This window comes from Nannobrachium achirus, assembly GCF_963921795.1.
Source record: "Nannobrachium achirus genome assembly, chromosome: 24".
NCBI lineage: Eukaryota > Metazoa > Chordata > Actinopteri > Myctophiformes > Myctophidae > Nannobrachium > Nannobrachium achirus.
Genome location: NC_137831.1, coordinates 16,781,936 through 16,854,024, shown reverse-complemented (window position 1 = coordinate 16,854,024; position 72,089 = coordinate 16,781,936). Strand labels below are relative to the sequence as shown.

Here is a 72,089-nt window from a genome sequence, read left to right as displayed (position 1 = left end):
TACGATTTGTGAAAGTGACAAACGGGCTTCACAGTTATGTCAGGTGTGTTCATATGCTAATGGTGATGCGATTTCAGATCAATTGCTCCAGCCACTGAGGAGAAACGCTGTTTCAGACAGACAGACAGACAGACACTCAGACATTCGCAAAATTATAGTATAGATGGTTGTGTTAACCCTTAAGTTCTGTTCGGGTCATTTTGACCCGTTTTACATTTTCATTTGAAAAAAAAAGTTAGAAGTTTACATTTTTTCCACCTGAAACTCACTGGCCTTAAAGATTCTTCTGAGATGAACGTGTAAAAAAAACATTTTTGCACTGCACCCATGCTACACCCCCCTCATATTTTTTGAACCTTAAGTGCTGTTCGGGTCATTTTGACCCGGAAGCACATAATTATGCACAGAAATACACAGTATTGTGCCAAAACACAGACACACAGCCCCCCCCCCTTCTAACACCCCCTTCCGAAGCCCCCCTGTCTGATTTTCATTTTTTCCTATAAGCATGAGCAATATTGCCCAGTATTAAATAAAGTAGTTTTTTACATGAATTCCAGCTAAATCAGTAAAAACGCCTAGCTCGTTCAGTGTTTAATGTGATATAGCAAAGCAGAAATGCAAACATTTACCACATATATCATATGAATTGTTTGGTATTGAGTCAAAGTCAATGTATCATGATGACTTGTTAAGTTAAAATTTATATTAGTGTTGTTTTTTTTAAAACCAAATATCCCCCGGGTCAAAATGACCCGAACAGAACGAAGGTGTAGTGAATCTGAACAGAACTTAAGGGTTAAGCAGTGGTGCTGTGGTGGACAGTACTCAAGTAGGCTACTGTTTGTTTTTAACAGATCTTCTCTTCTGGGGGTCCACAACACATTTTCCGGTGGGGGTCCACGGCCAAATCCCACTGTGAGTTACGAACGCTTTCTCTCTCACATGTCTCTCTGTCTACTGTTAGTTGCATGAGAAGCTTTATGCAGCTGATACGGAGTGAACAGATCAGCTTATGAAATAAACACTATACCATTGACTGTCACTAAATGTTCTATGTTCCCCACCCACCCTATACCCAACATACATGTTCTATGTTCCCCAACCACCCTATACCCAACATAAATGTTATATGTTCCTCAACCACCCTACCCCACCCCAACATAAGCAAAATAGAAATCATGCATGAGGAGTGAACAGGCCGCTTCTTTTCACCTGACAGGGGGAGGTTCCCCGGTTGGACGTAACGCGTGGAAGGAACATGTTATTCCAACCAGTTCAGGCGCCCTGGGTGGCCAGGAGGAGGCATTATAGAGACTAAGATTACTGCATGTGTTTTTGGGGTATCTAACCTAGGAGACAAGGGGAGAACATGCGCTGATGACAAGGAGGAGAGAAACCCCCCCCCCCCCTCCCCCCCCCAGCGCCCACAGCTGCCCCCGGCGACCAACTGCCCCACCGTGCCCCCTAGATGCCCAGTCATAACAAAAATATGGTGCCCAGATGTCCCTAGTGCCTAGTATCTTCCGTTCTGTGTGTTTAGAGTTGTTATTAATAATTAGAAATGAATGTTTCCTGAATTTCTGGATGAGCGGGGGACATAGAACCATTTTTAAGTTGAGCAGGGAACATAGAACTTTTATTTATTTTCGTTGAGCGGGGAACACAGAACCTGGGGAACATACTGGAGGTACCGTCCTGAAAACACCATAACCTTAAGTGACCTTATAGTCAGCTAGATTATCTCTGCTGCTGACCAGACACAGTCACTGTGCCTCTCCAACCAACCACACTCTCTCACTTCCTGTTAGCGTCCAAACTGCACTTCTCACTTCCTCTTCTCACACACTAAGAGGAAGCAGCTTAGCTCTTCTGCTCTTGACCACATCACCCACTACCCCGCTTTCTACATGACTGACTGAAGCCTGTAGAGTCATGTGTGCATGGTTGCACAACATTTTTTTTTTCATCCCACCATTTTATTTTCAGGCCCCTCTAATTTCCCCCTCGCCACGAAGGAGAGGACATCATGGTGCTGTGGTAAACATGCTTTTTTCACAAACATATGTTGTGCAACCATGCAAACACTCACATTAGTAGCTTAATGACTTAGCAATAGTCTTTTTTTATATCCAATGTATTTGTATTTAATCTCATAAAGTTAACATAAGAACATATAAATCCATTTGACTTTACTGTTCATGGTTCCATTTAAAAAAAAATGCTAAAAATAATTCCAGATCCCAATTGAAAAATAGCAAAAATAGCAGATCTACAAGCTCAAAACTGCGACACATTTTGAGCTTGTAGATCGTCTATTTTTTGACTGTATATGCATTGTGGCCCTCTGGAGTTAATGTAAAAGTATAGTGGCCCTCTCGTCATTAAAGTTGCCTTGCACCCCTGCCATACAGTGATCAGTATGCTCTGGCTGTACCAGAGTAGAATGACTTCATACTGTGATCAGCATACGGTAGCAGAATAGAATGACTTCATAATGTGATCAGCATACGGTAGCAGAGTAGAATGACTTCATAATGTGATCAGCATACGGTAGCAGAGTAGAATGACTTCATAATGTGTTCAGCATACGGTAGCAGAGTAGAATGACTTCATACTGTGATCAGCATACGGTAGCAGAGTAGAATGACTTCATAATGTGTTCAGCATACGGTAGCAGAGTAGAATGACTTCATAATGTGATCAGCATACGGTAGCAGAGTAGAATGACTTCATACTGTGATCAGCATACGGTAGCAGAGTAGAATGACTTCATAATGTGATCAGCATACGGTAGCAGAGTAGAATGACTTCATACTGTGATCATGCTCTGGCTGTACGGTATCAGAGTAGAATGACTTCAGGGTTCTCTGTGACACCCTGAATGTTTCAGGTCAGACTACGGTGGTACAGGCCGGCGCTGCCTGGCCTTCCTGCTTGCCCCAGACTCTCACTAGGTCAGAACCTCTGTCCACACCCAAAGGTACTTGACACTGGTTCCCCGTCGATGTGGGACCTCTGCCGTTTATTGCGTGAGTTCATGGGCTGTACTTTGATTGTCTTAAGTACCAGTTCTTATGCCCTAACTTAAAGGCCTGTCCATACTGTCTCCGACCACCAAACCTTTCGTCGGAGAGTTCCGACTTTCTAACATGCAGCTTTCCGAACTCTAAATCGGGGTAATGCCTTTCAGAAGATGGGAGTGACGTCATTTTGTAGTTGAACCGGACCTTTCCGGCGAAAAGTTCGGTCGTCGGAGACAGTATGGACAGGCCTTTAAGTTAAGGCATAAGAGCTCGTACTTAAGACAATCAAAATAGAGCCCCATGTTGTTAAACATTTGTTTTTGAATGTATGGAACTTCTTAGATTTGCTGTATTCATTTATGCAATTATTTAGAAATAAATACAATTTTGTTGTTTATTATTATCTATTTTGGGGGATTTTTGTAAAAATATTTTTAAATAATTGAGAAAAAAATGTAATAAAGAAAATATATAAAGGGGATATTTGCTTGCGAGTCGCGACCCATACAAATAGGTCCGTGACCCACATATGGGTCCCGACCCACTGTTTGGGAACCACTATCTCTCAAGACAGATTCTCTGAAACGGAGCAAAAGATAGAGGGCGCTGTTTTTCATTTGACGATGGGTTCCCAGATTGCTCTAGATTAGAATATTGTCTGCTCTACAAAACCAACATGTTCTACTAATACTTCACATGACTTGTGTCTTTTATTAGTACAGGATGATGTGATTGTAGTGGCTGATGGAGAGACAGACACCGTTATCATGATACCAACATGTCTTTGTTTTCATTTGAGGTGTGTGAATGTGCCTGTCAATCGTTCAGTGCAGTCTGGTGAAGCTGTGACTGTTCCTTATAATATAGAACAATATCGCTTTGTTTCTGCAAACAGTAGCATTTTAAGTTATGGATTTGATGATCTGTATGTTTACTACCTTTGATGAGTAGGTACGTGTAAGTCATTGATAGTACAAATAATAATTACCTGTATAGGGAGTAGGGACTATATTGTACGTTTTGACTATCGGGCAGAAACCCTGTAACTCCAAGTTTCAAATTTGTCTGTTTTTTCGTAAAGTAAAGCCTTGCTTCATAATACAAGACTGTCGCACAAAACTAAAGAAAATAGCAGATCTACAAGCACACAACACCTTTTGATGTGAGGCGTTGTGTGTAGTGTATTTTCACTATTTTAAATTGTTTTTAAAATAATAAACAAGGTAATGGACAAGGTTTCCACCCGACAATAACGATATTACATTCAATGCATTGTAGAACAGTCGTGTATGAACTTATATTCCGGGCCGGGCCTCCCCAGAGTTGGTATCGAAGAGTCCTTGAGCAAGACTCTGAACCCCTAGTTGCTCCCGGTGAGCAGGTTGGTGCCTTGCATGGTTTCATCCACCATCGGTGTATGCATGCGAGTGTGGATGAGTGAATGTAATGCACAATTTCTGTAAAGGGCCTTGGATAAAGTTGCTATATAAATGCACCATTTACCATTTATTTTCTTTGTTTTCAGTGATGGCCAGATAAAACAACAGGTAACAACAGATTGTTACTAAACCACCTTGGTGAGTGATGAACATTTCCTTCATTATTACGTGAACAAATCACCATCACCTCCTCCCCAGTAAACACAGTCCCCTATATCTATATCTTCCCCTAACCCTGCAAGGCCCACTGTCACTTTTTGGACACATTTATATTTGATCAAAAAAGGACTTTCGGGAGTTGTCCCGCTTTTCCCAATGGCCAGCACGTCCCTGTGGGGGTCCCATACAACGCGCCCTGGAAAAGTGTCCTCCTTTCTGAGGTCCTGCTGGTGGCCACCCTAGTGTGTGTGCGTGAGTGTGCACACGCCGAAAGTCCCCACAAGTACTAGTATAGCACATTAGAGGAATGTAAAAGGTTGTTTTAAGCAGTGGTGCTGTGGTGGACAGTACTCAAGTAAATTTACTTGAGTAGGCTATTGTTTGTTTTTAACAGATCTTCTCTTCTGGGGGTCTCCCTGGCACAACACATTTTCCGGCAGGGGTCCACGGCCAAATACCACTATGAGTTACCAACACTTTCTCTCTCACATGTCTCTCTGTCTACTCACTGTTAGTTGCATGAGAAGCTACAGTATATGCAGCTGATACGGAGTGAACCGATCAGCTGACAGTGGCCACATCATGTGCATGGTTTATTCACACTTATGGAATAAACACTATACCATTGACTGTCACTAAATGTTCTATGTTCCCCAACCACCCTATACCCAACATAAATGTTCTATGTTCCCCACCCACCCTATACCCAACATAATGTTCTATGTTCCCCACCCACCCTACCCCAACATAAGCAGAATAGAAATCATGCTTCCTTCAGTGCATGAGGAGTGAGCAGGCCGCTTCTTTTCACCTGACAGGGGGAGGTTCCCCCGGTTGGACGTAGCGCGTAGAAGGAACACGTTATTCCAACCAGTTCCTTTCCCCTCCATCAGGCGCCCTGGCTGGCCATGGGGAGGCATTATAGAGACTAGGATTACTGCATGTGTTTTTGAGGGTATCTACCCTAGGAGACAAGGGGAGAACATGCGCTGATGACAAGGAGGAGAGAACAGGCCCACAGCGTCCCCCGGCGGGAATCGAACCCAGTACCTTCTAGCTGTGAGGCGACCAACTGCCCCACCGTGCCCCCTAGATGCCCAGTCATAACAAAAATGGTGCCCAGATGTCCCTAGTGCCTAGTATCTTCCGTTCTGTGTGTTTAGAGTTGTTATTAATAATTAGAAATGAATGTTTCCTGAATTTCTGGATGAGCGGGGGACATAGAACCATTTTTGAGTTGAGCGGGGAAGATAGAACTTTTTCTTTCGTTGAGCGGGGAACACAGAACCTGGGGAACATACTGCAGGTACCGTCCTGAAAACACCATAACCTTAAGTGACCTTATAGTCAGCTAGATTATCTCTGCTGCTGACCAGACACAGTCACTGTGCCTCTCCAACCAACCACACTCTCTCACTTCCTGTTAGCGTCCAAACTGCACTTCTCACTTCCTCTTCTCACACACTAAGAGGAAGCAGCTTAGCTCTTCTGCACTTGACCACTTAACCCACTACCCTGCTTTCTACATGACTGAAACCTGTAGAGTCATGTGTGCATGGTTGCACAACATATTATTTTTCATCCAACCATTATATTTTCAGGCCCCTCCAATGTCCCCCTCGCCACGAGGGAGAGGACCTCATGGTGCTGTGGTAAACATGCTTTTTTTCACAAGAATATGTTGTGCAACCATGCAAACACTCACATTAGTAGCTTAATGACTTAGCAGCAATAGTCTTTTTTTATATCCAATGTATTTGTATTTAATCTCATAAAGTTAACATAAGAACATATAAATCCATTTGACTTTACTGTTCATGGTTCCATTTAAAAAAATGCTAAAAAAATTATTCCAGATCCCAATTGAAAAATAGCAAAAATAGCAGATCTACAAGCTCAAAACGTGACGCACTGCGACACGTTTTGAGCTTGTAGATCGTCTATTTTTTTTACGGTATATGCATTGTGGCCCTCTGGAGTTAATGTAAAAGTATAGTGGCCCTCTCATCATTAAAGTTGCCATGCACCCCTGCCATACAGTGATCAGCATGCTCTGGCTGTACGGTAGCAGAGTAGAATGACTTCATACTGTGTTCAGCATACGGTAGCAGAGTAGAATGACTTCATACTGTGATCAGCATACGGTAGCAGAGTAGAATGACTTCATACTGTGATCATGCTCTGGCTGTACGGTAGCAGAGTAGAATGACTTCATACTGTGATCATGCTCTGGCTGTACGGTAGCAGAGTAGAATGACTTCATACTGTGATCAGCATACGGTAGCAGAGTAGAATGACTTCATACTGTGATCAGCATACGGTTGCAGAGTAGAATGACTTCATAATGTGATCAGCATACGGTAGCAGAGTAGAATGACTTCATAATGTGATCAGCATACGGTAGCAGAGTAGAATGACTTCATAATGTGATCAGCATACGGTAGCAGAGTAGAATGACTTCATAATGTGATCAGCATACGGTAGCAGAGTAGAATGACTTCATACTGTGATCAGCATACGGTAGCAGAGTAGAATGACTTCATAATGTGATCAGCATACGGTAGCAGAGTAGAATGACTTCATAATGTGTTCAGCATACGGTAGCAGAGTAGAATGACTTCATACTGTGATCATGCTCTGGCTGTACGGTAGCAGAGAAGAATGACTTCATAATGTGATCAGCATACGGTAGCAGAGTAGAATGACTTCATAATGTGATCAGCATACGGTAGCAGAGTAGAATGACTTCATACTGTGATCAGCATACGGTTGCAGAGTAGAATGACTTCATAATGTGATCAGCATACGGTAGCAGAGTAGAATGACTTCATAATGTGATCAGCATACGGTAGCAGAGTAGAATGACTTCATACTGTGATCAGCATACGGTAGCAGAGTAGAATGACTTCATACTGTGATCAGCATACGGTAGCAGAGTAGAATGACTTCATAATGTGATCAGCATACGGTAGCAGAGTAGAATGACTTCATAATGTGATCAGCATACGGTAGCAGAGTAGAATGACTTCATACTGTGATCAGCATACGGTAGCAGAGTAGAATGACTTCATAATGTGATCAGCATACGGTAGCAGAGAAGAATGACTTCATACTGTGATCAGCATACGGTAGCAGAGTAGAATGACTTCATACTGTGATCAGCATACGGTAGCAGAGTAGAATGACTTCATAATGTGATCAGCATACGGTAGCAGAGTAGAATGACTTCATAATGTGATCAGCATACGGTAGCAGAGTAGAATGACTTCATACTGTGATCAGCATACGGTAGCAGAGTAGAATGACTTCATAATGTGATCAGCATACGGTAGCAGAGTAGAATGACTTCATAATGTGATCAGCATACGGTAGCAGAGTAGAATGACTTCATACTGTGATCAGCATACGGTAGCAGAGTAGAATGACTTCATAATGTGATCAGCATACGGTAGCAGAGTAGAATGACTTCATAATGTGTTCAGCATACGGTAGCAGAGTAGAATGACTTCATAATGTGATCAGCATACGGTAGCAGAGTAGAATGACTTCATAATGTGATCAGCATACGGTAGCAGAGTAGAATGACTTCATAATGTGATCAGCATACGGTAGCAGAGTAGAATGACTTCATAATGTGTTCAGCATACGGTAGCAGAGTAGAATGACTTCATAATGTGATCAGCATACGGTAGCAGAGAAGAATGACTTCATAATGTGATCAGCATACGGTAGCAGAGTAGAATGACTTCATACTGTGATCAGCATACGGTAGCAGAGTAGAATGACTTCATACTGTGATCAGCATACGGTAGCAGAGTAGAATGACTTCATAATGTGTTCAGCATACGGTAGCAGAGTAGAATGACTTCATAATGTGATCAGCATACGGTAGCAGAGTAGAATGACTTCATACTGTGATCAGCATACGGTAGCAGAGTAGAATGACTTCATAATGTGATCAGCATACGGTAGCAGAGTAGAATGACTTCATAATGTGATCAGCATACGGTAGCAGAGTAGAATGACTTCATAATGTGTTCAGCATACGGTAGCAGAGAAGAATGACTTCATAATGTGATCAGCATACGGTAGCAGAGTAGAATGACTTCATAATGTGATCAGCATACGGTAGCAGAGAAGAATGACTTCATAATGTGATCAGCATACGGTAGCAGAGTAGAATGACTTCATAATGTGATCAGCATACGGTAGCAGAGAAGAATGACTTCATAATGTGATCAGCATACGGTAGCAGAGTAGAATGACTTCATAATGTGATCAGCATACGGTAGCAGAGAAGAATGACTTCATAATGTGATCAGCATACGGTAGCAGAGTAGAATGACTTCATACTGTGATCAGCATACGGTAGCAGAGTAGAATGACTTCATAATGTGATCAGCATACGGTAGCAGAGTAGAATGACTTCATAATGTGATCAGCATACGGTAGCAGAGTAGAATGACTTCATACTGTGATCAGCATACGGTAGCAGAGTAGAATGACTTCATACTGTGATCATGCTCTGGCTGTACGGTATCAGAGTAGAATGACTTCAGGGTTCTCTGTGACACCCTGAATGTTTCAGGTCAGACTACGGTGGTACAGGCCGGCGCTGCCTGGCCTTCCTGCTTGCCCCAGACTCTCACTAGGTCAGAACCTCTGTCCACACCCAAAGGTACTTGACACTGGTTCCCCGTCGATGTGGGACCTCTGCCGTTTATTGCGTGAGTTCATGGGCTGTACTTTGATTGTCTTAAGTACCAGTTCTTATGCCCTAACTTAAAGGCCTGTCCATACTGTCTCCGACCACCAAACCTTTCGTCGGAGAGTTCCGACTTTCTAACATGCAGCTTTCCGAACTCTAAATCGGGGTAATGCCTTTCAGAAGATGGGAGTGACGTCATTTTGTAGTTGAACCGGACCTTTCCGGCGAAAAGTTCGGTCCTCGGAGACAGTATGGACAGGCCTTTAAGTTAAGGCATAAGAGCTCGTACTTAAGACAATCAAAATAGAGTCCCATGTTGTTAAACATTTGTTTTTGAATGTATGGAACTTCTTAGATTTGCTGTATTTATTTATGCAATTATTTAGAAATAAATACAATTTTGTTGTTTATTATTATCTATTTTGGGGGATTTTTGTAAAAATATTTTTAAATAATTGAGAAAAAAATGTAATAAAGAAAATATATAAAGGGGATATTTGCTTGCGAGTCGCGACCCATACAAATAGGTCCGTGACCCACATATGGGTCCCGACCCACTGTTTGGGAACCACTATCTCTCAAGACAGATTCTCTGAAACGGAGCAAAAGATAGAGGGCGCTGTTTTTCATTTGACGATGGGTTCCCAGATTGCTCTAGATTAGAATATTGTCTGCTCTACAAAACCAACATGTTCTACTAATACTTCACATGACTTGTGTCTTTTATTAGTACAGGATGATGTGATTGTAGTGGCTGATGGAGAGACAGACACCGTTATCATGATACCAACATGTCTTTCTTTTCATTTGAGGTGTGTGAATGTGCCTGTCAATCGTTCAGTGCAGTCTGGTGAAGCTGTGACTGTCAATATAGAACAATATCGCTTTGTTTCTGCAAACAGTAGCATTTTAAGTTATGGATTTGATGATCTGTATGTTTACTACCTTTGATGAGTAGGTACGTGTAAGTCATTGATAGTACAAATAATAATTACCTGTATAGGGAGTAGGGACTATATTGTACGTTTTGACTATCGGGCAGAAACCCTGTAACTCCAAGTTTCAAATTTGTCTGTTTTTTCGTAAAGTAAAGCCTTGCTTCATAATACAAGACTGTCGCACAAAACTAAAGAAAATAGCAGATCTACAAGCACACAACACCTTTTGATGTGAGGCGTTGTGTGTAGTGTATTTTCACTATTTTAAATTGTTTTTAAAATAATAAACAAGGTAATGGACAAGGTTTCCACCCGACAATAACGATATTACATTCAATGCATTGTAGAACAGTCGTGTATGAACTTATATTCCGGGCCGGGCCTCCCCAGAGTTGGTATCGAAGAGTCCTTGAGCAAGACTCTGAACCCCTAGTTGCTCCCGGTGAGCAGGTTGGTGCCTTGCATGGTCCACCATCGGTGTATGCATGTGAGTGTGGATGAGTGAATGTAATGCACAATTTCTGTAAAGGGCCTTGGATAAAGTTGCTATATAAATGCACCATTTACCATGTATTTTCTTTGTTTTCAGTGATGGCCAGATAAAACAACAGGTAACAACAGATTGTTACTAAACCACCTTGGTGAGTGATGAACATTTCCTTCATTATTACGTGAACAAATCACCATCACCTCCTCCCCAGTAAACACAGTCCCCTATATCTATATCTTCCCCTAACCCTGCAAGGCCCACTGTCACTTTTTGGACACATTTATATTTGATCAAAAAAGGACTTATTTTGTTTTCCTGTTCTTTTTTCATCTAAACATCACCATTGGATCCTATTGTTTAGTATTACAATGCCATTGGCCATGATATTTGCATATAAATAACCCCCACAGAGGCTGACATTCACACAACTTCAAGATCTCTGGAGTCCAGAGTCTGGATGAACAACATCTCACGTTTTCACTGAAGCTATTCCTCACAAAAACACAAGTGAAATGCATACAATAACAAATGTCTAGAACATGTACATATGTTATTATTGTGAAAAATATCCCCAAATGTAAATTGGAGCATGATTTATGATTTATGAACACTATTTGAAATTTGTTTTATTTATTTTTTGCAATTAGAAATTAATTCAGGCCTTAGATGCTTTGTTGTTTGATGTGGTTAGTGTGTGCCATAGAAGGATAACACAAAACACCTCCCGCGGGACCACTTATTGTTTTTATAACACTGAACTGATTACTGTGGATGAACGATAGGATATTTAGCAAAAATAAAGTGTGTTCGGGTCTCTCTCTCAAAAGAGCTGTTTTGGTGTTTTGCTGCTCATGGAACCAAATGGACCCTCTTGGAGTTTATGGTGCCAACCCCGAGTTTCCCGAGTTTGTATTGGTACTAGTGCTGTGCCAACCCCGAGTTTCCCGAGTTTGAGCCGTTTTTGAAAAAAAAAAAAAAAAAAAAATCAATTTTTTTTTTTCAAATTTTTTTTTTGGACCTCCAGAAATGTATTAGGCATGATCGCGATCGCGAAATTGCATGTTTAACCCCCATACCAACCCATTCTTTCAAACATGGCAGCCATGTTTGTTTACATCTGAAGAAAACATAATGGCCCATAAATCATGAATGCCTGAACGGATTTCCAAGCGGATTTTTTTGTTTGAAAGCTGTGAACAGCATCTACACACGTGGTGCATCATCTAGGCATGGGTGTGCACTTTTTACACACTTGCACAATTACATGGAAGTCTATGGTAACCATGGCAACGCGGGACATTGGCCGGAAAAAATCATTGCAACATAAGTGTTAACACCACTATGTTGCTGTCATCCGCACTATGCCAGTGGTTCTCAACCTGTGGGTCGGGACCCTCAGGGGGGTCCCCCCATGATGACAGTTAAGTGACAATATAAGGATTTTAATAACTAATAACCCCCCGAAAAATGAAATTAAATGGAAAAATACCACTACTGCACCAAAAGTAATTGACAAACTATAATCTAAAAACTCGAAAATATTTGATCTACAAGCTCACAACGCCTCGTGAGCTTGTAGATCGGCTATTTCTACCTGTGGAACCGAGTCAAACTGTAATGCCACAGGTCCTACAATTCCAAGTGCTCTTCAGGGCGGGGGGTCCCCAGTTCAAATACGGTGTGTGATTAATTTGAGGGGTTGTGGCCTGAAAAGGTTGAGAACCACTGTGCTATGCTACATCCTGGTAGGGTAGTTTAGTATGTATACCGGAAATCACTGAACTACCAAGATAACGGCTAGTTAGATTACAGCAAACTGCATTGCATAACAAAACTCTATGGAAGTATGATCAAGCCTCATGGCCACAACGAGGCTCCAATCAGGCAGTTGTGTTTAATAGATCAACACAAGTTATACATTATTTTATACTGTGGAGTTGTTTAATATGAATATAAATTATACTGTGCAGTTGTGTTTAATAGAAACATGAGTTATAAGTTATACCGTGGAGTTGTGTTTAATATGAATATAAATTATACTGTACAGTTGTGTTTAATAGAAATATAAGTTATACGTTTGTGTTTGTTTCTACACAATATGGATGTTATATTTGATGATTTGTTGTAAGGTTATGCCATCGTCTATAAATAACTATGCTCCTTTTATTTGGGGTATCTATCAAAGTACATTTGTACATATGAAATTTGTGTACTTAACTTAAATTATTCTAAGATCACTTCTAACAACTGTGTAAAACAACATACATTTATTGTCTTTGTTTTCAGTGATGGTCAGATAGAAACACAAGGTAAGATTTGTACTAAACCTCCTCCCACTGGTGAGGGCATGCATGACGTCTCAGAGCTGTGTTTGACAGATCCTCCATCTAGTGAACAAAACACCATTTGAAAACCTTCCTTTATTTAACGTGGTTAAAGTGCACCATCTGTTGGATTCATTGTATAACTACAACACTGTGATCTAGTCTGGTCCACTACTTTATCCATCCTCCACATAGAGTTGTAGGCTGCCCACTGTCCAGACAACCACATTATAGATTGGCTATTTTCAAACAGACAACATTACTTAATATATGTATGTTTTTAATGAAACAAATCCAAAAATCTGTATTGCAAATTAAGTAAAGTTTTCAAATAGTAAAAAGTACAACACTAGTCTTTGAGATGTTGTGTGCTGTAGTATAAAGAATTGGAAGTAGTAAAGTACCTCAAATTTGTACTAAAGTACAGTAAGGGAGCAATTGAGTATACTTTCTATCACTCACAGCATCACAGCACACACACACACACACACACACACACACACACACACACACACACACACACACACACACACACACACACACACACACACACACACACACACACGCTGACAGATTACGATTAAGTTCACTGGTGGCCTTTGTGGTGTCTCACCACTGATTCACAGCAAGTAACAAATCAACTGGGGATGTTTTGCTAATTATTAATAATGTATAAATATGATATCATTGTGTCATTCAAGTCATTTGAGGCTGTATTAATGTGGGTATCAAAAGCATATCTAATTTGTTTGGATTGATTCCTGACATGATTGCTGTACACACTGCAGGCCAGAATGTAATGGTTGACATTGGTTAAACATACATACAGTAACAGTACCACTTACTATCATCTACTGTACATGTGGAACATCCATTACTCTTGCAGTGCATACTGTAGACATACATGTTTTTGACAACAATAACCATAGAAAGATGAACGTCTCAACCAAATTGGAGCAAAGGCCAGGGGTGTCCAAAGTGCTGCCCGGGGGCCAAATGATGAAATGTTTTACATGCCGCCAAACAAGAATATTTCATGGTATAATTTGTCAGGATTCCTTGTTCCCTGTTGTCTCATTCTGAAGGTGTCAAAGAAAGGCTATTTTGTTGTATTTTTTACCTTGCACATATTCAAAGCACATGAGACCATTGATATTAAATATTGATGATGATAGTTAAACTAGTAAGACACCTCAGGGCAACAAGCAACCCGTCTCGCCATGTCTTGGCCATTGGGCCAGTGATGTATATCGGACCAGTTACCCATACTGTATATGGAGACCCCTGGTACCCATATATGGAGATCCATGTACTGTGTATATGGAGATATGCTGTGAGAGCTCAAACATGCTTACTCAGTCCCTTTTATGCTCCATACATGGAGATCCCTGTCTGTAGAACCAGCCACACAGATATGGGTTGTCTTGGCCACATAGTGTGGTATGTGGCCTATCGGGGATTCCCATATGAAGTCCTGTTAGATACAGTATGGGCTTAATATTGATGAAATCAGGAACTCCATATATGGGCATAAAAGGGATTCTGTTGTGTGGTTCCCCTGGCATCACAGAGTGTGATGTCAGAGCGGTGTACACGTCCATCCGGTGGATTATTTTTTATTTCGCCCAAGAAATGTATTTTAATCGTGTGGTTGGGGGCTCAGACTGCGTCGACTAAAGCCCCTATCATAGTAGGCATCGCGGTGATAAGCTATCCACAGTGGTGTAGTCTTAAAACCTTAAATGAAGTCATAAAACTAGTACTACTGTACTGCAGCGTGGCACTTCATGACACGCTGTGAGCTTGAACTTTTGGGAGAATCTTGAAAAGGTTTGAAACATATAGAATAATTCAGATTAATGTTTTTTTTTTGTTTTTAACAGATCTTCTCTTCTGGGGGTCTCCCTGGCACAAAACATTTTCCGGTGGGGGTCCACGGCCAAATACCACTGTGAGTTACCAACACTTTCTCTCTCACATGTCTCTCTGTCTACTGTTAGTTGCATGAGAAGCTATATGCAGCTGATACGGAGTGAACAGATCAGCTGACAGTGGCCACATCACGTGCATGGTTTATTCACACTTATGAAATGAACAACATACCATTGACTCTCACATAAATGAGGTTTGGGGTTCGGCTGGTTTCTCCATTGTACTTTCAGCTTTTGTGTCGTCCTTTCTGTGAGAGTGAAAACACCGTAACCTTAAGTGACCTCAGCTAGATTAGTGTTTCTCAACCTTTTGTCTGCCAGGGCCCACTTTTCATAACCAAAAGATCCCAGAGCGGACCTAGATATACGGTGTGTGTGGCAATGTTTAAAATGTTATATTATACAATTTTTCCAATGTTTTACAGTTTTTATATAGTTTGTTGATTACTTTTGATGCAGTGATGGTATTTTTTTCTCCTTCTTTCTTGAGGTATTCAAAAGGTTTTAAAAGTCCCCAAATTCTGATTTCAATGTCAATTTTCAAAAGGCACACCAAAGCATCTCAAATAGTCTAGTAGGAAATGGGGTCCTTGCGCATAGGGTGAATTTTTATTTCAGCACCTGTTTTTTTTTCTTTTTCTTAATCCTTAGAGGGTATATTAGGGACGTTTCGTTAATTTTGGGAGGGGCCCACTAGGAGAATTTTAGGGGAGGGTGATGCTATTTTGATTTTAGTGTCAGGGAGGGTGATGCTATTTTAATATTAGTGTCAGGGAGGGTCATGCGATTTTGAATAAAAAATATTCCTGGTTTTTATAGGTTGTATGTATTTTACTACAGCGTTCCTTTCAATAATACTATTATTTAATTAAGGAACGCTGTAGTAAAATATAATAGTCAATGATACCCCCCTCTGCTTTGTCTTCAATGGTACAGCCGAAGAGCCGATCTATCTGAAGCTTCACAGAAGTGCGGAACTTCAGTAGTCAGTGCAGTGCTTGAATGAGTGGAGCACTCTCTGGCCTCTACCAGATTTCATGATTATTTAATCAGATCGTATGAGCATTTACACTGCACGATCCTCAGTCTTGAAGATTATTGGGTTGTGTTGTGTGTCCCACTGTGCGAGAGCTGAGAGACCTGCGAGAGACCCATTCACACTACAATTGTGCACACATAGACATCAAAGGTGTGCCTTCTGGGTAACTTAATTTCCCCCTTGGGATAATAAAGGTATCTATCTATCTATCTATCAAAGGGCTTGAGCCCCTGCCCTTAATAGCCGCGGTGAGGGCGGATTTGGATCAATCAAATATAATTATTAATTAATTTCGGATAACCGCAGGCCACCGCAGGAAATAAATTATGACACAATATATCTAACAGTAAAAAAGTGAAATCTCTGAATGCTTGTGTGTGTGTGAGTGTGTGTTATTTTGTGTAATTTGTTAATTTTTCATAACGAGGCACCAGTGCTCCAACGATACAGCTGCGACCACTTAAAGGCATCAGCATCACAACATGCCTTGTTGCGCTAAACTTACCTCTAAAGTTGAATCTCTTTCATATATCCTTCACCACCTCACGCAAACTGCAAAGTATAGGCTGCTGTAGGTAAGTTAAACTTCCCACTAGAAAGCTGTGTGTGTGTTTGTTTATTCCTCTCTCTGTGTGTGTCGCTCTTGTCTCACTCTCGCATGCTCTCTCTCTCTCTCTCTCGGTGAAGTGCGTGCCTGTCTGCAGGGACGTGCAGAGACATTTTAGAGAGGCAGGGGCTGATATTTCTAAAAGGGACTTTTGGTGGACAATTCTCTTGAATGCAGCCTTCAGTTATGGTATGGAAAGGGCCCGGGGACATTTGCATTTTTTACCATAGTAAAAAAATGCCTTCATGGGCACTTTTTACAGACTGTTCTGGCAGGGGCTCAAGCCCCTTTGATGTCAATGTGTCTACGTGCCTGCCTGCCTGCCTGTCTGTCTGACTGCGTCAGCGCAGCTGAAAAAAGACGAATAGAGATTCTGTAGGCTAAATCAATGAATGCATTTCTGAGAATACCAGAAAACAATAATAATTTGACATTATGTTAGTTGCGGATGAGGATGGATGCGGATATATAAATTGGATAATATAATTAATGCGGTTGGATAATGGGCGGATAATTAATTTGCGCGGAAAGCCTATCCTCTACTCTCTAACATTTAAATCTTTCTTGGTGTTCAAAAAGCAATTAAATTGATAATTTTCTTCATTAAGGAGTACAGTATGTGGATTATCAAAGCTCATACTATCATAGTGGTATACATATAGCCTAATGAAGGTGGGTAAATAGACAATAGCCTATTCGTCAATCGCAGTTATTTTGTATGATGATTAATCGTCTCCAGAAATTCCAAACCGCACAAGTTAAAGTTTTAGAATTTACTGTGGTAAATGTCATGTTTTTAGGGGAGGGTCAATCATTTTTTGTTTAAAGCCTGGGGAGGGTCATTGATTTTCCCCCAAACTGAGAGGGAGGGTCATGGCATTTTATATCAGGGCTTATATATTTGCTCCTGTAACTACCTTCAATAAAAAACGAAAGCTCCCTTAGCCTGAAATATCTTCCCAAGGGGTTCAGAAAAAAAACACACTCCAAATAAATAGTCTTTAAGTAGCATGTGAGGGGTCTAACTAGGTGTTTTAAAATATACCCTTTAAGGATTAAGAAAAAACAGGTGGCGAAAAGAATTCCACCCTATGCGCGTGGACCCCCCTTTCCTACTAGACTAAAAGGGCAGACCAAAGCATCTCACAGGGAACACCAAAGCATCTCAAAGGGCCGACCAAAGGTCCGCGTCACACTGCACACAGAAAAAAAAAGGTTCCAACTGGAACCAAAAATGGTTCTTCAGAGCGATTCCATAGAAGAACCATTTTTGGTTCCACAAAGAACCTTTTTCACCAAGGTTCTTTAAAGAACCATTTATTCTAATGGTTCGATAAAGAACCATTAAAGGTGCTTCAAAGAACCATTAAAAAATGGTTCTTTGAGGAACCATTTCTGGTTCCTCAAAGAACCATGTCAAAAAATGGTTCTCTGAAGAACCTTTTGGAAAATGAACTTTATAATGGTTCTTCAGCTAAAAAATGGTTCTTCAGCTAAAACAATTTTTTTCAGCTAAAAAAGTGGGTCTTAGGGTATTAAATGTTTCACTACACTATCAGATTTGTAGGAAAAGATGAACACGAGATTAGTTATAACTCTTTGAATTTAATCAAATCATCATTTAATCAAAATTCAACATCAGTACAACAGTTTCAAAACATTTAAATCTCTTAAGTGCTGTGCAAGTAAAAAAGAAGAATACAAAGCAAGTCCACCTCATACAGGCTCCAGCCGCATACTTGACAGAGTTCAAAACAATGTGTTTACTCTTACAGAGCTTCTCATCAACAGCAATGGGTACCTCCAAGTTCTTAAAATGAGCCTGCAAGTTCACTGGAAGTTCTTGAAGGGACAAGTCACTGACTGTTGGTTGTGCATCATCTTTGATGAGATTTCCAATCCCAACACTGCTGAAGCGCGCCACATAGCTCTTGAAGTCGACGTGGGACTGCCGTCCTGCCTGGGCGACATCCACGTAGCCGGCGTCGTTCACGTCTCCGCTCGTGCCGTGGCCAGTTTCGTTGGCGTCGTAAGCAGCGTCACAACTAGTGCAGCTTCTGTTTGCCGTGTGGTGATGGTGGTGGGGAATGATGATGACCCACTTTTCAACCCATCTTCATTAATGCTCGCAATTTTGTCTCTACTCTGTGTCTCATAGGAGGGCTGTGGGAAGTTCAGAAATCCATCTACCAATGACATCGATTGGAAGATTCTTTTTATTTTATATTTTTATTATAGTGAAAACAATGGCTTCCATTATAACATTGCAACTTTTCAAGAATAGAAAGCCTAGTTTCTATTTGTTTTGATTCCCCATTGATGATGTCACTGGTAGACGGAGTTCTATGAATTTTGCTATTTTATCATGAACATTAGTGAGGACCAATTAAATGAAGTTTAATGTACAGTAGGGTCAACAAAATGTTTATATTTAACATTAGTCCAATACTTGTCAAACATCGATTTCACCATTAATATAAAACATAGGCCTACATAAATTATAATCTAAAAACACAGAATTTTCCATATTACTGACATTTAATTATTTTGTGCCATTATCTTGTGTGGATGTGTCATTGCACACATGCAATTGTCACTCTCACACACACACACACACACACACACACACACACACACACACACACACACACACACACACACACACACACACACACACACACACACACACAGGATAACTTACTTTGCTTTCTCACAGCCCATTTTTTCTTCATTTGCTGCCAGCAAATCTCTTCACACGTTCTGGATACAGAGAAATACAGAGCTCAACTGAGTCAATTTCCCCCTCTTTTTAAACACAATGACCTGTCATTTAAATAACACAGACCGCACATTACTCAAAATGCCTTCAACAACTTTACTAAACTTGACTTTTAAGCTAGTTTACATCAAATGTTCAACTACATGCCTTCTTTCTTAGCTTTCAGCTAACAGTCAATTGAATTAGCAGCTGCAGCTAACAGCTAATCAACAGTATTGTCTCTTCCCTCTGCCCTGGCTCCAGGCTGTCACAACAAACACATGTAACTACTGCTCGTTATGATGGCAGTGGAACATTCTAACGTCAACTAAAACATGTCCAAAGTCGAAAAAACCTTACCTTTCTTCCAGAATGAAGGAAATGTTGAAGGATGGAGATGCCAAACTAATAGCTAAATAAAACTCCAGTTTCAACGGAGATGTGACGCAGAATACAGGTCCACTCGCCAAATTTCCAACTCGCCAAATCAACTTGCTAGGACACCTCTCCAATGAACAGGGTTGTCAACATTGGACTGTCAGTCCAGGAGAATCCAGGAGATTTATTTTTTAGGGGGTGCACGGAACTCCCCAACAGGGGTCTGGTGGTCCTTCCCCCAAAACTTCTTAACAGATATATTTTCCTGTGTTCTGTTCTGCAGCATAGAAGGAAAAAGTGGGCGGGGCCGAACGCTTGTTGTGTGTGTGTGTGTGTGTGTGTGTGTGTGTGTGTGTGTGTGTGTGTGTGTGTGTGTGTGTGTGTGTGTGTGTGTGTGTGTGTGTGTGTGTGTGTGTGTGTGTGTGTGTGTGTGTGTGTGCGTGCGTGCGCGTGCGTGTGCGCGAGTGTGCGCGCGAGAGAGAGAGAGAGAGAGAGAGAGAGAGAATAACTGTAATGCTATGCCCAAAGGGACAAATGGTTTTAGTTTGGTCATGATTCACCAATAGCCTAAAACATTAGATTCTAGACAGGCCTATTTGAAAAATTATGTTATATGTTATGTATTATATACAATTATATTAGCCTACATATTTAATAAGTACCCATTTTTGGGTGTTTTTCAAATATGTTTTGACAGAATAAGATGTTTTATGGTCATGATTCACCAGGACTGGATGTCTTCTGGTTCCAGGTTTATAATAATTTATATGCATATTTTCAGAAATCTTTATGACAGCAAAATGACCGCAACTGCTGTGCCCCACATAATATGGTTTGGGCATGCTCACACTTATGTTGCGCCACCAAGCCAACTGATATGCCCATATATGGAGATCTCTGTATCTGTCAATCCCTTTTATATCCCTGATGTCATATATATCCATATATGGGCATGCTACCTTTGTACCCATAGGCTATATGGAGCAGACTGATTTGTTTGCACCTGATGCCATGACAACACATTTAGGTTAGATACACTTCATATTTGGGTGTAGCTGTATGGTTACGGCTGAGTCAGTGACATCAGAGATAAGCCTGCCGGCTGGCTAAAAGGTCCTCCTTTAAAACAATTTTAATATAGGATATTGTTTTTTTATAAATCTTTCCATCTCTGCATCTGCCAAATGCCTACATTGAAAATTGTAATTGTTTTAATATGTAGGTTATAATTTACATTTGCAAAATACATACTGTAACCTCCATATAGGCCTAAGAACCTTTTAAATCCCAAAGAACCATATGAGGAATCTGAAGAACCATTTGCTAAATAAAATGGTTCTTTAGTAGGCGATGGTTCTTCAAAGAACCATATAGCCTTTTAAAGAACCATTTAAGAACCATTATTTTTCTGGTTGAGAAACACTGAGGACTGAGCTGATCATCTCTGCTGCTGACCAGACAGTCACTGTGCTTCTCCTCCTACAGAGTGTTGAAACTAACCTAACTGTCACTTCCTGTTAGTTCCTGTAACTGCACTTCCTCTTCTCTGCACATAAAGCATACAGGAAGCAGCTTCTCTTCTGCACCACCTGACCACAACACATCACTACCCTGCTTTCTACACCACTGAAGCCTTTAGTTACACTGACGTTAGCTGTGTGCTTTAACTCTATAACTCTATGTGTGTGATTAGTCTTAATTCACTGAATTGTTGTATGTACTGTACATTTTATTGATTATGCCTGCATACTCACTTACTGACTGACTGACTGACTGACTGACTGACTGACTTACTTACTTACTTAGGCTACTTACTTACTTTTACTTAATGACTTACTCACAGAGATTACTTGACCCCACCCAGTATACTTGGATAAGAGTAAAGATACTCCTGGTCTAAATTTACTCCACTACAAGTAAAAGTTTACATTTTGAATTCCGGACTTTTACTTGTAACATCATATTATGTGTGATGAGTTTGAATGAATGTAAAATAAATCCTCTCTCTCTCAACACATATGCCAGTGTGCCAGTGACCACCCTCCCCTGTGCCAATGTTGGCACCGTGCCTAAGGTTGTGCCAGTGTGTCCCCGCTATAGACTAATCCACAGAGCGCTGCACTGTAGTTGCGCAATCATTATTGCAGTGTCAGATACCTGCCTGCCGTGTGCATTCTGCTCACTTTACCTGCTATTTTATTAACTAAATGTTGTGTCAGAAACAAAGTGTCAATGACGTGCATCAAATTATATCACTTGTTCTCATTGGAGCTGTCCGTCTGTTATATTCAACTGACCCTAACCCTATTCATTAATAAATCCAACTGCATTGATCATACTGACCACGGCTGACTTAAAGGGCCATGAAACAGAAAATCACTTTTTCTATAAATATATATTATATCAATGAGTCAATCCATGGATAAAAGCTCAGACAGCTTGTTTGTAAAATACTTGCCCATTTTAAGTGGTTATAGAACATGGAGTTGCCGAATCTTTATACTTTTTACACCTCCAATGGCTGGTTTTAAAATTTGTTTCCGAAATGGAAACAGCAACAAGTGCCCCACTGCGACAGCTTCGCTCTGTCTCTCTGATAGTTCTAACACAATGATGTGCACGCATTACTCCGCCCCCTCCCCCCACAACAGCAGATAACCACGCCTACATTTCAGATTTCTTTTCATGTTCTGAAATCCCATAAAACAAATAAAGAGGTGGGGTTTCTTATCTCTTTAAATGATAAGGAATGTACCCCACGCACTGTGCGGTGCGGTGCGCACACGTGCCTGCATGCACACAGAGAAGCAAAGATACCTGAGCTAAGCCCATTCCCCTTCTTCCCTCTGATCATTGCAGTCTTACTTTACTAAGGACAATTTGAATAAAAAATGGATTGTGCATTTTTTACAAGCTGTATACATAAAAAAAAAAAAAAACAATAGAAAAAGCAAATATCATCAAAAGCAACAGTTTGTATTTTCTGGTTGTGTTGGCCTTATCACAAACAAATTAACTATCTAAAATTGCTCTAGCAGCTTGATAGACTGAAAGTATCACTGGCAGCAGCAGTCCAGCAGAGCCTTTGTTTTCCTTTTTTTTTTAGATGTTTTTCTTCTTTTTTTCTTTTCTATCTTTATTGCGACCGTCAGGTCGCAGTTTAGTATCAAAACCTCCACCGGCCGTCCGTCCGTCCGTCCGTCCGTCCGTCCGTCCGTCGGTCACACGTCACATGTCACACCTTTGCCCTGCTCATATCTCCGCGGTCGCAATGACATCACACTGCTGACATCAGTATGACATCACACCATATATAAACTTTATTACAGGCTCAGGGCCCACAGTAGAGACAACACATTACAAAGATAATAAAATAAAAATAAAAAAGAGTACATTCACCAAGCCCACACCGGAGCTACAAGAGGCACTCATATTGTCAATGTTCACCGAGCCCCACTGGGGCTTAAGAGGCACTCATGCCAGTGTCCTCTAATGGAAGACGTGTACCTGACTGAGCTACGTCCAGGGTCATATATGGAGGGATGTGTTGGTTATCTCCATATCTGGAGATTCAACCTTCAACGATTTTGACATCTTGTTACTAATCTGTCGGTAGATAATGCCGGTCTTATATAAGGGTCATTTGTGTACGGTGTGATGTCATACTGATGTCAGCAGTGTGATGTCATACTGATGTCAGCAGCTATGTCTCTATATATGGAGTTATATGTTGTTCGTGTCCAAATATGGGGCTTGTGAGGTCAGACTTAGTGAGATTCGTCGGTTATCTCCATATATGGAGGGATGTGTTGGTTATCTCCATATCTGGAGATTCAACCTTCAACGATTTTGACATCTTGTTACTAATCTGTCGGTAGATAATGCCGGTCTTATATAAGGGTCATTTGTGTACGGTGTGATGTCATACTGATGTCAGCAGTGTGACAGGAGTTAAGCGACCAACGGTCGCTTATCTCCCGATTAGGGAGTCTTACTGGTAATACATGTTTCCCTTAAAAACCTGCACTATCCACACCTTTCACACAGATTACATTTCTTTGCTAAATAGTTACTATATCGATTTTAAATCATTGAATCGAATCGTATCGTATCACCATGAATGAACCAATATCGTCCATGTATAGTATTGTGAACCATGTATCGTGATATGTATCGAATCGCTATTAAAATGTATCGTTACACCCCTACAGTGAACAATGGCAGAGTCCAGTTATCTAGTGATCAACGAGAAGAGTCTGGACAAGAAGAGCTGGGTGCTGATTGGTGCAGGAGGATTTGGGCAGGTCTATAAAGCCAGACATCTTCAGCGGAGATCAGATGTGGCCGTTAAACTGTTATGTCTTGATGCCGGGTAAGTAAAGGATGCATGCCAGGGGTTGACACTAAGGTTAAACTGTTATGTCTTGATGCCGGGTAAGTAAAGGATACATGCCAGGGGTTGACACTAAGGTTAAACTGTTATGTCTTGATGCCGGGTAAGTAAAGGATACATGCCAGGGGTTGACACTAAGGTTAAACTGTTATGTCTTGATGCCGGGTAAGTAAAGGATACATGCCAGGGGTTGACACTAAGGTTAAACTGTTATGTCTTGATGCCGGGTAAGTAAAGGATACATGCCAGGAGTTGACACTAAGGTTAAACTGTTATGTCTTGATGCCGGGTAAGTAAAGGATACATGCCAGGAGTTGACACTAAGGTTAAACTGTTATGTCTTGATGCCGGGTAAGTAAAGGATACATGCCAGGAGTTGACACTAAGGTTTCAGAGGCACTTGCCTGTCGGGCAGGTACAGGTCATGTTCTACTTGCCCAAAGGTCAAGCCTATACTTGCCGAAAAGTAAATCATCCAGTATAAAATGATTGGTAAGATTTTAATTACCGCTCAATTTAACTCTTATTTCTTTACTTTCTGGAGCTGTGCAATAAAAAATGTCATACCTCAATACCAACAAATCCAAATACCTACATAGCTATCATTGGATGTCTATGGTTTCACACTTGTTATTTTATATTTTTAAGTGTAACAGCACATATATAGGTCAGTGCTCTTATTTTACATATGCAGACGGTTGCGTCCCCTCTATAATGAGCACCTGCCCGGTCGGGCAACCTGAAAGCAAACTTACCTGCCGGGGGAAGGTGGACAAGCCTTAGTGTCAATGCCTGCATGCTGTACAGTCTCTGGTGTTCTTGGACACCTCTTGCACACACAATAGTGTAATTAGTATTATGGTGTGTGAAAACCTACGTTTGATGTATAGCTTGTAGAGATGCGCCGATTGATCGGCGCAGATATCAGATCGGCCGATCAAGGCCATATCGGTTTTGATCGGTGTTTCCATAATTGGATCAAAGCGAGCCGATCAAGGAATCGAAGCGAAAAAGACGTTGACGTTCGATCCACGTGTACGTTGTGCATGCGTGCTTCTGACGAAGGAGTGCTCTGTTCTCCTCTCTCTCGTGTGTGTGTGTGTGTGTGTGTGTGTGTGTGTGTGTGTGTGTGTGTGTGTGTGTGTGTGTGTGTGTGTGTGTGTGTGAGAGAGAGCGTGCGGCTCCATGTTCACCTCCCTCCCCTTCTACACACACATGCACGCTGCACCAGAGGAGAGACAGAGAGAGACTCAAAAGACTTTGTTTTAAACATATTGGTTAGTGGATACACCACTGGAATAATTCATCATAGATCAGAATATAAGTAGCCTACTTCTACCTTTGTAGTCATCTCAAAGTAAAATCCACAATGTTATTCTCCAATTTGCTTGGATTAGAATCCAGAGAAGTGATCACGGTGAATGCGTTTTCAACACTATTGCCAGCCAGCTGTGTTGTTAGGTTAACAAGGCTCGTAGAGAATGACCCTGATTTGACATAGATGTGCGTTTGTGGTGCGTCTCTCTCTCTCTCTCTCTCTCTCTCTCTCTCTCTCTCTCTCTCTCTCTCTCTCTCTCTCTCTCTCTCTCTCTGCGACGTAAGATAACTGCTGTAACGTTGCTGTAAACTTGGTTCCAAAAAACATAATTCCAAAGTCATTGGAGTAGATATGGACAACAGTTGTTGTCGATCTAAAGATAAAGTTTGTAGTTCCCTTATATAGTTTAAAACGGTCATTTCCACAGGAGCTAAGAGTTAGCAGCTAGATGAAAGGAGGATGAAGTGTTGCCATTCAGTTTCTGCAACAGAAACAAGCAAACAGGTCTATAATAAAGTGTTGCCAGATCCTGTTTTTCCCAGCAAAGAGGTCTATAAAAATAAAAATAAAACTGGGGAAGGTCAGTCAAACAGAAATGTTGTCTGAACAGTGGTTTTCAAACATTTTCATGCCAAGAGCAAGGACCCCAAATGTATAATACAGTGTACAGAAAATCTTAAGGGTCTATTTGGCCTATTATTGTTGCTATTAACCATTATAACCAAATAACCTTGAAAATCATTAAGGGTAGACAATATTGCCACTATCTTTATAGGAAAACGTTTTGTTTTTTTCTTTAGGAGGAATTTTCCTAGGACTAAAATGATTTACGATACGATAATATATCCTATTGAGAATCTAATCGAATCATGACCTTGGAATATAAAGTTGATTTGAATTAACATTATACAATGTCAATCTTGTGTAAGGGGAATCATTAAATATATAAATGCTCCTACAGTGACACAATAGAATAATTTATGGATTTCACGCTGTGATCGATCGGTAATATCGGGATTGGCAGATATTGATTACACGCTGTGATTGATCGGTAATATCGGTATCGGCAGATATTGATTCCAGCTGATCGGTGATCGGTATCGGCCCCAAAAAACCTGATCGGAGCATCTCTAATAGCCTGTGCCATACCTGCATAGATACAGTATGTGCACTGCATAGAGTATCTGATGCAAGCGTTTAGACCAGGGTTCCCCAATTAGTTTTCCCCAAGGGCCGAATTATGTCTAGGGTACCAAGCCAAGGGCCACAGCATTGCAGGGGGCAAAGGTGGCGTTCCCGCTAGTCCAGGGACTGCGACAGTTCAGATATCGTCGTTGTTGGGTGAAAATCTTGTATGTCCAAAACCGTTCGTTTTGCATTTATCATTTTAAAAAATATTTAAACTAGTGAAAACAGACAATCTACAAGCACACAACGCTTCGCGGTGCGAGGCGTTGTGTGCTTGTAGATCGGCTGTTTTCACTACTTTTGTGCGACGGCCTTGTATATTTTGCGAAAGAACATACAAATTTGGAGATACGAGTTTCCACCCGACAAAGACAATATACTAGTGTTGTTGCTGCTCTTATACCACCATTATTACTGGGGTTGGTGGGGGCCAGACATAGCCCCCCACGGGCCGCAAATGGGGAACCCTGGTTTAGACCCATGTCTGTTTGTGTTCCACTCAGGGCCGGATCTAGCCTTGAGCACTAGGTGTGGCAAGAAGAAATGATAGGGGGGTCACCTCCAGCCCTTGCCGCAAAGCAAATGGGGGGACAAACCGCCTAAAACACCCAAAATGCATAGAAAACTAAGCATTTTGGCACACTTATACCTTACCTTATATCCTATCAGTTTATCTATCCATATACTTAGTTGTAGCATAACATTTCAAACGGTTTAATATTTTTGACATTTTAGATTTTTGCATGCCATCATGTTTGGTGGGGCAGACAGGGCATTTAGGGGGACATTGCCTCAATTGCCTATGCCTAGATCCGGCCCTGGTTCCAGGCTGGTGTTATTTTGAAAGCATTAGTAAGCTCTGGTTATAGGCTACTGTGGTCCCACTTATTTCTTGAGTTAGAATTTTAGATTAATTTGTTGCATTTGGACTTTGGACTGTAGTTTGCTTACATTAAATACTTCTTATTTGTCTTATTACTATTCTTCAGGTCCAGCTCAGATAAGTACTTGGATCGTGAGTGTGAGCTGATGCGACGGGCAGAGAGCCCCCATGTCATCCAGGTCCTGGGAGTCTTCAGGGGTTGTCTACCATCCGCCCCTGGCATACAGATTGGTCTGGTCATGGAGCTGATGGAGAGAGGATCCGTCGCCTCTTTGCAGGTCAGCTTTTCTCCTTTCATTGATCAACTGAATCATTCAATGATCCAGTGATGTTGAACCATTTAAAAAAAACCTTGAAAATGGTGCTCCTCTGAGCTTTATTCCCTGTAGCCTATACTGTATATATATAACATGTATGTAACGGCATAATGTGACATTGCTCTGTTTACACAATGCTGCTGTACCCTCTACAACTGTGTATATGTTCCCCTTAAAGGACCTACACCATGAATTTTCACTTTTTCTATTTTAAAACCTTTTTTTGGTGTCCCACTGGCACCTTCTATCCTCACAAAGTCCTATTTCTGACAAGTGTGTCTTTCTCTGGTTTTGGGAAGACAGAGATGAGAAGCTCTCAGAACAGTGCTGTTCTGAGAATTGACGCGTGTGACGTCACACACGTTTCTGTTTAAAAAAAAAAAATATATATATATATATATATATTTTTTTTTTTTTTTCAAAAAATTTTTTTTTCAAAACATTTTTTTTTTCTTTGGAAAAACCCCACTAGATGCGCCACTGAGCAAACAGAGGCCGTTTTTGGTATTGCAGCTGGAGAGCCTCATTATAGTAGAGCTAGAACAAACAAAGGAATGGTCAGAGTGTTTGTTGAGGGTTAAAACCTGTCTAAGACTCAATTTTGAGCATATATTTATACAAAAAATATAGTTTTAAAAGCATGGTGTAGGCCCTTTAATCAACTGTTTTTAAGCAGTGGTAAACCGCTCCATAGAGTGGCTGTGCGTGTGTCTGTAGCCACTTATTCCTCAGCGTTTTGCCATAGCAATGTGTGTGTGTGTGTGTGTAGCCTGTATTACATCACCAATTACATCCTAGACCAATATCCTAGTCTGAAGACGTTATGCAAGCACGACCACCGCTCACTTCACATTGGGTGTGATTTTTATTATTTTTACACTTCCTTTTGATTGATTGATTGATTGATTGATTGAAGAATTTATTAGAAGTTTGCAATAGAAAAAGGTACAGTTTCATGACAGTACAAATCACTGGTACAAGGTCAACTAAAAGGAGATCCTAGAAAGTCGAGGCTTATTTTCACAGGAGCCACACTTTAAGTATCTCATATAACATTGAAAGACAGACAGATAGAACATAGTACTTTATCTAGGATAATATCAGTTTCAAAAGCAGAAAAAGAATAGCATCAAATACAAAGGCAGAAAAAAAGGGGTGGGGGGAGCATGGGGGATTTGCTCTCCTTTAAGGCTTGTGGAAGGGCGTTCCACATATTGATGGTATAACAGGAGAACGAGTTAGAGCCTTGTTTAGTGTTAAATCTACGTTGATGATGATTAGTGGAGCTGCCTCTGGTGTTGTGATTGTGAACATCCTTGACCTTTAAGAAGTAGTTTGTCAGGTACATGGGTATCTTAGTGGTGTAGTGTATCTTGTACACCAGTATTTAGTCAGGTACATGGGTACTTAGTGGTGCAGTGTATCTTGTACACCAGTATTTAGTCAGGTACATGGGTATCTAGGAGGTGTAGTGAATCTTGTACACCAGGCCCATTGCAAGATGCTGTACTCTGTCAGCTACTTTGAGCCAACCCACACTTTCGTGGTGGTGATTGGTAAGGTGGGCCCAAGGAGGAAGACCAAGCACGACCCTTTTTTTTTGGGCTGTTTGGAGCTTTAACCTTAAGGCAGCTGGGGCATCGTGATACCAGACAAGGACTCCGTAATCAATGAGGGGCCCAATAAGAGCACCTCCCAGTGTCTTTCGAGATTTAAGAAACAAATTTGTTGGTTGACTTTATTGATTACCTTGGTAGTCATTTTTTCACTGGATAGGTTAGTCTCCAGGATGCAACCCAGGTGGCAGATGTGTTTTTTTTTTCTCTGTCACCTACTTTAATAGTGAAGTTTTCAACTTGGCTGAGTTTCTGACTAGATCCGAAAAGGTGAATTGAGAGTCTGTTGTCATTGAGCCAGGTGCAGATCATGTTTAGTTCACAGGTAAGGGCCTTTTCAACCTGCAATATGTCTCTGCCTGAGAATAGGAGAGCCGAGTCATCCGAGAACAGAAACAGATTGCAGTCACAAGCAGATGACATCTGCAATGTAAACGTATGTTTTCTAATGCCAATAAATCTCCATTGAATTGAATTGAATTGAATTGAGAGAGCCTCTGAAAATAGTGTGATCATTTTGAGGTACAGTAGCCTTTGATTGTTGAAGCCTGAGGGCTCTTTGTGTTCTTAATCTTAATACTTTTACAAACTACTCCTACTGTACTTTTGGAATCATGTTAGCCCACAGGAACAGCATGGTGGCTGACCTTATTTGAAGGATTCGGTCACTGGACTGGACACTACTTATAGTAGTTTGGACTGGACACTACTTATAGTAGTTTGGACTGGACACTACTTATTGTAGTTTGGACTGGACACTACTTATAGTAGTGTGGACTGGACACTACTTATTGTAGTTTGGACTGGACAGTACTTATTGTAGTTTGGACTGGACACTATAGTAGTTTGGACTGGACACTACTTATAGTAGTTTGGACTGGACACTACTTATATTAGTTTGGACTGGACACTACTTATTGTAGTTTGGACTGGACACTACTTATAGTAGTTTGGACTGGACAATACTTATTGTAGTTTGGACTGGACACTACTTATAGTAGTTTGAACTGGACACTACTTATTGTAGTTTGGACTGGACACTACTTGTAGTAGTTTGGACTGGACACTACTTATAGTAGTTTGGACTGGACACTACTTATTGTAGTTTGGACTGGACACTACTTGTAGTAGTTTGGACTGGACACTACTTATTGTAGTTTGGACTGGGCACTACTTATTGTAGTTTGGACTGGACACTACTTATTGTAGTTTGGACTGGACACTACTTATTGTAGTTTGGACTGGACACTACTTATAGTAGTTTGGACTGGACACTACTTATTGTAGTTTGGACTGGACACTACTTATTGTAGTTTGGTCTGGACACTACTTATTGTAGTTTGGACTGGACACTAGTTATTGTAGTTTGGACTGGACACTAGTTATTGTAGTTTGGACTGGACACTACTTATAGTAGTTTGGACTGGACACTACTTATAGTAGTTTGGACTGGACACTACTTATTGTAGTTTGGACTGGACACTACTTATAGTAGTTTGGACTGGACACTACTTGTAGTAGTTTGGACTGGACACTACTTATAGTAGTTTGGACTGGACAATACTTGTAGTAGTTTGGACTGGACACTACTTGTAGTAGTTTGGACTGGACACTACTTATTGTAGTTTGGACTGGACAATACTTATTGTAGTTTGGACTGGACACTACTTATTGTAGTTTGGACTGGACACTACTTATAGTAGTTTGGACTGGACAATACTTATTGTAGTTTGGACTGGACACTACTTATTGTAGTTTGGACTGGACACTACTTATTGTAGTTTGGACTGGACACTACTTATTGTAGTTTGGACTGGACACTACTTATTGTAGTTTGGACTGGACTCTACTTATTGTAGTTTGGACTGGACACCAATTACCTCTCTCTGTCAGAAGAGGGAAATAACAAACATATAGCCTAACATAAGGATTGTATTTGTATCTGTGTTTATGAAACTGTGATTCTGAAACCCCCTTCCTCACCAGAAAAAGCTGAACCACCCTCTACCCTTGTCCCTGGTGTTTCGACTGGCTCACCAAGTGTCTCTGGGCATGGAGCACCTTCACAGTCTGACCCCTCCCATCATCCACAAGGACCTGAAGCCTGACAACGTGCTGCTGGACGCAGACCTGAATGTCAAGGTGATGATGGGTCAAGCATGAATGTCAAGGTGATGATGGGTCAAGCATGAATGTCAAGGTGATGATGGGTAGAGCATGAATGTCAAGGTGATGATGGGTAGAGCATGAATGTCAAGGTGATGATGGGTAGAGCATGAATGTCAAGGTGATGATGGGTCAAGCATGAATGTCAAGGTGATGATGGGTCAAGCATGAATGTCAAGGTGATGATGGGTCAAGCATGAATGTCAAGGTGATGATGGGTAGAGCATGAATGTCAAGGTGATGATGGGTCAATCACGCCAGTCCTTTGTCATTGTTCAAGCTCATATCCATTCAGTTATTGCTTAGATAGATAGATAGATAGATAGATAGATAGATAGATAACGTTATTATAGTGTCACTCCTCAGACCATGCAATTTAAAAACAAGCAGCATATTTCATATAACAGTTTGAGGACCACTCACTAGGAGTTGTGAGACACCTTTAAGTTGACAAAATAAGTTAAAAACATACATTGAAGTACCAACATATAAAAACAGCTACACATTTAAAAACAAAAGAATCAAGCAATACAAAACAAGAAATAAAAATACAAATAGACAGAAAAAGCAAAATAAACAGTGGGGCAGATTTTGATTGATTGGTCCCAGCAAGCAATTCAGGACCTGGACCAATCAGTGACGTCTGGATTGGGGCCAGATCACAGCCCACATGGGGATGATCTTGACGTCATTACCAGGACGTCATATGGACTTTTTAGTTTGACAGGATTATTGTTATTGTTTGTAACGATAGTTCAAATATGAACATATAAGGTTATATTATGGGATATATCTAACTAGTTATGATATTTATCTGGCCTTGAATATCACCTGATTTCAACCAACATAAATCCATATGACGTCCTGGTAATGATGTCAAGATCATCCTCATATGGGCTGTGATCTGGCCTCAATGGAGACATCACTGATTGGTCCAGGTCCTGACCGGTAAAGTATTCAATCAGAAATGTAAAAGAGCACACAAAACCTCAACACGATCTGTGGACATACACATTATGCCTTGCTTATGGAGTTCTGTGAGGGTGGTTGTGTGCTACATATGCTACGTTTACAGGATGTGAGGCCTTTGCTGGTCATGGAAAACTGAATGCACTGAGGTTATTTAAGAACTGAAGGAGAGGAGAGGCTGATTCCAGTCAACTCCGGCTATCTTGTAGAGAAGGTCTATTTCCCCTCTGTGCCAATCACCAGACTAGAATATGGAGATGCTCTCTGTAGACTCACCCACTCTGCACCAGATCCCATGCAGAGTGGACTGGGTTCACACAGCCTCTGCACCAGATCCCATGCAGAGTGGACTGGGTTCACAACAGCCCCTGCACCAGATCCCATGCAGAGTGGACTGAGTTCACAACAGCCCCTGCACCAGATCCCATGCAGAGTGGACTGGGTGCACACAGCCCCTGCACCAGATCCCATGCAGAGTGGACTGGATGCACACAGCCCCTGCACCAGATCCCATGCAGAGTGGACTGGGTGCACACAGCCCCTGCACCAGATTTAGTAGTTGAGTTTTTAGCTTGTAAATGTACACTATTATGCAAGCTTCCTCAACGAAGCAGTGGGATGTACAGAACTCTGCAAACCAAGTGACTGCATAAGATTTACTGCCTACAGTTGAACGGGACTACTTTAACCAGTAAGACATCTTAAGGGTGAGAAGCGACCTCGCCGAGGTCGCACACATGGACGCATCCGCCTGGGTGACAGCAGACTGCTGGGCGAGCACTGGCGCTTTGGCATGGGATCAACTTTGACCCCAAAATAGTCCCCCCAGGAATCCGCGATTCCGCGATCACATAATTTATCGCGGAACTCGCGACCACCCGCGGATTTCGCGGCCATTCGCGGACTTTTCTGACGGCCGCGGAATAACAGTCGCGAGTGGCAGTAGAGCGGCGGGAGTAGTCATTACTACTATTATAAAACGATGTGTACATGGTTTTGCCAGTGGCCACCTCATACAGAGCCTGGGGGAATAGCTTAGCTTCCCTCCTGCTAGTTGCACTGCTGGATGGTCCCACATTCCTGACAGAAACTGTGTCCTGAACTATAGTTCCTCTCTATGCCTGGCAATAACAATGCTAATGCAGAAGAGAATAAATAAATATGACACCCATACTAGGTAGTAGGTAGGCTATCCTCTAAAATGTGGTTACTATGGGCATGGTTTGGATGACAATATAGTCTTTGCAACGGAAAGTAATTATTAAAAACAATAGCAATCAAAAAATAATAGATTTAATATTGGATTTTTATTCTCAAAAATGATTAGTCGATTATTCTAACCACTAATTACAATTAATTGTAGCTATTTCATGAAGGGTTTTACTTGTTTGTTAGAACTATATAATTTTTAGCTTGATAACTGGTCATTTTAGGTAGTTTTTTAATGTCCACGGAATCAAGAAATGTTCTCCGCAGAATTCCGCAGAATCAGGATTGTTCTCCGCGGAATCAAGACTTTTTCTCCGCGGATTCCTGGGGGGACTACCAAAACAATGCACAGACCTGGTTGGTTGTTTAAGTTGGACAAAGTGTGGCCATATTTTCCCAAATGAGCCCTATTCACGCCCCGCCCAATTTCTCAGCAACTTCCTGGTGCTTTGAAGGGGAAACCCTGCTAAAAGCCCATAGAGTTAACACAGAAATTGCTGGACTTAAAGCCAACAAATCATTATTTCGAACGGTAAAGTAAATTATAACGCTTTGTGCCTTTTACTATCTTGTGTTCTTGTTCATGCTAGCCATATTTTATACTTTACTATTCGGAAATTACATTAAATTTGTAATTTCTTTGTTAACTCTATGGGCTTTTAGCAGGGTTTACCCTTCAAAGCGTGACATCAGCACCAGGAAGTTGCTGAGTGGGCGGGGCGTGAATAGGGTGAATATGGAGATTACTGACATCTGACATCATAGATGTTTCATGTTATAAGCCACATGCGACTGACACGATATGACCATATATGGGCATTCCCAGATATGGACTTAATATTGATGACATCAGGGATCTCCATATATGGGCACAAGGACGGAATTAATTTGCAAATGTGACTCGTGTTGCGGTTGGTTGTTTATGTTGGACAAAATGTGGCCATATTGTGGCCAAATATGGATGAGATGGGATGTCATGCACTGTGACGCATATGGGCTTTAATCACATCAGGGATCTCCATATATGGGCATAAATGGGACAAGGATGGAATTAATTTGGAACATCATTGTGTAGTCTGCTATAGGCTATCATTCTGCTGAGTTGGGATGATATTGATGACATCAGGGATCTCCATATATGGGCATACAAGGGACAAGGACGAAATTCATTTGCAACATCATGGTGACAGACATGAGCTGGAGGCTTTCATACTAGTACTAGGGCCACTAGGACGAGGTCGGGCCATGTCTTGGCCGTCTGGCTAGTGATGTATATCGGACCAGTTAACTATATATGGAGACCCCTGGTACCCATATATGGAGACCCCTGGTACCCATATATGGAGATCCATGTACAGTATATGGAGATATGCTGTGAGACCTCAAACATGCTTACTCAGTTATTCGTTATGTGAAAATCCTATGACGTCTATGACATCTGACATCATACACACAATCCCTTTTATGCCCATACTTGGAGATCCCTGTCTGAACCAGCCACACAGATATGGGCTGTCTTCCTATATGGGCATTCCCATATGAAGTCATGTTAGATATGGGCTTAAAATTGATGATATCAGGGATCTCCATATATGGGCATAAAAGAGATTCTGTTCTGGTTCCCATGACATCACAACATACAATCCTTTCATGCCCATACATGGAGATCCCTGTCTGAACCAGCCACACAGACACGGTCTGTCTTCCTCCACAAGGTTGCCTGCCACGATGTCCTTACCTTTTAACGTAGGCGCATGCGCGTCCACCGTGCACAGCGATTCACGGACCGCGTACGTTCTTTTATCATGCCGTGATCAACACTCGAAAACAACAGCACTGGTGTTAATACATGCGTCCATTCATGTGAGCTGGGCTAGCAGCATAAACAAAGGAAGTGATGCGTCAGGTTCTATGTTCCCCACTCTGTTCCCCACCTCACAGCATCAGTTTTAGTGAGGTTAGGGTTAGGGTTAGGGGTAGGGGTAGGTTTAGGTGGTAAGAAAGTGGGGAACATAGAACCTGGGGAACATAGGTACGGTCCCGATGCGTCTATGGACAGGCTACAGGGGGTGGTTGTCCCACCCCGTTCCCGGTCCAGGGAACATCCGTATCCTGTTCCAACGGCTGTACGGACTCTAGGACGAAAACAAAAATGGCGGATCGGCGATCATTCTTTTAATTGTTTCTTAGCGATTAAAGCATATTAAATCGTGAGTTAAAGCGTGATGTCAGAGCAGCAAACCCATAGACCACGCTTGACACTGTCAGGGGAACCGTAGTGTCAGGGGGTACCCTGAGCTGTGACGGTTCTGATAGTAAACTAAGTAGCGACCTACGGTCACAATGAAACCTGTTAACCCTTATAACAAGGTGGCTTTCACATAAAAAAGACAGGTTTGCCCCACTGGTGATTGTAAACATACAGAAAGCTATCAGAGAATAGGAGAGATGCATTGCATAATGCTTACTATATCATCATTCACTCTTGCTCTCTCTCTTCCACTTGTCTGCATGTCTCTCGTCCTCCGTCTCTGTTTCCTTTATGTTCTCTCCATCCAGATCACTGACTTTGGTCTTTCCAAGTTGGACAACTGTTCCACGTCTGCTAAAAGCAAGGGGGCGGGGACGACCAGCTACATGCCTCCAGAGGCCTTAAGCGACGTTTCATACAAATCCACCGCCTCCTTTGATGTCTACAGGTATTCATCATCTTCTGTTTCTGTATCTAATTACATTCATTGAATCAACTGCCTCCTGTGCCCTGTGAATAACTGTGTAGAAGGATTATGGCACTGCAACCAACTCAGACTGTTCACGCTTTTTTAAACAAAAGAAATAAAGATTATGTCAATACACAGGGCTGGATTAACACCTCAGAGGGCCCCTGGGCACTGAAGCGCCAAGGGGCCCCTGTGCCCGCGCAAAATGTTTTGTAGGCATGTAGGTCCAATATAACATCTGCAGCAGCAGTTGGCTCAGCGCGGCCCGGCGGAGTTTTAATCAGTTGACTTGACCTTCATGAAATATTGTACATTGTACTTAACACACAATCAGCACTTTTCAGCAGCATTCTCACAGCAATTGTTTCAGTTGGTGGTGGACATCATTTACTTCATTCAGATTAAAAATTGCATAACCCAGCATCGGCAACTCGGCAAGTGAAACAAATGCTTTGTGTAAGGTAATTGCTGACGTTGCTTATTTCTCTCGTTTTATTTTAGCTTTGGGATACTTCTGTGTTCCATCGTGAAGGGGAAAGAACCATATGGCAAGTCATTTTCTCTCTTTATTTGTTCTTGCTTTTTCCTTTGTCTTCAGTTCTCTCACACGCATTGCCTCTGACTCACATATGGCACTCTTTGGCTTAAAGGACTAGTTCCAAATGCAATTGGGTCCCCATCCGGAATCGATTGGGATACATTTATTCTAATCAAATTATTGTCTTCGGAATGCGACAAAAAACTAAAAGATATTATTGAACTCAAGTCTCCATAGCATGAGTAATCAGTAGAGGAAAAAAATGTAATTGTGGGGGTGAACTAGTCCTTTATGTTAATTCAACAATAGCAATAAACACGTAATTTGACAAGTACCTATTCTCCTATGGATTACTAAGTATTCTCCTCTCATCTCCTCCCATCATCTACCCTCCACTTCTCTCAGAAACCGCCCCCGCCATCATACAGTTTCAGATCCCTAGGGGACAAAGGCCGTCCCTGGAAGAGGTTGACCTAGAGCAGGCCCCGGGACTGGGGGATCTGGTCAAACTCATGGAGAGGTGCTGGCACCAAGAACCAAAGAAAAGACCTCTTTTTCCAGGTGAGAACGCCGACATGCAACAACCATCACTTGGATGGAAATCGTTGAATCGCTTTAGCCCTCCAATCTTTTGTAATATTATTGCTCGACACAATTGTGTGATGTTTAAAGTTTGTGTGGTTGAGCATGTTGAAGTAGTAACAGGCAAACAAGTTGTAAAATGTTCTCCATATTTAGGCTCTCCATTGACATGTACAAACGTCTCAAATAATGTATAGAAGCCTGCGATTTTCAAAGGAGCGAAACATTTTATTCTCTCTCCCAATGAGCCCACTGCTAAAAGTACACCAGAGCAGTCAGTAAATGCAATCTGGTAAAAACAGTGCCTATAAATTGAGTAACAGATCTGTGTGAAACAGAGCAGAGGTTCTGCTCTGGCCTCCAGGGAGTTTGCATGTTTCACGCCGAACGGCCCAGCAGTGCCGGAGAGGGGCTGGCTAATCTCAGTCTAGCCTTCGGCAGAACAGAGGTGGAATGGATCAGTAGCTATGGATAGAGAAATCACCTGCAGTCTGTCTGACCACCTGAATCTACTGTTCCCAGAATGCAGTGCTGTGACAGAAGCCCTGTACCAGAAGCACAAGCCTGGGATGGAGGATGCCGTCCAACAAGTGCTAACAGAGCTGGTAATGAATGATCAGTCAACACTCACTGTAAAACAATGCTGCAAGTGCTAACAGAGCTGGTAATGAATGCACTCAGTCAACACTCACTGTCTCACTGTAAAACAATGCTACAAGTGCTAACAGAGCTGGTAATGGATGATCAGTCATCACTCACTGTCTCACTGTAAAACAATGCTACAAGTGCTAACAGAGCTGGTAATGGATGTCAACACTCACTGTCTCACTTTAAAACAATGCTACAAGTGCTAACATAGCTGGTAATGAATGATCAGTCAACACTCACTGTCTTTGATTGATTGATTGAAGAATTTATTAGAAGTTTGCAGTAGAAAAAAGGTACAGTTTCATTACAGTACAAATCACTGGTACAAGGTCAACTAAAAGGAGATCCTAGAAAGCCGAGGCTTATTTCCACAGGAACCACACTTTAAGTATCTCATATAAAAACGTATAAAAAAGTTTTAAAGTGTCTCACTGTAAAACAATGCTACACGGCTAACAGAGCTGGTAATGAATGATCAGTCAACTCTTGCTGTCTCACTGTAAAACAATGCTACAAGTGCTAACAGAGCTGGTAATGAATGATCAGTCAACTCTCGCTGTCTCACTGTAAAACAATGCTACAAGTGCTAACAGAGCTGGTAATGAATGATCAGTCAACTCTCGCTGTCTCACTGTAAAACAATGCTACAAGTGCTAACAGAGCTGGTAATGAATGATCAGTCAACTCTCACTGTAAAACAATGCTACAAGTGCTAACAGAGCTGGTAATGGATGTTTTCTTTCCGTTTTCTCCTCCCACTCTTTCCAGGACCAAAGTGAAAATGCCATTACAGGGACTATTTCAAAGAAGAAGTGGTGGCAACTGTTTAGGATGTCAGAGCCCCTGCTTGTCCCAGGTACGAATCCAGGCCAGGCCAGTAAAGTGTTGCCTGTTTAAAACCAGACTGCACTCAACACCACCCCCTGGTGGTAGAACGAAGTGTGTGATAGAGTCTGGTTTATTAATATGTTGAAATGCCAGAGTTTAGGCCATAAAAAACAAATAATCCTCGCATACGTGGCAAACCCTTGTTGACAATCAAACATTCCCCATATGTAATAATAATAATAATAATAAATTTTATTTGTAACGCACTTTACATTTGACAGCAAACCTCAAAGTGCTACAGTACAGATAAAATAAAAACAGCATAAGATAAAACGTTGGCAAAAGGCAATCAAAGCAAGTTAAAACAAGTTAAAAAAGCAGGGTTTTAAAGACATAAAAGCTGAGCTAACCAAAAGCTTTGTTAAAAAGGAAAGTCTTAAGTCCTCTTTTAAAAACATCAACAGACTGTGGAGCTCTTAGGTGGTCTGGGAGTGAGTTCCATAGCAGGGGGGCAGCTGCATAGAATGCTCTGTCTCCCATGGTGCGGAGCTTGGTGTGCCGTTCCTTAAGGCGGTTGGTGTTTCCAGAACGGAGGCTGCGGGTTGAGGGCTGTGGCTCAAGCAGTTCCTTGAGGTAGGGGGGGGCATTGACGTAGATGCATTGGTGGGTTAAGAGGGTGATTTTATATTCAGTCCGGGAGGCGATGGGAAGCCAGTGCAGGGAGTGGAGGATGGGAGTGATATGATCATATTTTCGCACTCTCATCAGGACCCTAGCAGCGCTGTTCTGGATATATTGGAGCTTTTGAAGGCTCTTGCCCAGGGGTCCTGATGAGAAGTGCATTACAGTAATCCAACCTGGAGGAGATAAAGGCATGGATTAGTTTTTCGGCATCGTATGTCAACTTTCTCTAATAGTCCTCATGTTAATTTGATCAGCTAGAAATCAACAAAACACATAAGATTATGAAAAGACATAAACAATATTGATATTAGAGTGAAACATGTTAACGCTTCCATCTGGTCTTGAATTGTTGAGCTCCTTCGATAATGCTGCTGTAGAATTTTGCAAAATGTCAGTTTTCACCCCCATAGTACTCCATGCAGTTCTCCTCGCTGGCACCCTCGCTGCAGGATTGTCCATTTTCTCTGAAGTTTGCCTGTATCCCCCTTTTTTCCTTTTTTTTTCCTTCCTCCTTTCTTCCCTTTTTCTTTGTTTCTTCTTCCATGTCATCACAGAGATGGTGCTGTGAGGCTGAGTCTAGTGTCATCTTCACAGGAGTCATTCAGAGTCTGTGAGGTTTCAATCTTGTGGATCTGTTGAAATCAGTTCATGTTGATATTTCAGCTTGCCTCTGTGGTGGTCTCCCCGTCGACTCTGGATCTGGACCAGATCTGCTTTTAGAAAAAGTCTTGCTCAGTCTTCTCCCCCCTCACAAAAAGACACAACAGGTTCTTTCTGTGCGGCCCAGTGCCCTCGGAGACTGTTGTCCCCTAGTCACCAGACGATCAGGTTAGCTCGCCATTCTGTTGTGTATTGTGGGGGGTTTTGGGGGCTCCCTGTGCCCACAGAAACAAATGTAAAAGTCCAGTCCTTTGTCCATCAATAGTTGGTTTTATTGAAGAGACGGGGCCAACAGAGAGCTGACTCCAACAGACCCCAGCTCCGACATAGAGCTGACAGACCCCAGCTCCACATGAGAGCTGACTAAAACAGACCCAAGTGCGGAGATTTGGGCTAGCTTTTATAACCAGTGTCTATACCCAGTGTCTATGCACATGCCTGCATCTTCTAAGTTTATGCACGAGGTGTGTGTGTTAACTTGAACATGACCACATATGGATGAGAGAGCTGTACCAGGGTGTGCGTGTGTCCTGTTCTCCAGGGAGTAGGGGCCGCGTGTGTGTGTGTGTGTGTGTGTGTGTGTGTGTGTGTGTGTGTGTGTGTGTGTGTGTGTGTGTGTGTGTGTGTGTGTGTGTGTGTGTGTGTGTGTGTGTGTGTGTGTGTGTGTGTGTGTGTGTGTGTGTGTGTGTGTGTACGCACTCTGGATGAAATCCAGATGTCCTGACTCCCTTCACATGTTTATCCATTGAGGCCAAGGTCGACCTTTCACCCTGCACTCCTAGTGGAATGTCTGGCCTCGCCCTGTACAGACTGTTTTTGTTTGTGTACAAATGTATTATCATACATATAATAATGTATAATAATTTACTTCAGTACCTACAATCTTCATCAGAATATAGATGCCAGATAATGACAAACAGTACCATTACATGAATATGTTTTCACTCACAGAGTTCACTTCATTACTGCTCTTCTCTTTATGCAGGACCTGCTACCAACCAAGCTGTGGTCCCACCTGCAGCCGATGGTAAATGAAAGAACTAGGAAAGAATGTGGGCAGAACTGTTTTACTAATGATCATTTATATTTAACACAAATCTATTATGAATTGATTGAATGGTTTAACTGCCATCAATTTAGAGCAGTGGTTCTCAAAAAGAAATGCTCTGGACACCCCTGTAAATAACGTCTTAATCCACGACACCCCTGATTTACATTGTTACCTTACAGTACCTTACATTTATGTCAAATATGTAAATCTTCCCCCCAAGATACAATGTCATGAGGACAATTTGAGAGAATATCTGTTTCCATATAGGACAGATTGAAAATAACTTTTGTACTTTTATACATTGCTGTGGCACTGCTATAGTTTACATTCAACACAATTTTCATTTCATCGTTACATTTTGCGCTCATACAGTATGTGCACCATGAGAGAAAGTAAGAAAAGTCAGTTTAGATCAGCTCTGACCTCATCTACACCAGTGAAAATTTTACCTGCTATTTAACACTTCGCCAGCCGAAATAGAATGGTTGTTGGTAGATTAGCCGTGAAATTTCTATTATTATATTATGATCTGAACCCATAGAGTTATAATAAGAATAGAGAGGACACCAGATATCCCCGCCCGTTCACTTGCATTGAGTTGCTCACCCAGCGCATGAGGCGTTTTCACCCCTCCTTCCGGCTAGTAAAACCGTGACGTAGTGGGTCTACTGTGACGCGTTTTGCATAATTCATAATTTGTGTTCATGGACGCGCTTTCATGAACGAGCACTTCCGGTATGAACGCGCGTCAATACAAAGAAGCCTAGACGCGCGTTCATGTGAGTAGACCCAACTGCAGTACCTCAAAACGGCCACCATGTCCATTTGGTTTCAGGGCGCCCCCAGGGTTCTGGGGGCTTGTCTGAACCGCATTCATTTTACCAGACATCCAGCGCTATATCACGTGGTCTTCATCCCCCACTACCATACCGCAATCCCCCGTTGTATACTCACCACAGTTCCCAATGAAATTCTCAATCTGCATTGGCTTAGAGTGGGGGATTCGGCCGACGCATCATGTCCCTGTGCGTTTCGCGTGCGCGATCCGTTCACGTAAATGTCGGCTCAAATAATCCATGTGTGACTCAAGAGTAGATATGAACAGTTTCGCTCGCATAGCCCGCAGCACTCCTGCTGTAGTAGCACTCGTGTATAAACAGTAAATGGGTGGCTGCCAAGGAGCCTCTGAGAAGGAATGGACCTGACGTCACTTCTGCTTCATGTCAGACGAGCCATGCGCTATCGATGGACGAGTGGTGGCTAGGGAAGGTTAGACGATCGCCGATTTTCGGATAAAATTCATTTATTTCGGTTTTAATGACCCAGTACGGTAAAAGATGGCGCGGCTGAGACTCCTTGAACAGATGTCCGGTATATTCCGGTTTTAATATTAAGAGGCTCCCCGTGGCTTGGAAAGGGAGATAACATTGCTGAGAGACTCATTGCATTGGGTGAGAGCCTTGAGGCTCACAGTTGTGCCAAGAGACTCCCTGTTTTACAAGGGAATGGGAACGCTTGTTTTTGTTACAAGCCCCACCCGAAGCTCCTCAGGCACTCACAGTCATGTGCGGGTGGTGCTTATAAGCACCGCACGGCCTGGGCTTGTAAGTAAAACAAGCGCTCCCTTACCTTGTTCTGCTGTGTAGTGTACCAAATAATCCACATATGTGACTAGTGCTGGTGGAAACGTCCATAAGTCGCCGATTTTCAAACAGTAGAAAAGTGAGAAAATGAAGTCAATGTCGTTTTTTGTATTTTTCGTTTTTATCCATATCACACAAGTTTGAATTTAGAACAAGGGTTTCATGTCAAAAGATAGTTGTTTTAAGGTACTACAATGGCTACTTTTATTTGTTAAACTAAGCACCGCCCCATACAGCGTGGTGCATCTGGTTGTAGTGTGTAAACACTTCTCAGTGACTAACTTCATCTCGCTAATGTTATTGGTTTGCAGAAGACAGTATTCTGGAAGGATTTATTTTTTGATTTATACGTCGTGATCTGACTCTCTGAGTCGCTCTCGGGCACACAATGAAAGACGTGGCGATGGCTTCTCGTAATGGACAGCGTATCTCACATCTCAGCCTCTCGTCTGTGGTAAAAAAAATAAAGCCCTGCCGCTCATGAACGCTTCTTACCTTTTGCGAACATTCTGTCCAAAAAGTAAAGGTCCTATACACTTCTCTCAACTGTTTACTTTTCAAGTGTGGAAGAAAATCCAATCAGCGTGTTGAAATAAAGAGTTTATATCGCTCATTTTGTCAGCCGCTGCATTATTTTCCCCACTACTATTCGTTGTGTCTAAACCACGTGACCAGGGGAGGTAGCGTGTCTAAAAACAAAGGACCGGCTGACAAAATGAGCGATATAAACTTTATTTCAACAAGCTGCTTCGATTTTCTTCCACGCTTATGAAGTAAACAGATGAGAGACCGGCAAAGGACCTTTACTTTTTGGATATAATGTTCACAAAAGGCAAGAAGCGTTCGAGAATGGCGGGGCTTTATGTTTTACTACAGACGAGTGGCCGAGCTGCGAGATACGCTATAGCGTTAGCTTCGCGCTAGCGCTGGCTGTTTATTATGAGAAGCAGTCTCGAGCTAGGGTGCCCTAAAAATGTGTTTTGCAAGCCCGCCCGCCGCTTCCCACGTTCTTACTACAAAACGCTGCAAATGTGCTCTGTGTTGGTAATGCTCCCAAGAAAGAAAACGTGTAAATCCATTGATCCAAACTGTAGAAGACAGTGCTTCTGCTTTAGCTGTCTGCTTTAGCTGTGTACAGCAGATGCTCCGCAAGCTTCGTAGCCGACGTTAAAGAGTACACTGTAAACACTTTATTTTGTAATAGACTTTTTTTACACTGTAAAAACTTTTTCTTTTGTAATACACTTTTTTAGTGAAAAATAAAAACTACAAAAAGAAGAAAATGACAGGATGAGCATATAAGGAGGGGAGGAGGTAGAAAAGACCACTGGCCACTATTTCTGACATGGCTGCAAGCACTATAGCACAATAGATTACCACAGGTAGCCTACTGTGTATGCTGTGCATCATATATTCAGAGAATATCATATAATATCATATAAAAGATAATTTATGTTAAATGAACCCATTAGTACGGGGTGTGGGGGTGGTTTAGCATTGGGGGAGTGATTAGGGGTGTAGTTAAGTACCTATTGACCCTCCCATTGTTCCTACCATTTCTAGTCAGCAGAGGTGTCAAAATGTTTCTAGTTTTCAGAGGGCTTTTTAGGACCTTTGTGTTTTATGGTGCAACAAGTTTAAAATGTCCATAACGTCTTCAAATATGTTCCAATTTCAACAAATGATACATCATATGAAAGCTTAGATTCTGTACTTGAATATTCTGTACAAGAATGAAACATGACCAATGCAGACATAAGGCACAAAGTACCAGACCTAGTCACATATGATAAAACGTCCCGCCACCTGCGATGTTTGATGATTTTATGTAAAAAAATAATTAGCCATTTCTTGTCAGTGTTTTTGTTCAATACAACATTTCATTGGTTTAATTTTTACTTCAGGGAAAATGGTGTGTGAGCCTATAGAGAGACACACCATGCACAGTGTACATATAGTACAAACATGTTATCACAAGAATAAGCCAATCTGAATCAAGGATTGTGACTATCAGTTTTAGAACTGTTGTTTAAATATGGTCAATAATTAATCTCATACACAGACTTATTGCCCGCAGTGATATTAGTCTGGCCATGCCAGGCTGCTCTGATTTGAGGACCACCTTTACCACTTACTTACTGACGCTTCTTTCTTCCCTTTTCTGTTCTTTTATTTTATTTTATTTTTTCATCATTTAGAAACTCAAAAACTCAAGTCTAAACTTAAAGAGAAGTTGTGTTTGGAAGAGTGGACACAAATCTGTCATACTCCAAACATACCTCTTAATCAGATCTTCACAGAGGTCTACATCACAAAGGAAGGGATTGGAGAGGTCAGTGAGGTCAGTCAGATTGAAACTGCATTTAGGAAACCATTCAGACCAGAAGAACCAATCAAATACAAAGACATCTTTAAGCCTTTATCTGGAGAAGATCAGAAGAAGAGAATCAGAACAGTGATGACGAAGGGAGTGGCTGGCGCTGGTAAAACAGTTTCAACTCAGAAGTTCGCTCAAGACTGGGCAGAAGGTAAAACCAACCAAGATATCGACTACGTGTTTCCATTCACTTTCCGAAAGTTGAATTTGGTGAAGGACAAGGAATTCAGTTTGATGGAACTTCTTCAAGACTTTTTTGGTGTAGTCAACACAGCAAAAATCTGCAACAAAGAGACCAAAACTGTGATCACCCTTGATGGCTTAGATGAGAGTAGGTTTCCTCTACACTTCCAGAATCCTGACTGTAGTGATGTCACAAAGCGAACATCATTGGATATCCTTCTGACAAACCTCATCAAAGGAAACCTGCTTCCCTCTGCCTGCATCTGGATAACCACGCGACCTGCAGCCGCCAATCTGATCCCTTCTGTTGACAGGATGACAGAGCTCAGAGGGTTCACAGATCCACAAAAAGAGGAATACTTCAAAAAGAGATTTAATGATGATGAGGACCAGGCCAAAACAATCTGGTCACATATCAACAAATCCCAAAGCCTCCACATCATGTGTTACCTTCCAGTCTTCTGTTGGATCGCTGCTACAGTTCTAGGGAAGATCTTGAGAAAGACTTGTGAGCTGCCGAAGACCCTGACTGCGATGTACCTCCACTTCATAGTGGTTCAGTTCAAACATCAGAATGTCAAGAAGGATGGTGATCAGAAAAAAGCTACTTTGAACAAAGTGAATATTAAGGCTATTCTGTCTCTGGGAAAACTAGCTTTTGAACAGCTGAAGAAAGGCAACCTCTGCTTCTATGAATCAGACCTGGAAGAGTGTGGCATGAATATCGAAGATGCATCAGAGTACTCAGGGTTGTTCACAACAATGTTCAAAGAGGAGAGTGGGTTGCACGAAGTCAAGTTGTTCAGCTTTGTTCATCTGAGTGTTCAGGAGTTTCTGGCTGCCCTTTATGTCTTTCTCTCGTTCAACAATGATGGTCTCAACCTAATGTCACAACCAACCTCCAAGTTGTCCAAGCTATTTAGATCTGAGAAAAACCTTTACCAGAGTGCTGTAGATCAGGCCTTGGGGAGTCCAAATGGACATCTGGACTTGTTCCTACGTTTCCTGCTGGGCCTCTCAGTGGAAACCAATCTCTTAAAGACTTTGTTGAATCAGTCAGCAAATAGTTCACAAACCAACGATGAAACAGTCAACTACATCAAGGAGAAGATCAGGGAGAACATCTCTCAAGAGAAAAAAATCGGTCTGCTTCACTGTCTGAATGAGCTCAATGACCATTCTCTATTGGAAGAGGTCCAACAGTACCTGAACCTGGGAAGTCTGTCCACAGACAAACTCTCTCCTGCTCAGTGGTCAGCTTTGGCCTTCATATTGCTGTCATCAGGAAGGGAGCTGGACGTGTTTGACCTGAAGAAATTCTCTGCTTCAGAAGAAGCTCTTCTGCAGCTTCTGCCAGTGGTCAAAGCCTCCAAAAGAGTTCTGTAGGTACTACACACACACACACACACACACACACACACACACACACACACACACACACACACACACACACACACACACACACACACACCATATATATATCGTCATCATTCTTTTACAGGAAAGAAAATAGAAACATCTAATATTAACAATATTTTCTCCTTAGGCTGAGTGGCTGCAACCTCTCCGAGAGATGCTGTGAGGAGTTATCGTCAGTTCTCACCAACTCTAGTCTTATAGAATTGGATTTGTCTAATAACGATTTGCAGGATTCAGGAATAATGAAGCTCAGTGTTGGACTGGGGAGTCCAAACTGTACACTGGAGATCCTCAGGTCAGACTTCCTTGAACTTTTATATAAATGACATATCCATAATTCCATTAAAAGGCTTATTTTAATTACTTCCTGCAAACGCAAACATACTGCATCTAGTAGAGGAGCCTATCAATTTTTGTAATTTTGGAATGATAATTGTTGGAGACATGTATATCTTCATTCTTGGGGTTCTCACAATACCAAAAAAACATGTCTTCAATTTTTCTTTTTGTGTTTAGCATGTGTAATTTGCATAATTAGCCAATTAATTGCCAAAAACAGTAAATGGCAATAACTTTGCTTCTGGGTAACTTATAAAGGTGATCTAAGAGTCTAAGTCCATGTTTGTGAGGTCCAGAAACTCATCTGTTACCATTGTGAAGTCATACAACCTTTCCTAATTAGCATAATTAGCATACATTACGCAAAAACGAGGTGAAAATAAGCAAATTGCTGCATTTCTTTGTTTTAGTCAACTTTGAAAGCTTCTCACAGACTCTAAGATGTATGTTTACAAGTCCAGGAATTATTATTATCCTATACATGAATCATGCAACCTTTTGTCTGTGTAATAATTATGTAATAATCACACCGAAACCAGAAATAGCTATATTTATTTATATATATCCCTCATATAAAATAAAGAACAATATGAGAAATGGTCACAGAATTATCAGATCGTTTATACTAATACAGTATGTACAGAAAGTTGTGGGTTAGGTACGTGGTCCTGATACCATACCATTGCCTGGTAATGGGCACGGGCAATGGCTTGATGTAATGCTCCTTGTGTAGGTGGCAGCTTCTCTGCTTCCAATTGTTTCTTTGTGAATAACCTCCACCTGAGTTCACCAACATCCACAAGATTTGTACCGGGCTCGTACAGCTGGCAAACAAATGCTTCAATCTTTTTTTCTGTGTCAGAACTGAGCTTTTTTGAAGTACCTAGAGTAGCAAATGCAGATACCACCTCCACAGGACACCGGTTTAGGGCTTGCCAACAGGTTAACTTTCCCTTTCCAGCAAAATGGCCTGTCTGGTCAGCTCCAGAGAAGGCATGGAACCCTGGTAAGGCTGAAGTCCTCGTTTTACACAGTGCCTGTACTACTGGCTCCAGTGAGATGATACGTTTTTTGTTTCCCACACCGGTGATGAAATAGGTATCCTTGCACAGCTGATTGTACCGTCGGATTGCAAGAACAAAGACATCAGTGTCCGGGGACTCAATGTAGAGCTGTGTTGCCCTCTTCAGACAGCAGGCTGTGCAGGATTATCCTTGTGTCAGCCTCTTCCTGTGAGCTGTGGAGATGTTTTACATCGATAGTTTGAGTGGACATCTTGCCTTGACGTGATTATGAAAACGTTGGGTTTCCCCTGGAAGTGTAGGAGAGCTTTCTTAGCAAGATAGACAGTCAGCTCATCTTTGGTGTGGATACCTGACAAGAACTGTTTTTCAGACACCTTCCCTATCGGTGTGCTGTCTTCCACATGATAAGTGGTAGGGGGCTTGCCACCCTGGCGTCGCTTACGCGTGGCCTCCTTCAGTGAAGATGCAATATCATAGCGGTCAAATACTACATGGGTCTCACTATGTTCTTTGGTCTTCCTGTCCAGTATGGCTATGAAGTGGTCAGCCCACTGGGAACATATCTTGATCCATGATGGCTTTCCCATTGCCTGTACCAATGTCATTCCATCTATGACAGTTACACTCTTAGATGGCAGGGGACAACTGTCAGTGGCAGCACTCTGTGGTTGCTGATCAACACCAACGTCACCAGTCCTCTTCTCATTCTGCAGCTCCTCGAGAATGGTCATGAGCTTGCTCTTGTCTGTGCAGGGCCGAAGCTCACCAATCACTGTGAAAAGAGCACGTGGTTTGGCAGTGAACTCGTGCTGGCCAATGGCTTCTTTGAGGTTGATCTCTGAACGTGATCGAGCAACAATCAGCATTCGAGCAAACAATGACCTGTCATCCTTCAATTCCCCCACCTGGTCAGCGAGCTTATGTGTTTCACAACTTTTCCTGCACTCTTCCACATCTTCAGTTGAACCTTTTTCATTCTGGCCCAGACACTGACTTCATTTTTGTTATTGCGTGCTTTCACAAAAGCAACATAGTTCTGCTGGCCAATTTCGTCTTGGCTGCATACATCTTTCTCCACGTGGGGTGGCATCACAACTTTTGTGATGATATTGGGTAGGTCTTTGCCATCATATGTTAGAGGATTCAAAGATGACTTGATCACATGCTTCAATCGAAGTACATTCTTTTCCTACCTTGTCCAGACAGCAATGGACAAGTCATGGTGCTCCTTTTGTGTAGCTGTTTGTGTGCCAGCCATCTGGCATGCTTCTTCAGCAAGTCTACTCAGCTCTGGTGCTGTCAAGAAGAACCTTTCCCTAGCACTAGCATTCTGAGTAATGCCCACAAGGCCTCCAGTGACCTTCATGATGCGAGTGATGTGCTCAAGGGCATGATCCACCCCAATGGTGCAGAATGGTATCTGATTTTTATTGACAGTGAACTGCCCATCCATAAATTCTTGGTATATCTCTGGATCTGTGGTCTGCAGGGCCTTCATTTCTGCTAGGTAGACTGGAACCAACCGGGCATACTTCTGCTTGTCATGAGCAAAGAAGTATTTGCATAGCTCATCCAGGGAAGAAAGATGAAGTTCCCAGAGGCCATCACGGGTAGCACGCATGAAAGTGTATATCAGTAACACCATTTCAATAACTATGATTAGCTTTATCAGCTGTGATCCCTCACAGCTGAAGCACAGTTGCTTGACTCATTATGACAAGAATTAATCTATGGATATACTAACAGAAAAAGAAACAGGTAATTTCCTACTTTCAGACTAATTAATAATTCATGTATGCAGATTGTACTAATGACAAAAGGTTGCATGATTTACTTACATCAGGATAGGAATTTCTGGACATGTAAACATACTCAATTAGTCAATAAGAGTCTCAGATTATCTCTCCAAAGTCAGCTAAATGTGAAAAATTAAGCGATTTCCTGATTTTCAACTCGTTTCTGTATAATTTAAGCTGATTATGCTAATTATGAAAGGTTGTATGACTTCACAATGGTAACATATGTATTTCTGGACCTCACAAACATGGACTTAGACTCTTAGATCACCTTTATAAGTTACCTAGAAGCAAAGTTATTGCCATTTCCCGTTTTTGGCAATTAATTGGCTAATTATGCTAATTACACATGCTAAACCCAAAAAGAAAAATTGAAGACATGTTTTTTTGGCATTGTGAGAACCCCAAGAATGAAGATATACATGTCTCCAACAATTATCATTCCAAAATTACAACCAGCAGAATCACTTGATTGGCTCCCCCACTAATCATGACATAAGCAAGAACTTAAATGAATATGAAATCTCTATTTCATTCACCTGTGTGATTCCCATAGCTGCCTGCTTGTTCCTGCAAACAGACCTGATTTTAATTACAGGGCTGCTAATATCTGTAATCCTCTTAGTAGTAGTTTTGAACTTAAACTGTACTCTTAAATATGTACCTGAAAACATTTTAGGTTAAAAATAAGCTATGTAGTGACATGAATATGTTTCACAAAGAGCCCCCCCCCCCCCCCCCCCCCCTTTTCCCTCGGACTGCACAATATGTATGTTATGTTTGAAAGTGAAGTATCCCTTTAATCCTGCTTTTGTGTGTGTGTGTGTGTGTGTGTGTGTGTGTGTGTGTGTGTGTGTGTGTGTGTGTGTGTGTGTGTGTGTGTGTGTGTGTGTGTGTGTGTGTGTGTGTGTGTGTGTGTAGGTTGTCAGGCTGTATGGTCACAGAGAAAGGCTGTTCTTACCTGCTCTCAACTCTGAGATCCAACCGCCATCTAAAGGTTTTGGACTTGACCTACAACCATCCGGGAGACCAAGAGACGCTGCACTCTGCTGGACAACTTCAGACTCTCAGGTATGGAGAGATAGTCAGTGCAAATGTGTCTTGTAGTTTAACACTTTCCCAGCCTGGCCAGAATGGCTTTACAGTGGACTAGCCGGAAACTTCTATTATTGTATTATGATCTGAGACAGCATTCATTTTACAAGACCATCAGCGCGATCCCACGTAACGGTGTTCTTTTTTCCCCATCCCGATCGGCTGTTGTTTACTCACTAGCGAATTCTCTCGATCTGCATTGGCATATAGTGGGGATTTTGGCGGAGGCATCTTCCCCCCTGTGTGCTTCGCGTGCACGATCCGTGCACATCGATGTGGGCGCATATGATCATCTCCGTATGTACAGTCCATGTAAACATTCATTAGCCTAGCCCCTAGGACAACAGCTAGGCTAACGCTAGTGTCTACACTGTCTATGGGAGATGGCAGATCTGCCAGGGAGAGGGATCAACGTCACTTCCGGTTCATGTGCATGTAATCCTATTGGTTAGACCGAAGGTTGGAGGAGAAGGGCTGCCGACATTTTCTTTTCTTTTTTCCGATCATTATCATTTATTTAGTTTTTAATGACCTAGTACAGTAAATTCCGGTCTGGCTAATTCGTGTACTAAAGAAGTATGGTTTAATCCGGTTTTAAAATGGGTCTCTCCATATGGCTGAGAGAGTTTTTAAGAGTAGTGAAATCATTCTATGATAATATAGTATTTTATGTTGTGTTCAATAACATCATTTTCTGTCATTGTTTCTATTATCAAAAAGAATATACAGGCCTGACTTTATTTCTCTTTCACCCCCAGTGTCGACGATGGTGGAAAGAAGATGCTGAAACCAGGTTTGAGGAAGTGTAAGTGTTAATTCTGTTTCATTCATTAAATCAAAGTAGCACAGATCCAGCTCTGTAGATCAGTGGTTCCCAAACCTTTTAGCTCAAGACCCAAAAGAGAAATTTGGCATTTGGCCGGGACACAAACTAGTGAATAAAGCAGATCTAGAAGCTCACAATCTGGTGCTTTGAGAGTCTGCTATTTCCTCTCATTCTTAAACATGAACTAGAAATATTGTTCCTTCGAAACAATTGTGGGCTCGCTTCAAGCCAGAAAACAATGGCTATAAAAGTAAAAAATGTCAAGATCGCAGGCAGTGCTCTCTTTGACGTTACTGACGCAATCGGACGCTGCATGCATGATTTGAGGCATTTTGTTCCAAAAATGTGTTATGCAAAAGTTGACCCGCTGGTGGCACTATAACAGGCCAATGTGAGAAGGGTGGCATTTGTTCCTTGACCTAATGGGAATGTGCTTGTAAGATTTCACGCACATCACAGGCTGTGTTCATGATTTGAGGTGTTTTTGGCCACTTTATCGCTGCTTGCAGCTATATTTATTTTTATTTTTAATTTTTTGTGTGCACCTCATAGGCATGTTAGATAAAGGTCCTTAGATTGTGTGTAGAATGTTTCATGCAAATTGCTAAAAAATATCCCAGAATAAAAACGGGTTTGAGAGTTTCACAAACTGCTCAAAATGATATAGCGCCCCCCCTTTGGCCAATTAGGGTAAGATTGGTTTTAGTGATATTTGGACCAGCCCCCTACATCTTTGCCAAATGCCATGAACATGTTACTTTGCATGTATGATTTAGAGGCAGAAGAATAGTAATAAGTATGTAGGAGTAGAAAGGTGCCTAGAAATAATGACAATTAAATATTATATATATTGTGGGCTCGCCTTTCAGGCCTTTCAGGCGAGCACACAATTATTTAAGAGTTAGCTCTCATTCTGCGCTGTGAGCTTGTAGATCGGATATTTTCACTAAACATTTGTTTTGTAATGTATGGAATTTATTTCATTTTTCTTTTATTTCTTAATGAAATCACTGTTTTAAATTCATGAATGTTTTAGCTTTTTGGGAAATGGTTTTAGAAAATGTTTTGAAATAATAATTTAAAACAATGAAGGAAACAAAAATATAGGGACTCATAAAAATGTGTCCTTGAACCACAAATGGGTCCCTTCCCACTGATTGGGAAACAGTGATGTGGATGAACAGCTCTTCATAGCCTACACACAGAAGCATGTGACATAAAAAATGGTGGAAATAGTAGATCTACAAGCTCACAACGTGTCACACCACATACGTGCATGTGTGTGACATAGTGTGTGTGTGTTTGTGTGTACGTACATTACGTATGCACGTGCGTGCGTGTGTTTATTCACTCATTTACATATACTGTGACTTAAGATGATACTAACCATGAGTTTAAAACATACAGTAACATAATGGGTTTATTGCAAAACACCAGCTTAGTCTGGGGGGAAACCTGCCTATAGTGATGTCCTCATAGGATTCTAGAAATATGTCAAAGCTTTCAGCATTTCCTCTCTGAATGCATTGGACATTTTTAAGTGCCATACGGAGTGCACTCTCAGCACTATCTTCACCACCATGAGTTAAACTCTGTGTTGTGGGTGGGCCCATGACAACTAGTCCCCCATCAAGGCTGCCGCGTCCTCATTCTTTTAAAGACGGGGTGAAATCAAAAACATGTTTTTCACACTTTTAGAGCATATCTGTAGTGATAATATGGCCATATCTAACACTGGATGCCAAAAAAAGTTAAAAATTCGAGTATTTGTGTATTATAATGAAACAATTAGAGCCCTTAGCCCTGCCCCTAAACAAAAACGTCTTGCGTGATGACGCAAATCAAGAAAATGTTTAATTCACGAGGTCAGAATGACTGACAGGTGTCTGTCTGGTGGACTGTTGAATAATTCATTAGTTGGTCCCCATGCAACTTTGTAGCCACCTCCCCTATGCCACCTCCCATTCTAGCTTTCAGCAACCATGCCGAAGTTGTTCCGTTTATTCCCCCAAAACCACATGGCTGCATGCTTGCTGGCTGGAATGTATATGTATCCACTGACTACAGTATGCGGAGGATGGTATGTGTGACAGCTCTCGTTGTGCGCGCAAGACACTTCACGCCGGACAGTTTGAGCGATCACAACATGGCCCATATATTGGAACGCTCGCCTGGGTGCTGCAGCACGTACTGCGTCAACAGTCAACTCCTGTGAAAGTAAGTAGCTTACCTTTGCAAACTTACAAATATGTTTGCCTTTACTACTATACTTGACTATAGGCAAGAGTATACGGAGCGGTGCAGGCGCGTGTGCGTGTGTTTTTGTGCGCGTGCGTTTCATAAGTTGGCATGTATGTTTGTTGTTGTTGTTAGCCAGTAGAACTACTATTAGCTTAGCGCAGCTAATATATCCATCCATCCAACACAAGGGAGAAATAGTCACGCAGTTTGTTGTGTGATATGTCTGGCTAAGCCAGGCTAGGAATATATGCCACTAACATTGTACCATTCATGTGAGCGTGGGTGGGTGTGCTTGCGAACGATCGAGATGCATGTTTCCCTTGTGGTTAGTGCTGTATTGGTGTGCACTTACAGTAGCAGTATTACTGTTACTTATAGCCTATAATGCATTGGTTCTCAAAGTGGGGTCCGGGGACCACCAGGGGGAGTTCCAGGGGGTCCTCAGTTAAATGATTGTTAGGTTAGAGTTCATTTTACATTGATTTTACAATATAAATTGGGGTCTCAGAGATAGAAATGCCATTAAATGGGGGTCCGTTGCCTAATGCAAATTGTGGGTCCTTGAAATTGAAATGGTTCAAAAAATCTTATGGGGGTCACTGGCATGTCTTTTCAAATGGGGGTCCACAGGCTATTAGAGGCTAATAGCCTAAGTGTCAATTTGAGGGTCATTGACATGAAACACTTTGAGAACCACTGCTATAATACAGCTGTGATAGCTTGAATTACCTCCAGGGGATTAATAAAGTGAGATCTTATGACTATACTATCTACATATAGTATATTTAGTTAATATTTGGTATACTCTGCATGTACAGTAGTGTGGAGTTAGTATCTCAGTAACATGAAATATATTTGGTTTGGCTAAATGTGATAAAGAATATGTATGATATGTTTCAGGTACTGTCATCACTGCAGGTGCGGTGCATTTCTTCCCATACCTTCTACAACCACCAGCGGGCTTACCTACAGACAGCCATACTGTTAGTGGGTAGCAGCAGCAGGTGATGGAGAGGGTAAAGCAGTCCGGGAACCATATCACCTTAGGTGGTGACATGAGGGCTAATTATTTGTTCAAGTGATTTGAGAAAAATAAAAATAATCTATCCTATGTTAGTAGTTCAAACCTCACACAATATGACAGTCAACTAATTACACATTTTACCATGATCCAAATTCTGAAGTTTTGGAAAAGGGTTAGATGGCCAAAATACAAGGGTGATTACTCTCTGTACTATACGTAGTCTGCTCCAACATACAGTAAGTCACAAAATACTACCTGTGTATAAAATATGTCAGCCACCTGGAGTTACAATATCTCTGCCTAATGTAAAATAACTTGAAAGATTGACAAGATGCAGACATTTCTAGAATTGCTACTTTGGCAAATAATGAAAATAAACATCTTTTGGCTTTTGTTTTTTGTTTCTGCATTGACATGTCTTTTTCCCCATATAGACTATGTGGACACACTGCAGAGTCTGGTTCTGCAGGAGGTGACAGTCCTGGACCATACCAGCAGCTGAGAGACCAAGTGCCAGTCCCTGAAAACCGCTGCTTTTGAGAGGCCCAACATATATATAGGAAGCTATGGACCTCAAATGGTCTCGTTACACACTGGACAGTGGACACATAAGCTGCACCACCCAGGCAACCATAGTGGGGTTTGAGACACTGGCCCTCAGTGCCACCCTCATCACCCATCCATCACAGAGGGGTTCTAGAATGGCTGTTCTTAGTTGGTGGAGTGATTTGTCTGGTGAAGGCTATGTAAGTGGCCCTTAGTCACATGAGAAGGCGCAATAACAGGTCTGTGACATCCTTAGATGTCACATCCATCCTGCTTGTATTGTAGATTGCTAATAGTCCCCATGGAATAACATACAGCAGTATGTTACACAAAGCCAAATGGATCATTATTTAAAAAAATAAATAATAAAAAACCAAGGCTTGATTCAATTGTGGTCCACTCCATGTACATGTCTTGTGCACATTATTCATGCTAATGTACATTGAAGTATTGGTTTTCTCCATAAGGGTAAAAGTATGAAGTATGTTTATATACTGGATTCAGTACTACTGGATTTTTTCTTGGGTATGGTTGACCTGGAAACAGACATTGTGCATTGTGTGGTAGATGCTACAAGTTCAGGAATTGCATCGTGTGTAGCACTATAGAGGTATACAGTACTAAGGTCCAGCAATCTTTACACTTGTGTGTGACTGGTATGGTATAATGTGCCCTATGTTTTGTAATATTGTATATAACCTGGGGCCATCACCATGCTGGCTTGTGGTGGACATTTTTGTTCATGTACATACTAGTGTAGACAAACTAGCTGGCCCTAAATTACCATGACAGCACTCACTCTGGGTACAAATGGAGCCAAATGGATCTGTACTACAGGTCCATTTAGTTCAATTTGTACACTCTCAGAGTTATGGGGTCCTTGAGAATAAAACATTTGAGAACCACTAGTACCATTGGACTTCTATGCATGTGCCATAGTGTTGAACTTTGTAGTCAATCAGTGTCCTACTGTACATATCCTGAGGCAAACCTGGAGACTGACATTATTTGAGTGGGTCTTATAATCAAAATACTGAACATTATAATGGTGTGTACAAATGCAATCATAACATTACAATGGAACAGGCCAAGTCTTTGACACATTTGTCAGTGTACATGTTGATGGCCCCTGTATACAACCATATGCTATCTATGATGCATGCGTACAGCAATGTCTAACTATTGCTTATGTACTACTTTATTTTGGGGTGGTGATATGATTGTTGAAGAAGTGTCATATAATCCCATGAGAGATGGACCACTTGGTGGCATGACAGTAAAATACATAGTTATTTCAAATAAGGCTTGGCAATATAACACAATATAATCACAAAATATCTATTTCTTTTACACCCCTTGTTTCCATGGTGTTTTTTATGGAATTTAAACTGTTGATGACTAAACCCAACCAGGAACATGCAACTTGAATTAAATATCTTAACTGCCTAAAAAAGCAAGTGTTGTCATTGTTATTTATTTATTTATTTACTTTCAGCTGTTGCAGGGGGATGTGCTCAAACATGACACACCCAACCATGCTTGTTTGTTTTGGTTTGGTTTCAATGAATGACCCGCCCTTTTTAAATATTTATTTATTCAATGAGTTATGACCTTCCTACTTTTTGACCATCGAATCACATTCCTCTCATTTGCATATTAACTCATTTGTAGTTTACGGCCGAGGAGCCCGAAGATTTTTCTATGTCTTTCACTGCTGGCTTCTCCTACCTGTTAACGCGGGCGCTGCTATGCATCGTGTGTTCGCGTATTCCATCAGCTTCTCAAATCCTTTTAAATTTTCATCCGCTTCCGGTTCATTAAATTAATTATTAAATTATTAATTATAATTAAATTATTAATTATTATTAATTATAATTAAATTATTAATTATTAAATTAATAAATTAATTATTTTAAATTTTCATCCGCTTCCGGTTTACGGCCTCAATGTTAATCGGTCCGCTCGGTCCGCTCAATAATGTGTCTCAATAATGTGTCCTCCACAAATGTTCTTGGAAATAACAAATCTACAAGCGCATTATGAGTCTATGTGCTTTTTCTCCCCAAAAATTTTAAAAAAAATCAAAAATAGTGAAAATAGCTGCGAGGCGTTGTGAGCTTGTAGATCGGCTATTTTCACTATTTTAAAGGGGTATTTCACTTTCAAAAAAACTTTTGGTAATTTTATCATCTAATCAGGCTTTTATGAACACCCTAAACAGTTTTTGATTAGCTTGATTGAATATTTAGATATTTGATGTAAATGTTACCTCCAGGCCCAGGGCCTCTCCCCACACACACCCATTGTAACTTCAAACTTCATTTTAACCATGATAGATTCATTAAAAACACACATTATTTTTTCTGGTGACTCATATTACCCTCCTAATATATGAGCAGGCCATGTTTTTTCGATAACATTTTTAATGTATTTTTAATAATTATTTTCTTGTATTTAATTTTTTCCATTTTTCCAAATAATTATTAACACCTTCTAAGCCAAGGGGGGCCCCTTAATGTTAAAACCGTACTATATCGCACATCCCCCCAGGGACTCTCAGCCACGTCGTACATTCCCGGACTTTGTCTTTAAAACCGGAATAAAAGCTTTTGATCCGAAAATCGGCGATCGTCTAACCTTCCCTAGTCACCACTCGTGCACTGATAGCTCATGCAGACCGTGCATGAAGCAGAGGTGACGTCAGCGCCTCTCCTTCACCAAGGCTACTCCCAGCCCATACGTTTGCTGTCTGCACACTCGAGCTCCTACAGCAGCCATGCTTGGGGCTATGCTAGCGAAACTTTTCAGTTCTGTTCTTCAGTCACACATGGACTATTTGCGGGGACATTTACGTGAAAGGATCGCGCACGCGAAACGCACGGGGACATCGACGATCGGCCAAAACCCCCATTCTATCCCAACGGAGATCGAGAAAATCATGGTGAGTTACTGGCCTGGGGGAAAAAAAAAAGAAAAAACAGCGGCGCTGTTCAAGATGGAGGGGCTGCGGGGTCATGTTTATAAACATAATATTATGTCTCAGATCACAATACAATAATAGAAATTTCACGGCTAATCTACCAACCACCATTCTATTTCGGACTGCAACGTGTTAAAAATAAATGAAAACAAGTTATCGAAAAAACACGGCCTGCTCACGTATTAGGAAGGTAAAATGAGTCACCAGAAAAAATAATGGGTGTTTTTAATGAATCTATCATGGTTAAAATGGAGTTTGGAGTTACAGTACAATGGGTGTGTATGTGGAGAGAAGCCCTACCACTGCTCCCTGTTGAAAGTGGAATATCCCTTTAAATAGTTTAAAAAATAAAAATGAAATGGACGTACAAGGTTTCCACCTGACAACAACCTTACATCATATTATATTTGTATATTATTATGAAGTTAGATTGTAATCTGGTGTTGTGTTGTGTTGTTGTTGTCTCATCAGATGTGTGTGAACTCACACTGGATCCAAACACAGCAAAGAACACGCTCTCTCTGACTGACAACAACAGGAAGGCGACACTGGTGGAGGAGGACCAGGGACGGCCAGACCATCAGGACAGATTTACCCACTATCCACAGGTTCTGTGTAGAGAGAGTCTGACTGGACGCAGTTACTGGGAGGTAGAGTGGAGTGGAGTGGTTACTATAGCAGTGACATCCAGAGGGATCAACAGGAAAGGAGTGGGTGCTGACTGTAGGTTAGGAGGCAATGCATTGTCATGGATTCTGCTCTGTGATGATAATGACTGTTACTCTGTCTATCACAATGGGGAGCAGACTAAACTCTCTGTCCGTCCCTCTGACTCTGTCCTCCGTCTCCGTCGCTCCAACAGAGTAGCGGTGTACGTCGACTGTCCCGCTGGCACTCTGTCCTTCTACAGAGTTTCCTCTGACACACTGAAACACATGCACACCTTCGAGTGCACGTTCACTGAACCACTCTATGCTGGGTTTGGGTGCTGGGGGACAGTGTCTCTGTGTCAGATCTAGAGGTTCAGTAAGATCATGTGACCTGTATGCTCTGCTGCACACACACACACACACACATACGCACACACATACGCACGCACATATGCACGCACGCACACACACACACACACATGCACGCATACACGCACGCACACGCGCGCGCGCACGCACGCACGCACGCACGCACGCACACACACAATGTGCTGCTGCACTGGCTCTACTGCACACACACACACACAACATGGTTGTTGTACACGGTGTGACACGTTTTCCAGCTTATGGTTTAAAGTTCCCCAAAAGGTTAAAATCGCAAGGTTACATCTTGTGTTGTGTGTATGGGTCTCCTCTCCTCTCCTCTCCTCTCCTCTCCTCTCCTCTCCTCTCTGCTTGTTTACTATGGGTCTCTGTTTGTTTACTATGGGTCTCCTCTCCTCTCCTCTCCTCTCCTCTCCTCTCCTCTCCCTCTGTTTGTTTACTATGTGTCTCCTCTCCTCTCCTCTCCTCTCCTCTCCTCTCTGTTTGTTTACTATGGGTCTCTGTTTGTTTACTATGGGTCTCCTCTCCTCTCCTCTCCTCTCCTCTCCTCTCCTCTCAATGTATATGCGTTAAACAATTTACAAAGAATTAAGGATTGAAACCATTTCAGAATAGCAGACCTACAAGCTCACAACGCGGCGCATTGTCAATGTGTGTACTGATGACATCACAGTGTACAGATGAGATGGTGTGTCAAAGTCAGTGTAAAAGTAGCCTCGCTTCCCAGGCTTTGATTGGCGTTAGGCGTGTGCGTCACAACATGGAGCATGGTGTGTATTGAGGAGGTCACATGGTGTGTATTGATGACATCACAGTGAGGTCAGAAGAGCGTCTATCTTCAGTCAGAGACTCTTCTCCAGCATTTACTGTAAACAATGCAGCAGTCATATCTGCCATGTGTTTGCTCAGATGGAATGTAAATAACCTACGATTTTATCCATTTATGGTCCTTTATCAAAGCCATGTCTTTGGTCACATGTAACCAGGGGCGTCACAAGGGGGGGGGGGGGGGGGGGGGGGGGGGGACTGAGTTACTAGGGCCCAAGGTGGAGGGGCCCTAATTATTTTATACTTTAGCTATTGAAAAATAGCAGATCTACAAGCTCACAGCGGATCTACAAGCGTTGCGAGCTTGTAGATCTGCTATTTTTGAAAAGTCGTGAAAATGTGTGGAAATCTTTGAATATATGTGTTTTTAAGCGAACATTTTTAACTAAAATTTTGCTTATGGGAAACATAGCGTTTTCAAAAAACCATAGAAGGATTTTAAATATTCAAAGACTGCACAAATGTTCACGATGTAAAAAAATAGCAGATCTACAAGTTCGCAGCGCGGCACTCGGTGCCGCGCTGTGAGCTTGTATATCTGCTATTTTTCAATAGATAAAGCACAAAATAACGCATTATAATGCGTTCCTGCAGTCTAAATGGGTTAAACCCTCCTCCCACCATGAATATTCTTCATGGGGGGCCCACAGTGAATCCTTGTAACCAGGGCCCAGAATTTGGTGCGACACCCCTGCATGTAATGTAATGAAGCTATGCTTATCAAAGCTATGTCTTTGGTCAGATGTAATGTAAATAATATGATTTCATCCATTTATGGTGCTTTATCAAAGCCATGTGTTTGGTCAAATGTAATGTAATGAAGCTCTAAGATGTCATTGATGTATTGTCTGATGGACAGTGAGATGGTTGTACAATGTTGTGCTCATTAACTCTTAATGCTTTGTGCAGCCCTATAGTAACCTGTGTATCATTAGTGACATGATTTCTAATAAACACACGAGAAAGACTCCTTGTTTGGCTTAGTGGAATCCTTCACTGGTGGAAAAAGTAGGCCTACTCACATTTCTAACTTGAGTAAAAGTGCCAATACTGTATTGTAGAAATACTCTGTTACAAAAATGTCCGGAATTCAAAAATGTACTTGAGTAAAAGTATGAAAGTGTAGACATCAAAATGTAGGCTACTTAAAGTACGAAAAGTAAAGATACATGTTTTAAAATAGCAGATCTACAAGCTCACAACGCATCGCAATGCGGCGCGTTGTGAGCTTGCAGATTTGCCATATTCAAATAGCCATGGTATAAAATAGGGCTACAGTGATTTATGTATGTTTTCTAATATTAATAATTTATATCTGTAAAGTAACTAGTAACTAAAGTTTTCAAATAAATGTAGTGGAGTTAAATGTACAATATTTAGATCCGAGATGTAGTGGAGTAGAAGTAAAAATATTGGAAATTGGAAAGTAAACTACAAATACCTAAAAATGTTACTTAAGTTAATGTACTTAGTTACTTTACACCACTGGAATCTTTATAAGTGAATGTAATAATACTAATATTATTACACACGATGCTTCATAAATGAATAATAACCACACAATGATTTTATATAAGTGAAAGTAATATTTATAGGCTATAATAATAATAATAATGATAGTAATAATTACTACACACCTCTAGATTGAGCACAGTGGAGCAACTACTTAAGTACATGTGGTCTACTAGTGATGAAAAGTAACTAAATGAATAAACATACTCGAGTAATACTGCACTTAAATCATCACTATGTAGTTTGGGCCAAGAGGGCGATAGCAAGAGGGTGCAAAAGACCATAGAGTATATATAAAATAGAGAGCGGACGAGCCCCGCCCCCACTATCATTTCAATGCTAGTGCTCAGTGGCGTTTTGAAGCAACGGCTACGTGCTAGCATGTAGCTAATCCAGGTGCATTCTGGGGGAAATTGGAACCAGCGTGGTTCCAAAATGACGTCACGCTGCTCTCCGCTCAGTCTGGAGTGGAGGGGGCGGGGCCAAAATGCGCGTTTAGGCTGCAGTTCCAACTTTGGCCACCATCGGGGGTTGCTTCAAATCTAGCCCTGGGTTCTGGGGGCTTGCAAAAGACCTGTAGGCCTACTTCCCGTTTATGTGTGACGTAGGTGGATACCTTTTTAGGAGGCGGAAGCATGTTTGGAGTCTATTCATTTACAATGAGAGAGCTAACGTGAACACAGAGCAAAATAATAGTTCAGAAGCTATGGGGAACGTGCGTATGACGTTTTGTAGGCCGATTTGGAGTTATCGGCCTACAAAACCAGCGCCATTGCCGAGGGGGACCAGTAAAAAAAAAAAAAAAAAAAATTGAAGCAACAGTACTGAGAGATCAGATGTTGAAACATTTTCCAGTGACTACATATAAAATAGCCTACAATAAAAAAAAAAAGTTTCCCCATTATGCAAGTAAACAACATTCGATTGTGATTTAATAAATAGGCTTAGGCCTAAAGAGATTATATTTTAATCGGCAATGCAACACAGGTCCCGTTTTACAATACAAAGTGAAGCTCACTCGACCATTTCTCTCTCCCTTTCTCTCTCTAAACGGAAAATGACTTACCTCTGTAGATAGAAAATAGCCTAAAAGCATTCCTTTCTCCCTGGCTTTTGTTTCAATGTTAATATTATAGATTCCTAGGCAACCAACCAGCAGCATTGACAATAATAAGTCTACATTTATGATAAAGTTTACACCGCTCTGACTTCTGACAGTGCCTGTCAATCAGTTCACACAGCTGCAGACAGTATGTTAGATTGAGTAGACCTCACCACATGAAAGGCAGAGGCACGCATGGACTTTTAATAGCCTAATAATAAGCTAAATGCTCGGGTCTCTCTGAACCTCGGAAATAAACGGATTTCAGGACAATGTCACAAGTCTCAAAAAAAAAAAAAAAGGAATCAGAACGGGACGGAAATGGACAAGACCATTACGGGGCCACTCGGGTTTGGTTTTGTAATTTGGCATAACACATATATTTCTATTTAATATATTATAGGCTTGAGCATGTCTCTCTCTCTCTCTCTCTCTCTCTCTCTCTCTCTCTCTCTCTCTCTCTCTCTCTCTCTTCTGTTGGATAATTAGAGATAGCGCACCTCTCTCTCTCAATACAAAGTGATCCTTGCTTGACCACAATGTTCTCTCTCAGATGATCTGCGTAAAGTGGCAGAGTTGACTGAATGTCTAGGCTAATACATATTACACGGGAGGTTGAGGCCAGTAAATCTGTCATAAAAATATATCTATTGAATATATTATAGGATATAGCCTACAATGAGATTGAGCAAACGGTTTTGTTTAAAGAGAAAATATATCTGACATGGCTGAACAAGGGACAGACCCATGTTTACCAGGATAAGAAATAACACTAGAAAAGTTGTTATTTTGAGAGAGAAATGTCCCGCACACTTTGATATGGTTTATTTTGATGATAACTGTTGTAGCCTACAACAATCTATCTCAATACATAGGCTACAGTAATAGGATCGTCATGGAGGTTGTGTAAACGTTGTAGTGCACTTATTATTATTATTATAAGTGACGTCCCTCGAGGATGGCGACGGGAAATACGTCATCTGGAGTGAAACTCCGCCTTACGCTCACTTTCTATAGTCACTGAACTAAATATTGGACCCGATCATCACAAGCCACATAATATTAACAAAATTGTCATACTAAAGTGGCTTTTTTCAGCGACACAACAACTGAGAAAATCAACTTTATTATTGCTCTTTAGCTGTCCCCCAGCAACACACTCTCGCGGGATCTATAGCACCAGTAAACAGGACGTGCGCAAGATTTGCCGTCAGAGCCGGTGCCCACTTAGGAGTCTATTTGTAGGATTTGTGTACCATGTCGCACTCTAGTGGATCCAATGAGGATGAGCTATCTTCATTAATTAAATATCTTTGGTTTGGGTTATCAGTGGCCACTTTGGACACAAACAACATGGCAGCCAAAAGTCTTGGACTTCATTACCCAAGAGTCTCTGCAAGCATGTCCGGCGAGGACGCGCTGTGATTGGCCATCCTTCGCTTTGACAGGCAGTCCTGACTTATACATAGTAATACAGTCAAGCCCCTAGCAGGGAATCTATACATTTATGGAAGGGTGATTGTTATCACTTAAACACGTACCTCAGCACTAGTTTTCTGGGACATAATATGCCATATAGTTGTTAAAAAGTTGCATAGTGCTGCTTTAAGTGCTATTTATTTGGACCTTTGAGTGATGTTGTTCTGGCGCCCCCTGGTGTTAATTCTGCATCATGTCCAGAAGTCTTTCTCTTTATTACTGTCAATACAACAATCATATTATTATGACAGGACTGTTGAGAATGCGTGATTCAAAATACCGGCGCAGTTCGGCCAGTGGAGACGCCCCTATACTCTATAGAGACGCCCCTCTTAACAACACACACGCATATAACTGTTAAAGCTTGCACTTGACACTTTTGTGCTGTGCTCAAAATAAACTTGACACTTGTACTGTGAAAGGCCTCTCATTTTATTTATCTTCTGTGCTGGGTGTCTTTTTAATGGGTTGGCATGGTACGTAAAGCGAAATTAGAATTAGTGAAAACGGCTCACAACACACTTTGAAAAGATACAAATACACTGTCTTGTTTTGTTCACTACTAGAAAATGCAGACATTTAGAAGACATAACTGTTTATTTACAACAGCCAAAAATATAATAGGCTACAGTTGTAAAACATGGGCTGTAGGAAACAATTAAGGAAACCATAAAATGTGAATTAACGTTCATACTCAACTGAATTCGCCTTTAGTAAAACCCGAACTACTGTCATACTCAAGATAACTTATAACGTGTCGGGTTATTGTTAAAGTAACGCGCTACGTGCATGACAGAGATGACAGCGTCCCCACCCGGGTGCCGCCACGGGCCAATCAGAGGCAAGCGGAACGAGAGGGGCGTCTCCACTGGCCGAACTGCGCCGTTATTTTGAATCAATAAATAGGTGTTATGCACAACAGCCATATTGGAAAGAAAGAGGGCCTCATCATTACTTATTTCACATGTTTCATGTATTTGGCTGCCGGCTCCCATCTCAAAATATTTTCTGTTCCAGGTCATAGGTGTAAGTAATATGACAGTGATGGGGTAACTCCTACAGGTATCTACATGTTGTTTCCCATATATAATATGCTATGTGTAACAATTAGGGGTGTAACGATACATTTTAATAGCGATTCGATACATATCACGATACATGGTTGACGATACGATACATGGACGATATTGGTTAATTCATGGCGATACGATACGATTCGATTCAACGATTTAAAATCGATATAGTAACTATTTAGGAAAGCAATTAAATATGTGTGAAAGGTGTGGATAGTGCAGGTTTTAAAGGGAAACATGTATTATTATGGATATAAATAAGTAAACACAGTGTTTATCTGCCAAATACATGGACATTGTATATTGACAAACCTGCACCTTGACATGAACCCAGAGATTACATACATTTATCGATAGACCAGTGTAGCTACAGGTATATGGAAAGGAAAAGTAATTAAACCCCTCCTTTTCATTTTTTCTCCTTAAAAATGCTAAATACAATGCACAAGTAGGTAGTATCGATACAATCGATTCTTTGCACTGCCGATTCGATACGATGCAAATTCAAACGATCCGGTTCGATTTTAGCTGTTTTCATTTCGATATACTTCGATTTTTTAAGTTAAAAACGATATTTCGATGCAGTTACTATATCGTTACACCCCTAGTAACAATACATACTAATTTTATATTTGGTTGCGCTCGGGTGTTGTGTCTACATCACAAGGCGACGCATTTTGAGCTTGTAGATGATCAGCTATTTTTACATTTTTCAGCATGCAACTATGTGTAAAATCAGGCATAAGGACGCCATCAAGCCCCACAAAAATACATTTAATCAACTAAATCAACCGTATATAGCCTGTAGTAGACTAAAATCTTATGGTATTTAGTCGACTAAAACTAAACTAACACATTTCAGACGACTAAAATATGACTAAAACGATGTGGAATGTATTCAAAAGACTGTAGAACCGAGCGGGGGTGTCCATTAATTTCAAGGTTCAAGGCTGTGTGTGTGTGTGTGTGTGTGTGTGTGTGTGTGTGTGTGTGTGTGTGTGTGTGTGTGTGTGTGTGTGTGTGTGTGTGTGTGTGTGTGTGTGCGTGCTGCACGCCTGTGTGTAATCAATAGAAAAAAATGAGGTTTTGGGGGTGAACTACTCCTTTAAGTATCTCATATAACATTGAAAGACAGACGGATAGAACATAGTAGGCTACTTTATCTAGGATAATATCAGTTTCAAAAGCATAACATCAAATACAAAGGTAGAACTCTGTATCGCAGGTTACATACAGACACACACGGAAGGATACTGTAGCGGCCCCTTTAAGAGTGGCCGGATGTCACGTGTTGTTGTTGTGGCTTTTCCCGGAACTTGGGGGGAAGTAGCGTCATTCCAGGGTGTTGTTGTGATATGGGATACAGTCAGTGCCACACTCTGCGAGGTTATATGTTATTATTCATGCTGAACGAAGCCTTTAATAAACGTGACACTAAACTGTGGGACACGTCTCTGCCTCCGGTTCTTGGGATTGTTACACTGGTGTCAGAAGAAAAACAAACAAAGACTTTGTCGGTGAGGAGACGTGCCGTTGTGTGGTAGCTAGTTAGCTTCAGTGTGTTAGCTAGCTAGGCGAGCAGTATGGATGAGAAGAAGATAAAAGAAGAACAGCGGGACAGTGCGCGATACGGTATGTCGGAAGAAGTGAACGTGCCGCGGCTCGAGTTGACTCCAGGGCGGGTGGCCAACTACCCTGGCTTCCCCTCTCGTTTTCGCGGGTCGCCGCTCCGCGGGAACGGCGATGTGCGGCCGCCGGGTCCCGCCATTTTTACAGCGTCGTGCGGTTACCATGACGACGCCCATGCACCGCCGTCGGCTGGCTCTGTGAAGACACCCAAGTACACTGGTAACTCTGATTGGGAGGCTTTCCATGCTCAATTCGAACTGTTAGCAGATGCTAGAAGATGGACAATGAGTGACAAAGCTCTTCAGTTGGCTCTGTGTTTGGAGGGAGATGCCCTGTCTTGCCTCCTGTTTTTGGATGCTGATCAGCGGCGGTGCTACGACGCCCTGGTGGGGGCGCTGAAGAGGCGCTTTGGAACATGGTCCCAGCCAGCACTGGTGAAAAATGAACTGAGAGGGAAATGCAGGAAGCCTGGTGAGTCACTCCGGGGGCTGGCAAATGACATTGAGAGCCAGGTGCGGCGGGCTTACGGCCACCTATCCGCCGGCGCGCGGAGCGAGTTGGCTACCGACCTGTTTGTTGGGGCCATCTCTCCACCTGACCTGCGCATGCAGGTGCAACTTCAGCACCCGAAGTCACTGCAGGAGGCGTTGGAGGCAGCCATCGAGAGGGAGAGTCTGCAGAGCGCGGCCGCCAGCGGTGGACAGGAGGTGAGCCCCCATGCGGTGAGGTCAGCGTCGGGGTGCCCTGCCAGGGAGGAGGCGCCAGCGTGGGCGACGGAGATGACTGAGCTGCTGCGGGCGGTGACTCTACAGAGGCCAAGCGGACCACGTCCAGGTCCGCAGGTCTGCTGGGGGTGTGGCCAGCCCGGCCACATCAGGAGGAACTGCCCTGCCGCTCGCCAGGGGCAGGGAAACGCCTCGGGGTCCGCATAGACTGGGATATGCGGGCCCCGATTCCCACTGCTTCCCCAACGACGCCAGTCCGGGCGTGCCGTCCAGCGGGGGGAGCACAACAGCACAGCCAGGGGGAGGATGCTCCATTCCCCCCAGAAGAAGACGACAGCAGGCCGCCGCCTTCGCAGCCTCATCCGCCAGCGGAGGGAGCCCAGCAGTGCAGCGATGGAGGAGACGACAGCGGTACTCCACCTGTCGTGGTGGGGTGGATCCGTGGGAGTTCCAGTGGAGCGGGTTCCTGCCACGTCGCTGTCTCCGTCCAGGGGGTGCCTACTGCGGGCCTGGTGGACACCGGGTCGTCGGTGACGCTGGTGAGACCGGATGTTCTGCCCAGCGGGACACCCTTGCAGCCTACAGCGGTGCAGCTCCGCACGGCCACAGGGCAGCTGGCTCCCATGTTGGGGAAGGGGCTGCTGTGGCTGTGTGTGGGCGGCAGACGCGTTCGTCATCTAGTGTGGGTGGCAGATGTTCAAGACTACTGCATCCTGGGACTGGACTTTCTCCAGGACACGGGGTGCCTGTTGGATATGGGGAGGGGCACTCTTAGCTTCCCAGGGGGTCCTACCGTTGCCATGGGCCCTCTAGCTGCTGGCCTGCTGCCCCCTGCCCGGTCTGTCCAGGCACTGGAGGTGCCGTTCACTGTTCCTGTTTTCCCCTGCCCCGACCCCTGTGCTTTTGCCCCACGGTTCGCTGCCCCGTTGAGCCTTCCCTTCATGTGGCCAAGTTACCCCCCCTACCCTGCCCCCCCTCCCCCTGTGATGGAGACTATGATGTTTCCCGACGCCCCCTGCCAACAGCTGTCCCCTCTAGCCCCTGTGTTTTCCCCTGTCACTCCGGCCCCCTCTCTGCGGATAAGAGGGGGGGGTGGTGGAGGTGAGCTGTCCCTGGGGGGAGGGGTGTGGAGGGAGGAGTATGGAGACCTGGAGGAGCGGCAACAGGAGGAGCTGAGACAGCTGCTGTCGGAGTTCCAGGACAGCTTTACAGCGAGCGAGAGTGAGGTGGGGAGAACTCACATGGCGCAGCACGTGATTGACACTGGACTTGAGCGGCCCGTCAAGTGTCAGCCGCGCCGCCTCCCTCTCGCTCGTCAGGAGGCATGCGACCAGGCCGTGGACGACCTGCTGCAGTCAGACTTTATCGAGCCTTCCGACAGCCCCTGGGCGGCACCGGTGGTCATGGTCCCGAAAAAGAATGGAGACTGGCGGTTCTGTGTGGATTACAGGCGGCTGAATGACTTGACCACTAAGGACTCTTACCCCCTCCCCCGTATCGACGAGTCCTTGGATCTAGTGACGGGGTCCTCGTGGTTCACCACGTTGGACCTCAAAAGCGGTTACTACCAAGTCCCCCTCTCCCCTGAATCCCGCCCCAAGTCAGCCTTCTGCACCGGACGCGGCCTGTGGCAGTTTAAGGTGCTCAGCTTCGGACTTTGCAACGCCCCTGCCACCTTCTCCCGCCTTATGGACAAAGTGCTGGCTGGTATACCCCGCCAGGAGTGCCTGGTGTACCTGGACGACATTCTGGTGCACGGGCGCCCCTTCGAGGCGGCCCTGGGGTCCCTGAGGAGGGTTCTGGGGAAAATTAAGGAAGCGGGCCTGATGCTGCACCCAGAGAAATGCCGCTTTATGCGGAGGGAGGTGACATTCCTGGGGCACCAGTTGGGGGCAGCGGGCATCGGCCCCATGGACGAGAAGGTGCGGGCGGTGGAGCAGTGGCCCACCCCCCGCGACCAGAGCCAGTTGAAAAGCTTCATCGGGTTGGCCTCGTACTACAGACGGCATGTGCGGGGGTTTGCCACGATCGCATCGCCCCTGTACAGGCTGCTGGAGAAAGACAGAGACTATGTGTGGTCCGAGGCGTGCCAGGAGGCATTCCTCAGGCTGAAGCGAGCCCTGTGCGAGGCCCCGGTTCTCGCCCCACCTGACCCCACACTGCCTTTTGTACTGGACACTGACGCTAGCAGTGTGGGGGTGGGGGGTGTCCTGTCGCAGTCGTGGCCAGAGGGTGAGAGAGTGGTTGCGTACTTCAGCCAGAAGCTCAAGAAAAGCGAGCGGAACTACTGCGTCACCCGCCGGGAGCTCCTGGCAGTGGTGCTCTCTGTCAGGCACTTCAAGTACTACCTGTGCGGCCACCCCTTCACTGTAAGAACTGACCACTCAGCCCTCCAGTGGTTAATGACTTTCCGGGAGCCGGAGGGGCAGGTTGCCAGGTGGTTGGAGAAGCTGCAAGAGTTCGACTTCAAGATAGTGCACCGCCCTGGGGCTCGCCACGCCAACGCAGACGCTCTCTCACGTCGGCCCTGTGCAGCAGAAGGGTGCCGCTACTGCGAGCGGAGAGAGGCACGGGAGCTGGAGCGGCACATGGACGAGGAGGAGTGTGCAGCCGTCAGAGTCGGGGAGGTCGTCTGCAGGGAGCTGCAAGCGGTGTCGGATGCAGAATGGAGAGCCGAGCAAGAAAAAGATCCGGACCTGCAGCCTGCCTTGCAGTGGGTCGAGGCCCAGCAGCGTCCGCCTTGGGAGGAGGTGGCGCCCTTTTCCAAGGCGACTCAAGGACTATGGACTATGTTTGAATCGCTGCGGCTGTCCCAAGGTGTGCTGCAGCGGGCGTTCAAGACAGCAGCCACCGGGGAGGAGCAGTGGCAGGTGGTGGTCCCAAAGGGTCTGCAAGAGACAGTGCTGGAAGCCATGCACGGGGCGGGTGGGTCTGGACACTTTGGGGTCAACAAAACTCTCCGCCGCCTTCGTCAGAGCTTCTACTGGGGGCGGCAGAAGAGGGACGTTGTTGACTTCTGCCGTCGCTGTGACCCCTGTGTTGCTCGCAAAGGCCCCACCGGGCGCTCGCAAGCGCCACTCCAGCAGTTCCCGGTGGGGTCCCCTATGGAGAGAGTGGGGATAGACATTACGGGGCCGTACCCTCTCTCTGACGGGGGCAACCGCTACGTCCTCTCCGCCATGGATTACTTCACAAAGTGGCCGGAGGCGTATGCCATCCCAAACCAGGAGGCTGAAACGGTCGCTGATGCCCTGGTAGAGGGCATGATAAGTCGGCTCGGGGCGATGGAATCCATTCACAGTGATCGGGGGACTAATTTTGAATCCCGGGTGTTCGCTGCCATGTGCGAGCGCCTGGGCATACACAAGACACGCACCACCCCGCTGCACCCTCAGAGCGACGGTTTGGTTGAGAGATTCCACCGGAACATGGGAGACCAGCTGGCCATCGTCACCTCCCGGCACCAGAGGGACTGGGACAAACACCTGCCCCTGGTGCTCATGGCGTGCCGCTCCGCGGTGCAGGAGTCCACGGAGTGCACACCCGCTCTCCTCATGCTGGGAAGGGAGCTGCGCACCCCGGCTGAGCTGGCCTTCGGACGCCCACCTGACGCCCCGGCTGTCCCTGCAGGGCCGGAGTACGCCAG

At 42.7% G+C, this 72,089-nt stretch overlaps 2 protein-coding genes across 2 annotated transcripts; both read left to right on the top strand.

Annotated features, from left to right (window-relative positions):
• Positions 1-24,014: 24,014 nt before the first annotated feature.
• Positions 24,015-37,198, top strand: LOC308280102 (ankyrin repeat and protein kinase domain-containing protein 1-like; the record flags this gene model as incomplete). The annotated part of the gene is made up of 5 exons (XM_080720365.1): positions 24,015-24,169; positions 27,686-27,857; positions 31,499-31,654; positions 36,416-36,555; positions 37,078-37,198. 5 exons carry the CDS (start codon positions 24,015-24,017, stop codon positions 37,196-37,198), a joined length of 744 nt encoding a protein of 247 aa, XP_080576491.1.
• A 4,297-nt stretch (positions 37,199-41,495) lies between these two features.
• Positions 41,496-60,588, top strand: LOC308280101 (protein NLRC3-like; the record flags this gene model as incomplete). Its single annotated transcript, XM_080720364.1, has 6 exons — positions 41,496-41,543; positions 45,501-47,152; positions 47,317-47,484; positions 51,271-51,420; positions 52,203-52,249; positions 59,533-60,588. The coding sequence occupies 6 exons, from the start codon at positions 41,496-41,498 to the stop codon at positions 60,078-60,080; spliced, it is 2,613 nt and encodes an 870-aa protein (XP_080576490.1). The 3' UTR covers positions 60,081-60,588.
• Positions 60,589-72,089: the final 11,501 nt, after the last annotated feature.